The sequence below is a fragment of the Ixodes scapularis genome, unplaced genomic scaffold (assembly GCF_016920785.2).
Source record: "Ixodes scapularis isolate PalLabHiFi unplaced genomic scaffold, ASM1692078v2 PGA_scaffold3__209_contigs__length_174095766, whole genome shotgun sequence".
Lineage (NCBI taxonomy): Eukaryota > Metazoa > Arthropoda > Arachnida > Ixodida > Ixodidae > Ixodes > Ixodes scapularis.
Window position 1 is genome coordinate 28,972,399 of NW_024609868.1, and position 72,089 is coordinate 29,044,487.

At 46.3% G+C, this 72,089-nt stretch overlaps 2 protein-coding genes across 2 annotated transcripts in view; one reads left to right on the forward strand and one right to left on the reverse strand.

Moving 5' to 3' along the window:
- Nucleotides 1–10,313: 10,313 nt before the first annotated feature.
- Nucleotides 10,314–43,989, reverse strand: LOC8052962 (ornithine decarboxylase-like). The gene is made up of 8 exons (XM_040205733.2): nucleotides 43,948–43,989; nucleotides 43,332–43,428; nucleotides 38,846–38,922; nucleotides 32,436–32,602; nucleotides 31,609–31,774; nucleotides 29,397–29,550; nucleotides 14,147–14,250; nucleotides 10,314–10,661 (listed from the first exon to the last, which is right to left on the reverse strand). The coding sequence occupies exons 1-8, from the start codon at nucleotides 43,987–43,989 to the stop codon at nucleotides 10,314–10,316; spliced, it is 1,155 nt and encodes a 384-aa protein (XP_040061667.2).
- Nucleotides 43,990–62,835: 18,846 nt separating this feature from the next.
- LOC115310357 (ornithine decarboxylase-like) overlaps nucleotides 62,836–72,089 on the forward strand; it is a 44,031-nt gene continuing 34,777 nt past the window's right edge. Inside the window, exons 1-2 of the mRNA XM_040205732.3 lie at nucleotides 62,836–62,931; nucleotides 63,448–63,544. Coding sequence (XP_040061666.3) covers nucleotides 62,836–62,931; nucleotides 63,448–63,544 — 193 coding nt within the window. The remainder of the gene's footprint in view (nucleotides 62,932–63,447; nucleotides 63,545–72,089) is intronic.

Below are 72,089 nucleotides of genomic sequence, written 5' to 3' on the forward strand. Positions count from 1 at the left end.
GTGCGCGTGCTGGCCCCGCGATATCTACAGCCCTTGGGTACTTCGACAAAGCGAGATTGTAACGCGTTGACGCCTCCAAGTGGCAAAACTCGTCACTACGCTACGCTTGGTCGTCCGAGGCATGATGACGTCAAGACGTCTGCCGGATCTCCCGAGATGCATCGCGCTCCTCCATGGCTGATTTTGAAGCGCTCGCCAAAATCGCGGCATTTAGAGCATAAAATATAGCCATCTGCTCAAAATACGACCGTGCGATTATTCATTACAGGCTTAGCTGATCATATTGAACTCATTTCTTGATGTTTTCTCTATATATCAAGTTTCGATTCCGTATCCCTTTAAGCTGAAACTAGAAGCTCCGCCTTCAGCGCGAGCTTTCTGACATAACACAAGTGTGAACGCGCAAACACGCGCTGGCACACGTAACCAAAGTACTGCGGAAGCCAGCGAGCTCGCGCTGAAGCTGGAGCTTTTAGACTCAGCCACGGTGGTCTCAGCGTAAAGGTGAACGGAGTATTGGGCATGAGATCGAACTATAGGGTGCGGTTTATTACGCTTGTTATTCCCACAGCTCGGTGTTTACCAACACAGCATACGCTCTGGGCACGCGCGCTTCGCTCTGACCAGTGCTTTAGTCGCACGAGAAGTGGTCCAGGAATCGTCATCTTCGATTTCTTGGGTCAAAAACAAACAAGAAAATCCGGTTTGTTGTTCCTACTGCTGAAGCGTACCGTTAGAGGTGTGTTTGTTCGATCTCCTCTTCCGATAGGACTTCGAAATCGCGTACACATGTTTGAAATCTGGGAAACAACGGAGCTACACGTGTGTGCATGAACCGTTCCCTTTCGTTGGTGTGACTGCCTGAACGTCTTATGCAGCGTTATTGGAGACAGACTAACACCGCCTTGTGGTCACTGAAGAACACCTCCGAAATCGGGCACTCAAGTTTCATGTGTGTAGCTCTACCTAATGTCACGCCAGTGGTTTCACCGGCTTCGCACCCACCTAGAGTTAAAGGTTTTATCGCTCGAAAACCTTTCTGACATAATTAGCAAATACGCTTTGTTTACATTGTTTTCCTTATCGGAAGTTCCATGTTTATGTTTCTGCGTGCCGACATCCTGTCACGTGACACCGTATTGTCGCATGACGTCAGAATGTCATGTGACGCCACAGTGTCACGTTACGTTATGACATCACGTGACTCAGGGTGTCAACTGACGTCATTAAGTCGCGTGGCGCCCTTGTGCAACGTGACTTGACATGACAGTGTCACGTCATGGTGTCAGCTTATACACCAGGCGGCAGCTAACATGTGACGAGATGCGCAGTGTAACGTCAGAGTCGTGTTGAGCGGCGTTACGTCAGCGGTGTGACATCAATGTGGAATCTTCTGGGGAGTGCTGAAAATGACCAGCGTCGATATGGAGCGCGGTTTACGGCGCAAAACCCGCGAAGCGTCCTACTAACTGCAGTCGCAATAAAAAAAAAAAAAGAAAGAAGCGCGTACTTGTTGTTTGTCAATACCGGGTGTCCCAAGTAGCGGCCAGGCTCTTTAGATCGACAGCAAAATACGGTTTCTTAACGTATCGCGCTAAGGTTTTGTGCAGCGTTGCCCACAAATGGTGTTTTTTTTTATTTTTGTAAAATGTGCAAAGAGCAATCTCATTTGAGGAAAAAGTAAAGAAAGAAAAAGGCTTAGCTTTTATGGAAACGCAGCGAAGCCACCGGTCTTCAAACAATAGGGCGCCGTTTCGAACGGGAGACAAGAGATGGCGCAGGTGGTCGAGACGCCAACTGCCGCCAACGAACGAGCATACAGCGCCGAGAGCCGGCGTCTTTAGCAGACGGTATTTTCGACTGAAAAGCGGCGCCAGCTTTTTTTATATCAGTTTCCAATGCATTATTTCATCAACCTTACTAATAAAACACATTCAATGGACGCATAATCGACTAAAAAATGGTTTGTTGGGTTATTTTGTCTGTTTTTTTTTTCGTGATACTTATGTCGTCTGCTTTGCAGTCCCTTGTTGTTACCGCGCCTGTTTTTGTTTCTGCGATGTCGTCGCCTGCGGAACGCGCGCCGCTTTTGAGTCGAAAAGAACGTCTGCTAAAGACGCCGGCTCTCGGCACCGTATGCTCGTTCGTTGGCGGCAGTTGGCGTCGCAACCGCTTGCGCCATCTGTTGTCTGCCGTGCGAAATGGCGACGTAATGTTTGAAGACCGCGGTGGATTCGCTGCGTTTCCATAAGAACTAAGCCTTTTTCTTTCTTTACTTTTTCCTTAGGTAAGTTCGCTTTTTCTAAATTTTACAAAAACAAATGCACCACCTGTGCGCAACGCTCCACAAAGTCGTTGCGCTATGAGTTAAGAAACCGAATTTTGCCGTCAATTTAAAGAGCCTGGCCACTACCTTGGACACCCAGTACAATAGGGTGTATCACTGATCTTTATTATAAGCGGCTGAATGGCGCATTCAGCAAACAGGTATGAAGCCATCGGAAATTAGCGGCTTGCCCTGGAAGTGAGCGCTTGGCAGGCTTTGGAAACCTTCCGAGTGCTGGTTCGAAAAGCGTCCAGAGCGCTGCATTTTCGCTTGGCCCCTCAAGAGAGCCTGCTTGTTGCGCAGTAAGAGCGCATGCAGACCCGATAAGTATTCTGGGAAGCAATTTAATGTGAAAAGGTTGAGATTCCATTTGATCAAGTGTGCATATGTACCCAGTTCAAATCATTTTCGGGATTTAATTCGGAGCATGATTATTAAAACCCACTCAAAGACACCGGAAAGTACGGACCAGAACATTGACTGAATACACTAGAAAGCCCAGCAGACACCCGACTTCCGGGACAAGCATCAAGCTTCCAAGGCTTCACTTGCGCCCTGCTCGGAAAACGGCTAAGTGCCATCCAGCCCCCTATAGGGAGTATTCACTGGCGGCCATAGCTGTGTGCGCGACTGCTGAGCGCGTGTTGCCGGCGAGCTTCCGGAGTTCTTTCGCCAAGTGCATTCCGCACCATCAAGATTGCCGGTCTCATTAGCCTATCAATATGAGCTCCTTCTGAGCATGCGCTCTAAAACATCGCCCTCAAATATGGCGTCCAGTGAATACCCTCTATTAGCGATGTGCGCGGCCAAAAGCGTCGCTGCGGTCAGCTTTCCACGATTGGCCAAACCATGGGCATATGAGCATTGTCAGATTGTCAACTTTGACGGTGTTAGTTTCGGATTGCAATGAGTCCTAGCTTCCACTGTGCTTTTTAAACACACCATCGAACTCGTCGTCGCACCTGATGGTAAGTAGCCAGGATAACAACTGGTGACGTCACGGCGAGGCAAATCCCAGTCGTGACGTCACGGATGGAAACCATAAGAGGGCGCCACTGAAACATCTCGGCGCTAATAATAGAGATCAGCGGAGCCTATTTACTGGCCGCCATGGCTGCGGGTGTAGCCATGGCGGCCGAAACGTCGAAGAATAACCCGTCCGTTGTTGCTGTTATCACCGAAGGGTTTTCTTTTCTTCTTAGTTATACCAACGCCTTCGGCCCACCGCCACCATGCCCATCGAATTTTTAATATTAAGAGAAAAAAATATATGTTTCGCGGCAATTCCTCTATTAAAAGAAGACGCAAACGGCAATTTCGTAGGATTTTTTTTTCTCAAGTTATAGACCGTTGAAGCGGCCAAGCTGTAAACTGACGTTTTTCCAGCTTATCGAAGGTGCTATATTTCACTCCATCCCTTTTCTCTACTTTTTACGCTATATCAATATAACTTATTGGGAACACTCTAGACATAGCTTTTTCATGCTACTTAAGCGTCTAGGTCACAAGATTATCAAGGATTTTGTTTTCATTTGTCAAACCACCTCTTTGCGACGATATTTGACGAAGTTCAGCAAGCTCTGCTGTGTGACCTAATCAACATATTTTTATGATATTTATATCACCGTAAAGCTCCCGTTGAGCTCTTTCTTTTGAGAATAATTTTAATATTGTGCAGTAAGTATGTAATGCGTCACATGTGCCCGAAAAACGAAAATTAAAAAAACAACTAGCAAGTTTGAAGTCGATTTTGTAAAAACCTCACTTTTAATTTTTTTAATTTTTTATTCACAGTTAGTTAATATATTAGTCTATCAGAAATTGCCAAGAGAAATCGTAATATATTGTTTGTATGGCCGCAATTAAGACTCGAATCTCGTGCTATGAGCGTTTCGAACGGGACTTCGCACAGGCACTCTGCTGAGCAGAAGTTTGTCCTATGTAAGGTTTTCTATTTGTCGTTAGCAGTTGCCTCAATATCCAACCATAAACATTAATAAAATTTGGAGTAGTTTACTTAAAAATATTTACTTCGAGGTCCGTATCCATAAGTGCGGGCACAGCGCTTACGCTTCCCCCCAATACGGGAGAATGCAGATCGTTAGAGAATTCCTTTGGGGCCTTTTGCTTTCGGCTTTGAGTTTCAAATACCGAACTTGACATGTAATTGTCATAGTTTCTTATGTCAAACTGATATGCAGTGCATATGCATATCTACGATTTAGTATCTGACGCTTAGGAAGTACGGTTTGTTTTGTGCGCGTACGGACTCTTACGTAAAATAATAAGCATTTCGTAGTGTGTAAGGCTTCAAACGTGTTATCGTGTTTAGGTTTCATTTCTATTTTCAGTAATTCATGCCGGGTTACTTAGACTTTTTTCTCTTCACTTAAGTTTGTCCGGGAGTCTAGACGTTACGTATCTTCTCCGTCAATACAGGGGGCGAAGTTCACACACCTTGCAAATTACGCCGGTGCCAAGTAAATAAATATTGTTAGGATAAATATTGTTGCTTCACTGGCTTTTACGCTCAGATATTGAGGTAAGTACTAACATTAAATAGAAAACCTTACATAAGTCAAAATTCTGTTCAGCTGAGCGTCTATGCGAAGTCCCGTTCAAAACTCTCAGAGCACGAGATTCGAGTCCTAATGGCGGCCATACAAATACTATTTTACAATTTATGTTTGTAGGTCCTGACAGATTACTCTATTGCCTAACTGTGAATAAAACAATTAAAAAAATAAGAGGTGTTTTTTTTTTTTGAAAATCGATTTCAAACTTGCTAGTCTTTCTTTAGAAAAAATTGCAAGTTTCAAGTCGATCCGCCATCCCGCCCATCCGCCGAGTCCTTCTGTCGTTGGCGGCGTACCGTATCTGTGGCAGGGCAAAGACATCGCGGCAGGTGAACGTATTTGAATGCGTTATTCGTCGCAACTTACCTTCATGTATTGAAGTGCCACCGATTAATTTAGTTTGCACCGCAACCGTGGCAGGTTTCGACCAGGTTCTGGCAAAGCGTTGGTGCAGCAGACGACAGAGCCGGTACAAAGGAGAGGGACGAGAAAGGGGCAGCTGTTGGCTCGTCGCTAGCCCGACTCGGCTGTTGTTGCCGTGGTAACCTGCGCCTGCTCGCGTATGCCATGTGGTCACGTGGTAGCGGGAGGAGGGGCGTACCGAGGACTCCCGTTATTCGTCGCGCGGCGCGCGCGGGCTTTTGGAATTTTGGCAAAGGAGTTATTCGGGGTTAAAGGGCGTTGTAAACGTCTTTCATTTTTTTTTATATACATACTGCTGGCCCGTGGGCGGTAGCAGGGAGGAACAACATTTAACGAAAGGATACAGTTCATATCAGGAATAAAATCTTTGAACAATACAGTATTTACAACAGTGAATACAAGACGCGCCCAAAGCGCAAATGAAAATGAAAAGGGAACTAGATGCACGTAAAAAAGAAAAAAAAGTTATAATGAATTTAACAATAACCATATACTGACAGCAATAATCAACAATAATCGAAGACACGCGTCGTGCACATTCGAACTGACAACAAAGAAGACAATATATAAAAACAATACTATAATACAACATTCAAAGAATAACGCGATATATACATATTTAACTTTAAAAAATGAAAAAGAAAAAAATGCGACGATATGCTTACGTTTTAAACACAGTAAACAACTCTAACAACATCCTCAAACATGGAAATACTGCTCTAATTTACAATATGCTGGGGAAGCTTATTCGAATCGTTAATCGTATTTGCAAAACAAGAAAAAAGAATACATTAAAACATCAATTCTGGCCATATACGGCTGCAATGCTTTGGAATGATTTAGTTTAACTGATCTGATGGTAATGTTCTTTACTTAGCCATGATAAATCAGAAACAACAGCTTTAACCGAGCCATTTTTCTCCTGATCGCTAAGGGTTCAAGTCCAGTAACGTTAAACATTTCTGCCACAGAGGACATTGATCTGTAATTTCGAGTTATAAAACGTGCAGTTTTCTGTATTCTTCCGAGTTTGTTTATGTCGGTCTTGGCTGTGGGGTCCCAAACGATCGAAGCGTATCTTAGAGTAGATCGTATTAGAATTTTGTTTGCTTTAAGTCTTATTTCCTAATTGCTATTTTTAGGTTTATGTCTAAGCATGCATAATTTCCTATATGTAGCTGAGCAGATATTTACGATATGTGGCTGCCATAATAATCTATAGAGCGAAAGGTCCCATCCCTTTGTCCGCTTCGGAACGGCGAGGCATAGAAACGGACGTCGACAGCCCCAGTTGGCGGTCCCGATGAGCTTGTATCGCTGCCGACGCCTTTATATGCACAAAACGACAGCAGAACGACACCTGTAAGGTCTGTAATTTTTTATTTTCTCGCCTTCTTTACAGAAAAACACCGGAATCGCGCATTGACAAAATTAAATAAACTTGACAAGCTCTCGAGCAACTTCAACTTGTCGAAGGTCATTACATGTTACACGTCCCAGACGTTGCGCTCGACCATCTTCGATTTCTAAACAAAAAAAAAAAAAAAAAAGAACTTGGCCTTTTACGGCAATGTCCGCAGCAATGCCCTGAAATATTTTTGACGAAAAAAAATTTGATGACGTGAGCGCGGTTTTAACTTTTAGAAACATCGTGAAACTAGGCATCACTCAATAATTGATGAAAAATTTTTTTTAATAAAACGCCCAACAATACTTTTTCTTGAATTTGCACGGCTTTCGACTTATAATGTGGTCAGGCTTGTGCAGTTTTGTTTACTTTGAAAAAAAAAATTTAAACTATTTTTTTTTGAAATTTTAGCATCTTTGTTATTTTATTAAAAATATCTAATTGCTCCCGGGGCTTAATAAAACTTTGTGTCGGCTGCCCTGCAGGTATATTATCTATAAAAAAACATTTGAAACCGTTGAATTATATATCCTGTAGTAAGTAAAAATCCTAAAGTTGCTAAAGTGCGTTTTGACGGATAAACAGCCGTTTATTTGACCAGTCAAATAAACGGCTAAAATGTAGTCAAGGTAAAAATACAAAATATGGTGGGTTTGGAATAACAACCGATTGTCTTTTGATTCTGAAAGTTTAACCAAACTAATTTTTGTTTAAAGCGAGAAATAATTTTTTTGAAGCTGAACTCTCGCACCACAACCTGGCGTCGCTTCTTAACGCCTCTTCGCCGCACAGCACGCCACCTGTGACGATAGCTAACACGATTAGGTCCAAAGAAGGAAGGGAGTTTGCTGCCACTTCCCATTTTCCGTCTTTCCGACTGCAAGGGAGGAAACGGCGGGTATCGTGTAATAATCGGAGGTGCCGCCAGAGCGTAGCCATAGTAGGCCCGTTGTGCCCTTTGTACCCGAGGGCGGCTCCTCACACTCCGAAACGCGATGCCTAATGCGAGCAGCATCAGCTGACGTGGACTTCTCCTAAAAGGGAAACGCGATAATGCTGCTGCGAAATCTAGCTGTTACGCATACTGCGGTGAAAAGCGGAACTACTCAGCGACGAAAGAATTAACCATTTAAAGCCGATTTTAACACAAACGAGGCGTGAGCCTCCAACGGCGCGCACCACATCACCTCGCCGTTTGACATTGCCCGTTCACGGAGATATTGTGTTGCTGTTTACATCTGTCCTGACGTTGACAAGAGAGAGTTTGATTGCGATGCGTACGTAAGAAACAGTTCGCTTACTAGTGGCTGCCCTGACCTGGCAGCGCTAAGCATTTGCTGGTTTAGAGACAGTGAAAGACCACAGGAGGACATCGCCGCGCAAAACGGTCCAAATAAGAAAAGCCATAAGGCAACAAGAGTGGAAAAAAGCCCCTTTCTACAAAGATGTAGCGTGCGCACACCGTGACACCGTCTCACGCTTTGCCGGGCTCGACGTTGGCGTGCTGTGCAGAGAAGAGGCGCAAGAAACGACGCGAAGTTGCAGCGCGAGAGCTCGACTTCAAAATGTGTCGTTTTTTTCCTCTTTAGAACAAAATTATTTAAACTAAACTTTCAAGAGCAAAAAAAATCGTAAACTTTTCTGTAAAAGTAGCCATGTTTTGTATTTTTCTTTGGGCCACCTCAAGGCAGAATTGACGGCTCTTTAAACGGCAAAACGCAATTTTTCACAAAGATGAGTTTTTTTTTTTCTTTAAAATATTTAGTTGTTCCCATCGGAAACCTTCTTTGTGCACAGTATACGTACACGGCTATCAATAAACGTTTCTACAGCCACTTGCAGCACAAAGATAGTTTGTAACAAAAGTAAAAAAAATTGTTACAAACTATCTCTTGGCTGCAACCTTTGTGCAATGTAAGCAACAAAATCTTTTATTGTCCAATCATTTTATTTGTCACTCCACTCCTTACTGAAATTACTTCTTATCGTTTAATGTTGCGAGTTATATTTAGGAATGGGCACTTAATCGATTAACCTACCAATTAATCGATTAATGCTTTAATAGTAATTAAGTGCTAACCGGTTATTCGGTAACATTTTGAGAAACAAAAAGAAAGTAAAAATTTTACGCTTTCGCCACGCACACGTGAACGAGTACACCTGTATGAAGGGCAAACTTAAGGTGCAATTTAGCTTGAAGTAAACTGTAGGTGAGAAATCTGTACCTTCAGACGAATACAGGAGGTTAATCGTGTCCAGGCCGCTTGAACGCACTTCGATTGTCTGTTTAGCGCAGCAGAGACTATTGTGAACAATGAAGGGGGGTCGCTCATGCCGGAGAATATCAACGAGCCTATTGCCTCATGCAGCTGAAGTACTAATCTCTGAGTGTAACCGCCGAATTCATAAACCTCACTCCAAGTGAGGCGCCCCTCCACTTCCTCGAAGAAGACGAGAGGACCGGCGCGGGCCAATTCGTCACAACGGATAGGCGTCGCGATTGGCCCGCGCCTCTTGGAGATAGGCTGACCGGCAATAGTGTAACTTATATAGGAGGCACAGGCCAGGCTCGTAGAGTAGCTATTGGTGCCCTCGAGCCCCCTATAGTCAGTAGATGCACGTTAAAAACCACACAGGCCAGCAGTGGTACTGCACTGGCTACATTTCTGGTCTACCGACTAAACCTGTGTTGCCGCACCTCAAAAGGCAGACCGACCTTACACTGTATAAACATAAACGTCAAGTTTAGGTTTCATTTGGAAATAATTTTGATCTTTCGGGTGCAGCGTAGAGCCGATGCAACTCTGACTTCCCGCTGTGTCTGTGATACAGCTACGATCCAGCGCCTCATCGCATGCGCACTAGCATAAAGCTGTCCCTTTTTATTTCTTTATTTTTTATTTTATTTGTTCATTTTAGATTCCATACAGCGCCCATGAAGACAATGCAGCAGGAGAATGTCAAACGAAAAAGAAAAAGATATTACAACCTATCGTTAATTTATCACTGCGATTTACATGTGCATTTCACCTCCACGCTGTGCGTACATCCTCCTGGTATCGCCAATTGTGCGTACCATACCGTCACCAACAATAAAAGAAAGACAGCCCCATTGAATCGTGCATCGGCAGCGCCCTAAAGGGCGAAACACGTGTGAGTAAAAAAACCGCCTCCCGTTGCGTCGCCGAGCGGCGTAACCATGGCAACCACCACTGGCACCACGAAGTGGCAGAATGCTGTGCCGCGACGTCACTGCGTCAGCGTTCTGGCGAGCTTTTGCAACACCACCTAGAAGACCAGGCCTGCGCGTGACGTCATCGTTACTGGACCCCCGACGCTCCCCAAGTGGAAAACACGCTGAAGCTCGACGAGAGCGGCCGCAAAAGCGGCCCAAGCGTCCGCCTTGGCTACGCCGCGCGTGCTAGCGTTGCGCTCGATGTGAGACTCTGCTAGAGGCGAGACGGCGATGTTGACGCAATCTATAGGCAACGCTGGGGAGATCCACTATATTGGGGTGAGGGGGAAAGGAGCAGGCCTTGCTAAGTGGTATTGGTTCTTTGCTGATATGTGATTAGCGCTTTTAAGCCGTTTTGTCGCCACCTGCGTCGGCGACCGTGATGCGCCCGCTTGGATGGCGAGCCATGATCGCTTCCTCGACCTGACCGTAACCTCCTCTCATCACCATCGAATCCACGATTCGTTGAACGGACGGCTTCTTGTCCGCGGTGGTGATGTACTTGACGAAGGGGAAGCCGAAGCCATTGAAACCCGTGACACCGATCAGACTGTAGGCGCCCATGTTGTCCATGAAGAGCCACTCATCCACCGAGACGTCGAACATGAGCGTCCTTTCCTCCATGCGGTCAATTGGATTGCAGGTGGCTCCCCACAGCGATGTGAGAACATTGCGGGGTCGGTCGAACGGAGGCTGCGCAGAACAAGTAAGCAGAGTATAGCACCGGATATTTGGGGGTTCACGCTGCTCCTACACATCGTACAAAAGACACGGGGTTCGCTGTAGGCATGAGAACAGAAGTATCTGCGGATACGCTTCAAGCATCTTCGAAGCATAATTGCTTCTTACGTATATATGTATGCATGAAACACGTTTACAGACAGGTTTTGTACGACTCCGACAGTACCCGTCACACAAAAAACACTCCACAGACTGTGTCCGCAGACTGTCTTTTGCACGAAGTATCAACAATGACCGCGGTCTAGTGTTAATCATTGCCCCGTGCATGGGGTTGGCTTCGAGCCTGCTTTCACCGCTTCAAGTTTAGATGACCACGCGCGCCCTGGAGGTTCGACCCGCTCATACAACAGCCGTGGGCAAACAAACTTGCCTATCGACAACGCGCGTCGGCAATCTCGGAGCTCATGACCCGCCACGACAGCTTTCTGTTCTACCGGGTGTCTCAAATAGTGGCCAGGCCCTTTAAATCGACCGCAAAAATCGGTTTCTTAGCCTATCGCACTACGATTTTTTGCAGCGTTGCCCGCAGGTGGAGCATTTGTTCTGTAACATTTCCGAAGAGCGAACTTACCCGAGGAAAAAGTAAAAAAAGAAAAAGTCTTAACTCCTATGAAAACGCAGCGAAGCCACCGATCTTCAAACAATAGTCCGCCCTATGGTTTGAAGACCGGTGGCTTCGCTGCATTTTCATAGAAGATAAACCTTTTCCTTTTTTTTACATTTTTTCTCACATAAGGTCGATGTTTTATAAATTTTATAGAAAAATACACCGCCTGTGGGCAACGCTGCACAAAATCGTAGCGCGATAGGTTAAGAAACCGATTTTTGCGATCGATTTAAAACGCCTGGCCGCTATTGGAGACACCGGGTATAAATACCGAGTGCAAGTTTGACTGATTTTGCACCTCGAGCGTTTGTTTATCCCCCCCCCCCCCCCCCCCCTCTCCCCGTTAACACGCCACCACTACCAAACCCGCTCACGTGTCTACCCCTTTCCTCAACCAGTGATGACGCCCGATGGGTTCTGATGTGCCAGGGACGCATTTCGAGCGCAGCAGATGCTACGGTCCGAGGCAGCCAATCAACCAGCACAAAACGTGCGTCGTCATGGCGACCGTTGTTTTTGGGGTGTTTGCTACCAGCGGCTGAAACCAATCACGCAGAATAAACGTGCCGCCGTAATGGTGCGTTTTTTTTTTTCTTGCGTGTGTGAAAATTGGTATATATGATCAATAAACCTGTCGCGACAACTCGAGTTCTATACTTTGTTTGACCTTCAGTCCAGACGCAGACGGAGCAAATGCGACCAACCAGGCAGCGTCAAAAATACACAATCATGATCCTCGTCATGTTGTCGTACGTGTTCTATCATCGCGGAAATAATCATAAACAAAAAAAAAAGCCCAGTGATTTGCACTTTTGTCGCTATTTGATTGATCACATTAAATGCTCGTAGCATCGGCTTCGTCTGAATTGAAGCTGAAACGAAGTAAAGTCACTAGACCTGCCGCGACAAGTTTGTGGTTTAGATGAGGATGGCGTCACGTCACCTACACAGTAATGTTTACCCGCTAAATTTAGAAGAAAATTTTATGTGACGAGAGCTGTACACAAATTACGTTTCTCCGCTAAGATTAGAGTGAAAATTTACGTCACGTTACGCGTCGTCAACACTACCTATGCACCAATATAATTTCCCATTATATTTTGCGGAAACATTAACACAAAATGTTGGCTCTTCACGCCCCCAAATGACTGTCTAATGCAGGGGTGGCCAAGCTGCGGCTCGCGAGCCGCATGCGGCTCTTCGCGTGTTAAAGTGCGGCTCGCGTCATCCTCCCCTAAACCCTCGCTCCCCCCCCCCCCCCTCACCCCCCCCCCCCCCCCCCCGCCACCCTTCCAGTCACAAGAGCACTTTTTCAAAACGAAATATTGAACGCGTGTTAAATCGAAAGACAGGTAGCGGTTTGGTAGTGTTGTGGTACTGCTACCGTACAGTTGGACTGGTTTTGACTCAGATAGATTAAAAGTCGTTCGAGTTTCATTTATTTCGTTAGACAAAGGTTTGCCACGCCCCCCCCCCCCCCCTCCCTTCCCCCACGGCTTTTGTAGGTTTCGTGGTTTTGCTTGCGGCTCTTAGGCCGGGACAGCCTGGCCACCGCTGGTCTAATGCCTTCAGAACATATTTAAATGATTATTTTTTTACGCAATATAATGCATTTCATGCATTACTAGAACTTTGGAGATTGATTGATTGATTGATTGATTGATTGATTGATTAATTGATTGAATGATGGATTGCAGTCTTTTGATGACAGGGATGGCTCGAGGCCGCATTGGGAGAAAAAAAAGAGGGGGGGGGGGGTTCGGTAATTTCAACATGTCAAGCAGGGTACTAGGGCAGTCTACTTGCATTACACCGCTCGGTATAGGCCACTGATTTTTTCATAATCTGCGGCCGCCCTTTGGGCGCCATCATCTGTTTGTATAATAGATAAGGGCTGCTAGGGGGGTAGAGGTTACGTGTAGGTCGTTGATGCGGTCTCGGCCATGTGCGAAGGCAGGACAGTACTTTATGAGATGCCAAAGATCTGCGCGACACTGGATCTTGGTGGTGCGCTTGATACAGGTGGCGGCTGCAACTTACTATGTGCGGTGTGTAGGCTGCGTTTGCCATGACTTGGTTTATAAACCTTCTTGCTGCCTAGAAAGTCCTTTGATGAGGGGCGCCTGTGGCGTAGCCTCCATTAGACGCTGTTTGGTAGTGGTCTTGGTTTAGGTACGTTTCGTTCGGGTCCAGGTGATAGGGTGTCTGGAGTGTTGGACTGTTGGGGTGCGGGGTGGAGTAAGTTTGGTCCGCCACGCGTGCCTGTACGGCTGCTGAATCCGCCGCAGTATTACCCCCGTCATGCACTGTACACCCGCAAGCGATATAAAGGTGAACAGCCCTCTTCTTGTTTTTGACGCTCCTGCAAGTTTTGGAAGAAGCTCTGTTCCAGAAGAGGTCTAGAACGCAAAGTTTAGACCCTAAGCCACGTACCTTTTGAGACGTTGAGAGTCATATAGCTTTAGGAAGCATTGAAACAGGCAAAAAACCAAGTAAGCTGTTCACCTTCATTTTGCCGGCGGGTTTACGTCTTGGGTTCCAGAGTACGTTTACCTTGATTCAAAGTTCTTGAAGCACCTGCAGTCGTTTTCTAATTCGATACGCTGTGACGCCTTCCGTGGTGAAGGAGGATAGTTCCTGTACCGATGCGAACAAGTCTGTTAAGAGGCGATATTGGTATGGGAAGATCGCGTCTCTGTCAGTGATGGCTCTGTGCTGTATGTCCTTCAGTGTAGCTAGCCGGTTTTCAGGTAACTGGCCTGTTTCTCTACATTTTTCTTCGTCTTTACGGGGGGACTTGCTTTAGCAGAAAACAGGATTTCGTACTCACCTTCAAGGGATAGAGCTGAATATCCAGGAACTGGTAGAGATTTGCGCAGACGCAGTTGTTATTACTTTCGTTGATGAAGACATCCACGTGCGAGCGCACCAGACCTGCGGTGAGGTCCAAGACGCTTCTCAGACAGTGTTACCGAATCAAAGGGGCCGTGCAACGATATTTATTTTCACTTTACACGAGCTTACTTGCACTAGTGGCACACAGGTACACTTGCACGCAACGCCACTGACCAAGGAACTTCCTCTTTCTTTTGTTTTTTAAGTGTCAATTCAAGGACAAAAGCGAGCGTTTTCTTTCAATCTCTCCTTTCCAAAACTTAAAAGGGCTGTGCAACGACATTGGGTAGGAATATGACTTACTTTACACCAGCTTCCTGTCATTAGTGGGACCCAAGAATACTCTAACGCAACCGTACTGACCAAGAAGCGTATTCGTCCCGGCGGAACTCGAAGGATGCAAGCGGAGCTTTTCTTTCAAGCGTGGTTCACATGCAGCGGTTTTGGCACTTGAGCGGCGCGATTTCTGCCGTCGCGACGCTCTGGCCAGCACCAGCGGTTGAGCGGCACGAGCGCAGCGACGGCAGAAATCGCGCCGCTTTAGGGCCAAAATTGCTGCATCTGAACCACGCTGTAGTCTCTCCTTCAAAACCGCCTTTTGCTCCTTCACGAAATTTGATAACCGAGCTGTGGGGACAATGGCAACAGTACGAACCCCGGGAATGCGTCATCAAGCTTTGCGATCTCAGCTGTGACGATATTCAAAATACTGCTCACACACTGGACGCGAAGACTGCGTACGTATTCGATCTGGGCTCGTGAAATCGATGCCTCGACATGCATTCGGGTAGTGGCCCGTGTCCAATCGCTGCAACGACAATAGCCGAGCCATAACAATGTCTGGAACTCAGCGAGTGTCCTGTTCTGTGTGTGTGTGTCCACAGGAGTCAGGCGCCAGTAGACGAGACAGCCCGTGCCGTCTCGTGCTCTGGTCGGACAGACTCCCCTTTGTCGCGTGTCGCGCGTGTCGCGTGTCGCGTGTCGCGCCATGCTTCGTGGGAATTACAGTTCCCACGACGCATGGCGGCAGCGGTGGCATAACCAAACATGCTGGTGAGATCGGTTTATTGAGTCCTATTCTAGAATAGCGTGGCGGAGTGGGTAGTCTAGACAGCCGCTGTTTCGCAAAGTCTCATACCAAAACGTCATTCCAGAGCATCATTCCAGGCTGAATAATAGACCCTTTACCAAATTCAGCGCCATTTGTCAAGCCGAGCGCGAAGCGTCCAGCAGCCGCCATAAGCTTGGTACACGACCGCCGTACGCGCTCGTGCAGGTGCCTGCGTGCGTTCGTTCCACCATTTTTCGCTTCTGCTTCTCATACCCGTTCTAAACCACCGCGTCGATTGGGACACGGTAGAACTTCACTACAAAGCCAGTTCATTCCTGTATACCGCTTTGCAATCAGAGAGGCGTTTGCGACGCGAACAGGTGCAAGGCAAGCCACTTTGTTCATAAACCTTTCCGCATTCGTTGCTATATTGCGTATTTTTTCGCTTAAACCCTCCGTAGTGTTGATTGCTCTTGCTACATGTGTCGTCTTTTGCCTTCCCGAAATATCTTGGTGCAAAAAGGTGAATTAATGCCATAAAACGCGACGACGAGAAGTTTTTTTACGGTGGCACAATTTACGAAAGTGTGCTCCAAGCACTTCACCGCTGACAGCTATTTGCCAAACATGGATGGGGATCGGTGCTATTTGAAACGGGGGGCAGTCCCAAGTGTGTTCACGTTCGCAAAACTAAACCCCGCACCCAGGAGGCCACGAAACCGGCAACAACGCTTCGTACAGAGGTCTGACCCCGTCGGGAGCAGCACGTCTGGGCCCGCAACGCAAGGGTTGGCATCCGCTGCTGGTCCCACTGTCGTCGCGACGCAGAGATGGCGAAATTACTTTTAAAAAGTAATTAAATTACATTGCTAATTACTTTCTTTGGAACTCAAAAACGCAATTAAAGTACATTACAAATTACCGCAGTCTAACAGTAATGATATTACATTACAATTACTTTCCAAAAGTAATCAAATGGCTTTGACATTACTTTTGAATACCTTGAGACAGTAAATCGCGCTCACTTTATTTAGCGTATATCTGCCAAAACTCAGACCTTCCTGTTTGCACCGCAACAGCCTTATGCGCCTCAAAGTGAACCATACTGGACAGTCGTCTTGCTGGCACACATGACATAAGTGTTAAATATGACGAAAGCTTTCTTAGGTGACACTCAAAGACGGTCGACTCACCGGTTTCGCTGTTCATTCAACGGTGAAAATCGATACTGAAATGGTGATATGTTTCTGTCTTTCTGATATAGACGAAGCTATAACGTGTCAGTTTGTTAAGTCGGGCCATGTGAACTTGTTCTTGCAAGGAGTCGCCACGTGAAACGTTTCCCTTCCGCCTCGAACGCAGTATAATCCTATTGTGCCAGGCGCACCTAGTTGGCGTATTCCCGACCACTCCTCTCAAGGAGTATTGTTCCCCAAACACCCGAAGAGCCCAAGTTTTTGCGAATTGTCACACAAAGGGGCTGGATAATTGCTAAGCACAACCGTCGCCAGTCGAGAAAAGGAATGGCGCGAGCTTCCTAAATCGTGTACTTTCCCAACAACCCGGTGGCGATGTTAGCTTCTAGGCTAATTCCCTAATAAACTTCCCAAGGAAAGACAGGGGGCATACCGCGAGCGGCGCCTGCTTTGCTCGAGGACAAGCGAAACGTTCTGGAGCCTTGACAAGCCATTCAGGGTTAACTATTTATTCCGGTCGTTCGTTGTTCACGATGGTCGAAGCTTACGGTTTGACCTAGTTTGACGAAAGAACAAGGAGGCTGAAGATCCGCTTGTCCTGTGCTCCCAAGTTTTAAAATCTGTTGACCTCGCTGGTGGTGTGCCCTTGCCTTGTAGTCTAAAAGCCGTTCATCCCTCAGCTGACAGTGCGATGGAAGTTACGTGCTCGCTGGACAGTCACACGTTTATTTTTCGCCCCGTAACCACGCTTTCGTTCACACCCATGCGCAGAGAAAGGGACGGGTCAGGTGATTAAAGAGAGTTGTTCGATTGCACCTGGTTAGCTTGGAGCTCCCACCGCACTGCCAGCTTATGGATGAACCAAGTACAGTATCGTCATGATAACGTTACGCCGTGGATCTGTCTTGCCTGGAGTTCGTAAGCCGTGGCCTTCCAACGATTTCTACACGTAAGCTTCTTTCCTTCGCGTTTTCAGCCCACCTTTATGCGTCTGGTTAGTTCTTCGTAAAAGGCTTTGCACTCAGCGTGGCCGTCGTTTATCAATGCTAAAGCATTAACTATCCCATGGAGCAGGCACATAGCTAGGATTTTGTTTAGGAAAGGGGGGGGGGGCGCCCATGAGAAAATGCTGTATGAGGGGGAGGGGGAGGGGAGGTCCCGGCAAAATGGAAGATTTTGGGGGAAGGGGGGGGGAAGGGCCCCATGGGCCTCGCCCTGGCTACATGCCTGTCATGGTGCGAGGCGATCTGATCAGTTTAAAGCGCGAGAAACGGCACCTTAAGTCCTTTCTCGAAGTGAAGCCATCTCCCGGCTATGAAACTACGCGAAAAGCCTGGGCAACGGCACCTAGTTTGCCCTAGGCTGCCTACATGTTTCCGCCGCTCCGCTGTTCAGGGTGGCGACAACGTTTGTGGTCCCGGTTGCCGACGAACCAGTGTTGCCTACCTCGTAGGTAGGCAACCTACGAGGTAGGCAGCTCCCCTGCGAAACAGGGGAGCTGCCGCTCCCCTATTTCGCAGCAGGCGAAACAAGGGAGCGGACGAGTGGCTTGCATGCTTTCGCATTCACAACTCATAAGAAGTGCTTAAACTACCTGGAGCCTTTTTTCGCTGATGTCTCTTTCACAACATTTCACCATGCAAATTCTCTTTTCTTTAAAGCTTGTAAACGAACTTTCTCATTTGGAACAAAAGTAGTTTCAAAAGTGACCCCTAATATTTGTCGAAATTACTGCCTGAAGGTCATTCATTACATTACTAAATTACCAGCCTAGAGAAGTAATTCATTACATTACTCATTATCAGAAAAAGTAATTTTATCAGAAAAGCAATTGCTGCCATCTCAGTTGCGACGGAAGCTACGATGTGTGGTGCTGAAAAGGTGGTGACCGAGCCGGGCGTTTGAATACGACCCCGCCTCGCCCAGCGAGACCGGCCGCATCGATGACGACGTAGCCTGTGATTGAGCGTGTTCACGCGAAGTGTAGGAGCAGGCACAACAACTTGCAGCGCTAGCGGAACGCTCTTAAGCACCCGAGATGAATTTTAAATGTGTGACTGAGGAACTGAAGCCGGCAAATTCTTCTTTGTACAGAGCGCAACGAGAGCTTGAGATAGCTGTAGAAAAGAACGCGCAATTTGAAGAACAGCAAAGCAGACAATTTTCTGTCGAGTGTTTTAAAGACAGCCCAGATGGAATTAATTTTTAGACTGGCCCTTCTAACTACGAGGCCTTTACGAGTCTTAATCGCTTCCTTGATCTCGGTGAAAATTGTGAAAATGTTAAGGTGTGGCCATGGAGCTCCACCGAAGTTTGAAGCAATGCAGGGAGGCCCCAACTGTTGCCTGCCAAGGAACAGCTGTTCGTTGTCTTCTAAGGCACCGCCTGGGTTTGTTTGAAAAAGATCTTGACTTCAGGTTTAGAATTTACTTTGCAACAGTCTAGATTGTGCACCACATGGAGAAGCTTCATGCACTTACAGATAGGGCAGTTCAGCCTCTGGATGTCTAGAAAAGCAGTCGACGATGCCATGCCGGCTGTGTTTAAGGAGCTCTATTCCACTACCAGAACGATTATCGATGCCTCAGAAATTAGATGCGAGGTTCCCAGTTCCCTTGTCCTTCAGTCATTCACATACTCACCCTACAAATTAGCTAATATTTTCGAAGCTTTGATTACCATCTCACTAAATGGAACGCTAACTTTTCTGTGAAAGCTGTTCACTGGTTCAATATCTGTCAAGGAGCTGGTTCAGAGAAGTGGATGTCTGAAGCTCAAGTTTGAGCGCGGAGACAGTGCGGATAAGGGCTTAAAGGACTCCTTTGGCAAGATAGGATTTTCCTTGAATATCCCCCTTTCTACGCAGAGAATGTTTGATTCGAGAAGAAGTAAGGGAAACGGAGGAAGTTGAAAGTCTCCGAATTCATGTCGAGAGACGCACCCGGCGTATCAACGCTTTTCATATCTTTAACATGCTAATACCACTGTTCATGGCACCCCTCATGAATAACATTTGGGCACTTTGCGCGTTTCTTACTAACTTGCAAAGTCCGTTTGTAGCGTGCAGAGATTACTACTCTACACAAAATGTTCTGTGCTCTGCAATATTTCTCTCATTGTCCTTTTGTCTGTGTGATGATGCATCTGTGAATCAAGGAGTCTAGCAAGATATGTTGAATCTGTTCAGTTTGTATTGAAAGCTTCCACAGTGTGAAAAGGCGCAAGAAATGTATGATAACTTCGCCGCTCTTCTTTATTAAACTGACATATGAATAGTGCTGGATGTTACCCACAATGCAGCAGACTTTTGTTCCAAATATGGCAAAAGAGTGCCAAAGTAAAACCTGTCCAGGATATCTTTACAGACTTTCCATTCATTTTTATCAAGTATGATCCACTTAACAACAAGAAAATGAGGGGAATACATAACTAAGTCAGAACAAGTCAGTCCAGTGAGGACCAATTGTCCCAAGACTTGATAGTAGTACTCATGTTCACGGTGAAGACTTAACGTCCCACTGTCGTTCTTGACGAGGCACAAGCCGTCGGCGGTCGGGAATGTAGCCGCATCTTTCACTGAGTAGGGGCACTTGACCTCTAGGATGCCATGGAAGTTTACATCTTCAGGGTCCCAGACAAGTCGGTCAGGTGAAGTACCAAGCCATGGGCGGGCTGGATCAACGACGAGGCCACACTGAAAGGTCCGTGCGTCGTGTCTGGCAGTCCGAAGGGTTGTTACATACTTCCGTGCAGCCACAGGCTAATTTGTATCTCCATATTTGAAGAAAAGAAAACCGAGAAAGGGGAGTTGGTATAGCGTAACCAATTTTGGCGCACATTACGGCTGACTCACACGGTGGACATTAGTAAACACTACGCCAGAGTTTTAGAATGGCGTTTCCCCACAAAAAAACCACTGCCTCCAATGTGTAGTCGCACCTCTGCCTCTGTTGAAGCGTAGAGCCCGAAAATGTGGTGTTAGGCGCAGTAGCGACGGCGTTATTTCATCAGAAGTGTTATGGCGTTTTGAAAATTGCTCAACTGAAGAGTGACAGCCGAAAGTTAGTGTACTTCCCTCACTCGTTAAAGATATCTGTGTGCAGTGAGGCTTTCCAGACCCTTTGCTGCCCCCTTCTTTACGTGTGACCGCCGGACCCAAGTTCGAAGCAATGAGGCGGTAGCTGTTGTAGAACCACATTAAACCGTATAAACTGAACAACTGTTTATTAAAGGTACACACTGAGAGTTTCATTACTATAAAGACAATTTCGAGCAGAAGACACATTAGCCGCGTCCTTCCTTTAGGAAGACGCAACACAAAGAGACCCGATCCACACCCCGGCCACCCAGAGATTCCCCTGTTTCTCTCTCTCCTGTTAAAAAAAAAAAAAAAAAAAACACCACGCCGATCACGTAGACTAAACACTCCGAAAAACTCCCCGTCCCTGAGCCGATTTTACGAAGCGGGGAGGATGTTGCGCGAAACTATCCGCAACATCCTCCCCGCAGATGAGCTCAGCCAACGCTCAGCTCATCAAGTGGGTATACACGCTGAACAAGGCGCCTGACATCTGAGCCGTTGCACAATTTTATCTTACAGGCTCGCTCGTTTCGGCCCCAAGCTGGGAAACACTCCAGAATCCTGCCGGTTCTCCAAAACAATCGAGGAACGTGGTCGTCATGCACAATCTTCGACATCACCGGCATTGAGACCGCTGCAGGATTGAGGCCTACAAGTATGAGCTCCTCGTAGGTTATACAGATATTCTTTAGCCTACCTGTTCCAAAACATGTTCATTAATCGATGGCGGTGTGACCATATCCCAACCAACTCCGTTCTAGTGGATGTCATGTCACCTCGTTTATCGTGAGGTAATGTGAGCACAACCGTTAGTGCAGTTGTGATCTGAGCGACATCAAGCGCAGCCTTGCCGATATTATTTTCATACAACTCTTAACCTCCAAGTGATCCTGTGGTTGACGCAGTAGTCTTTCTTCAATTTGTAACTACATAACATTGCGTACATTTGCTTTAGATCTTCAGCAGCTCGTTTGAAAGTCAGTGCATTATCTGAACACATTATTCGCGGCAACCCACGTATTGGCACAAAGAGTCTGAAAGCCATGAGAAAGGCGTTGATAGACATATATAGGACAAGTTCTAAATGTATCCCTCGCGTAACACCGCATGTGAATACGCCTTGACATTGTACACGGTTTTCAGGCAGAGGTGCCATCGGGGTGGTCATGGGCTTGAGCTTGAGTCGAAGACACATCCTTACAGCGTCTGATCACTCCTTTTACGCTCTGTCGCCCTTTCACAATCTTACAGTGCACCCACACCACCATGCAGAATGCGAACATCCGTGTGCTCAACGAGGAGCTCTATGAAACAGTTGTCTCCGGGAAGTAGCACCGAAAACTTGGTCTCGTCGGGGGCCGAGGAATTCTGCGGTAGAGTCTCAATGCGGATGACGCCGTCTTCATCCAAGAACGGGTGCAAGTCCCGGATGCGCTAGCTCGACCGCAGGCAGCCACCGGCGACGAAACTTGCTTTTTTCTTTGATGAAGCTCTTTTCCTGAATGTGTTTCGTCCAGTATCTCTCTGCCTCCTCCAATTCATTGGCGGACTAAGATCCTCTGACTCTTGGACCCTTGCTTTGTAGGTTTTTAATGAATCGCACGATCCACGCAGTCACCCTCATTGCCTTGAGCCATTTGTTGTAGTCTGTAAGCACGGGGAGACCCTCTTGTACGGTTGTTTTGCAGTGCAGCACTGCGCTTTTGCCTCTTAGCTCAGCGTCAGCATCCGGAACCTCGTCGTTCGTCTCTCTTCTTTGAGGCCAGAAATCTGGATTACGTGACAACCACTGCGGGCCCTGCCACCACACCTTGGAAAGGGTCAGGTTCGAGGCGGGTACTCCTCGGGTGAGCATGCCCGCGAGGTTGATCTTCCCTGAACAGTGTCGCCACCGAAGGGAATCGGTGTTGCTCTAGATCTCCACGACTCCGTTGCACACAAATGGCTGCCATTTGCTTGCCGATTTCTGAATCTAACTGAAGGTGATGGTGGAATCTCTCCAAAGGTAGCAATCCTGGTCGGGCAAATCCAACGTCTCAGTCAAGAAAGCCATTAATCTTGATCTGATAAGAGCGCCGAGGAGCTGCAGACGTGGCAGGTTAATTTTCTTCAAAGGTGCAACACGTGCCTTTGACATCACAAGTCGTATGCAGGTGTTTCTGTTAATGTCCTCGACTCGCATGAAGGCCACCGCTCCATACGCCTCAGCGCTTGCGTCCGTGAAAGCATGGAGTTGTCTGGACTTAACTGCTCCCTCTGCCCTCAAGAAGCATCTGTCGACTGAGAGAGAGCCAAGTTCGGCAAGTTCGCCGCACCATGCAAGCCATTCCTCACGCAACTCATTTCGCAATCATGTGTTCCAATCGATTCCTCTCTCCCAAATTTTCTGAAAAAATAATTTCGCTCGGATGCTGTATGGAGAGAGCAGTCCTAAAGGGTCATAAAGTCTCGAGTCTGAAGAACGAACCTCTTTGTATCCATTCTTTCTTTGACGAAGTCTGACGGTGACTATAAATTCAGCTGCAGATTGTCTTGTTCGGTATCCCAAAGAATTTCAATGATCTATTTCAGGCCTGACGATTCAGCACACGTAGACGTCTTGTCCGCAGTCTTTTCAACGTGACACGATTTTTTGTTAGCTTGTCGACAACATTTAAAGCCTCATTCCCGCCTTGACAAGCATTTCCGTGGAGTCATCGCAGAGTTTCTGTGCCTCGTCGTATGATGAGACACCCACAATCAGGTCGTCAACATAAAAACACTTTTCAAGGTGCATCGCCGTTGGATTGGCCTCTCTTTCGACTGAACGCAGGTGATGCTGTTGTGTCGCTGCCAAGAAAAAATGGTCTGCAGTTGACCCAAGAGGAACTCGTCTTGAAACATGAAATAATAAAACACTTGTCATTTGTGTCTACCTGCTCTGTGCTCATGTTCGAACTCTTGTCATTCGAAACTCTTGAATGGGAGGCAATTTTTCTTCAGGAACGGGAGGGCTGTCAAACCACAGATAACGAAGAGCATTCCTGTCCTCAGGTCTCACGCTGATTTGAAGAAACGCCTTCTGAATTTCAGCTGTTAGTGCTATCCTGTGGAAACGGAAGTCCACCAGGATCTTCAGCAGGTCGTTGTTTAGGTTGGGTCCTTTCTCCAGATGGTCGTTTAGCGAGAGTTACCCTGAAGTGTGCGAAAACGCATCGAAAACTACTCGCAGCTTTGTAGTAGCTGAAGCTTCTCGGATAACTGCTCTGTGCGGCATGTAGCACACATTTTCCTTGTCGTTGGTTTCTTCCGTCACTTTCTCTGCATGTCCGTCGTTTAGGTATTTCTCCATAGCAGAGCTGTACTTCAGAAGAAGTTTTTCGTCTCGAGGCAAGTAATGGCAAAGCCCTTCCAGTCTCTTCTCTGCCAGCTTTCGGTTATTGCCGAGATCTCTGATGTTCGGATACTTCCAGGGAAGGGCAACTTCGTGTCTTCCATCTGTCATGGTGATTGTCTCCTCAAACACTTGCAGTAAAGACTCGTCGTGAGCAGTGTTGGTCGTTGAGTCCTTGATGCCGAGGCTTTCAAGTTCCCAGAACTGTCGCAGGGTCGAACTTACTTCATCGTCGCCCGTTGCACCGGCTCTAAGCATGCACACGTTGCGTGTTGTTTGGTTTGGAAAACAACAATGTCCCATTGCTGTTTTCACGGCTGATAGACACCTGTTGTTTTCATCCCAGCATACTTCATGATCTAACAGCTTTCTAAGCTGATCTGAACTAGAAGGCTGATTCCGCACTCTCTCTCTCTGAACGCCTGGGAAGATGAGCCCATCCGGTAGATAATTCTTTTCTTTCGCGATTTTCTGCACGAAGTCATGGTCCATCGGCACCCGATCGATGTCTTTGCATATGACCGGTACTTCAATCTCCTCGATCCTGTGCTTCTCATTGTCGTAATGACTTTGAAGTTCGATCTTGACCAATCTTCGCTCATGCCTTTCGCTGTCCCTGACACTTCCGAACGCGTTATTTACTTTACCAGTTACCTTCAGCTTCAGCCTTCTTGACAGATCTTTTCTGATAAAGGTTCTTTGACTGCCTTTATCAATGACGCCTCTAATGTAACAGCATTCATGTTTTGTCATGAGGCACCTGCGGAACGTCTGCAGAGGTATGTACATCGTCGTTATCATCACAACCTTCGTTTGTTTTTAAGGCTGTGTGAATACTCGTGCTATTCACTTCGTTTCTTCCGACCTCCGAGGACTGTTTTGCATACCGTGGGTTGCACATTGTAGTGGTATGCCTGCCTTTGCAGTTTTCGCAAGTTACCTTACGGCGGCAAGTTCTTGCGCGGTGACCTCGTGTCGTGCATTTGAAAAAAACTTGCCATCTTTAGGCAAGCGTGTCATCTTTTCATTGAGGCCCTCTTGATGTCTGCAATCTTCGGTTTTGTGCCCACTAGAACTACAGAAAAAGCAGTTATCAGAGGTAAGCTTGCTGTGAAGGGCCATGGAGGTTGGGAAGACCTTTCCTTTTGAAGCTGAGCGTCGTTCTTTATTTCTCTGAGGAAACGCATAATGTCCGCTACGCTCTCTGCTTTCAACTTAGACCGACAGGAACTCCAAAATCTTTTCAGCGTCCCCTCTGATGGCTCAGCGTCCACTGGGCCGTTATAGCTTCGGTGTCGATAGTAAACTACGACTACGTCATTGGGCATCGCCTTCAAGAGAACCTCACACATCATCAACGAGTAGGACGCCGAATTTACACCCATTATAATGTCAACCCCTGAATATGCGTCTGAGCGTGATCACGTAGCTTTCGCAATCCAACGACATCGTCTGGGGACCTCACCTGGTGTATCGTTCTAAGCCTGTTCAGGTACTCCTTTTCGATCTAAATTTTATCTCCAGACCTCTTCTGTAGTACCTCTATCACCTCGAAGTTACCTTCCTCGGTTGCTACAAGTCCAGAGAGAGCAGAGGCGGCCGTTCCGGTAAGTTGAGATCACAAGTAGTGAAATTTCCTAAAACTCAACAAGCTGCTATTATCGTGAACCGTCGTTCTGAACTGATACCAAAATTCCTGCCACTTGCTGAGTTTCCCGTTGAAGGTGATCATTTGCAGCTTAGGCAATCTTGTACCGCTTCCGGTGTCTCTCTCCCGATGCAGCGAGTCGTCTGTGCGCGTCATGGGGCCGTTCTTTATTCGGTCGATCCTAAGTTCCAGCTACGCCAGTGAGGCGATCACAGTGTGCTCGTACACCATCACGGCGTCGCACTCAACAATGAGCTCCTTGGCAAGCACCAATTCTTCATTTAGCTTCATGATCTCGGTGTTGCTCAGTTTCAGTCTTTGGTAAAGCACGCTTAGAGGTTCAACGTCTGTTTGAGTGTATGTCAAAGATGCTCTTACCTCGTTGACCAAACGAGTGTTCTGGGTCCTGCTCGCTGCTCGTCGTACTTTCAGGCGTTCCATGGACTTCTTAATCCAATGGCCTCGTAAACACAACTCTCTTTATCTTTCCAGGTTTCAGCAGTGGCAGCTTACCATACAGAACTGTTGTTCCGTTGTTGAGTGCTACATTCCAGACTTCGAGCATCATAAGCGGATAGTGTTAGGGCCTGCAAAAAAATCGGCAGTGGCGAGGTAGCAGCAGTGATCAACAAATAAGGAAAAAAACAGTCGCAATCAGTTCATCAGTGAGTAAAATGTGAGGGCACAAGTGAGCTGGTGGACGTTACACATTTTAAAAATGAACTCAATAAGATATCCGTGTTTATGTTGTCCTTTTAAAAACCGCGAAGTCTGGGTTGTTCTCAAAAGTGTCATCTAATGACATTCAGTGCAATGCTTCATCGACAAATTGTTTTATCGAAACAAGCTTGCGTTCGTTTATTCGGTAAAAAATCGTGATGTTTCGTCGACATCAATTTGTTTGCGATATAGCTCTGCATACTGACTCCTTAATTGAGGCTGATTCGGTCGGGTTGCGCTGGAGTTATATTGCTATGTGCTCAGTGCCCTCAGTGCCGCCTGACTTGACTTAGTTGTCCGTACCTGCGCCCTCAGGTTTACATTGGGCAGCCCCTTAGGCTGCAAACAATGGTGATAGGCAGGCCTACTTTTAAGGCTCGCGTATATATATATATATATATATTTTTTTTTTGCTGTATTATAGCATTGTAAGCTCGGTATACGAGGTGGAATCAAAAAGCCCCAAAAATAGTTTTGTAATACGAAAGAAAAGGGGGCAGCACATCGGTGCACACAGCAGCGGTCGAGGGCGGCGACATCCATTTCTCATCGTAGCAAGGATGTCAGTCTGATAACATCGGAAGCCGTGCCACACAAGCTTTCTTTATCGTGTGCATGCAAACATTTGTTTTTAGTATGGACTTCTAAAACGAAGAGAGCTCCAGGCGACCTTCCACGAGCACAACCACCGAAAATGTCAACAAAATTAGAAAACAAGTGCACGAGAGCCATTTGAACGCGCTGTTCAGGAGATTGCTTAACATTGTCGATGTGCCAAAGGAACAGTGTAGGCAATCATCACGCCAGTTTAAACATGCACTTCCTTTACAAAGTTGGTGGAATATATACATAACATTTTGTAGCGAAGAAAACAAGCCAAGGCACCACAAAAAAGGACGACGGCCACTTTTTGTATTTGCCCTCTCTCTGTGCTGGTAACCCCAAGCCAGTTCAATTCGCCCTTCTCTTTCTACCTTGCTGGCTTGACACGCTTCAATATGCAGATATTCTTATGTATCGTAGCATATTTGCATATGACACTTTCTCATATGATTATAACACCTCAGTTTCGTTTATGTACTTGCCTCAAGTGTGCTTCTCTCCGGTGCTGGCAGGTCCTCTGATGAAACCGAAGAAACTGAGGACAAGGGAAAAAAATGTAGGTCGTGATGGCGTGGCAGTTGGTGGAATGTCCGGGCCTGTGGTAACACCGACTGGAATGTCCGGGCTCACATCCGCCAAGAAATGAGGTGGAACGAGTGGTTTTTGACACTATAGAAGGCTACCGTCACATGTCTCACCATAGATGAAGTTGGCTACCCGTGCCGGCATGAACTGAATTTATCTTATAAATGCGGATACAGCATGGGCAGCTAGCTCTGTTCCGAAGTTCCTTGCAGCCTCTTCTACGTCTTGGACGTTCCTACGCCTCTTTCGAGCCTCCTACAGTTTCGACGCAACAAACCACGTGAGTCCACCACGTCTTGCAGACCTCCATTCAAGCTCATCAAAGATGCACGCTGGTATTTTATGCCCTCGCGGTCGTCCTCACTTCTGAGACAACTCCGAACAAGATAGTTCAGCTGGCGCCTCTTCATATCCTCATTTCTTGAGCAGCACGATGACCTTAAGTGCCAAAATATGATGACATGCACCATTCTCCCTCGCATCTCACCGGCATGTCCACTCGTCCAGGAAGCCATCATGTGTCAGCACTGCTGAAATTCGGTATGTGGCTGCGGATTTCTTTTGTCTCCGGACACATAATGCGCGCACGCGCACGAGCGAGGAACCGCTGCACGAAAGAAATAGAACGAGAAAGAATTAGATTTTCATTTCTCACAACAAACATCTTTACGTTTACACCCTAACCACGGTGTGTCCCATGCTAACATGCACGAAAGCAGCACGCAAGATTGGTTCAAACTGGTTTCTTTTTGGAGCGTATCAGCGTATCCACCGCCGTATTTACGCGCATGATCATTCTAGAGATAATCGATGCTATATGCAGTGCGTCACATCAACCAAAAACGAGAATCCGACCACAAGCAGGACAAATGTGTACTCACCGTGTGATGCATGACAAAGTTTCGGTGGATCCGTACTGCACGTAGCTTTCGACCATAAACTTGTGGCTGCATATATCGCCTCGTGTCGAAGTCTTCGCGATGAGTGGTATCCCTCAGCTTTGTCGCTGGTAAGGTCATTTGGCACAACTAAAAGGCTCTTCGACCACGACATCACTAACAAAAACAACACTCCGAGTAGCGTTACAGCGTTGACGCGGTAAAGCTAATGGTGGCCGAAGAAGCCGGATGGACGCTAACGGCTGTACCCTTTATAACAGCCGGAAGCTTCAGCCACGTGTCCTAGAAACTGAGAACCAAAAGTATTATTTCTTTCCTGCGCCGACTTGCCTACCGTCAGCAATTTCGTAACTATCACCAGGCGGTATGGGATATACCAGGATGACCTTTGGGGGAATCGAGCAAAAAAACTAAAATCTTCACTCCCCTTCCTCCCCCCCCCCCCCCCCCCCCCCGGACCGGCCCCTATATCAGTTTCTTCCCCCGGCGAAGGAGTCGCCACTTTGGTGGCGATGATGATAGTGATTAAGGTGGCCAGGCTGAATTTAGTAAAGGGTCTGCTGAACAAAGACGTCTGGGTCGTCGCTGCCATTGGGTCAACTGCAGTCGTTGGAGCACATTTAAACAATCATCATTGACGTCTCTGTGGAACACGCGTAGCTGAATTTTTTCATGTCATTACTTCTGCGAGCACAATATTTCAGTCTACTTCTAGTATTCAGCCGCTATCGATCGCACCACACAAAAAAGGAGTGTGCTGACACCGTCTGAGGCGCGTTTCTTCCACGTGTGGCGGTCCTGCCACTTTGGTCATAGAAGAACTGCCTGCAGTCATGCTTGATGCATACATGCGTAGGAAATATTATTATTCAAACTTGCTCGAGGTGTCTCCCCAGAAATAATTCTGCCATCATATCTGCGTAAAACACCGTGTCTTTTGTGTGTTGGATCTAGCAGTGTGATTGCGGTTCTACAACATTCGTGATGAAACAAGGCTCGGGGAAATAGCGAAAATTGGCGGCGCTTCACCATCGATGCTGATCTCCCTCTGTCTCTTGCCGACGACTCGGACGACCAGGCTGTACGCTGCCGTGACGAAGAACTGGCCCGGTTCGGCGATGATCTTCACCCCGCTGGACGGCGGAAAGTGCCTGTCGATTGCGGACCGAATGGCCCCGCACACCTGAAAAATAGACCGCCGTGAACCGTCGAATTTGGACTCACTTTTTTGAGGCGCAGAAACCGAAAAGTTGGATTACGTCTTCCACCTGTAAAATGTGACTCGCTCGATCGAGAGTATAGTACCACGATGCGTGGAACACCTCTTCGACGCCTCTGTTCCCTGAATACTGGTCCCTCGATTCTCGCCTGATGACGTCGTAGAAGTGTCATGTTTTCGACGGCCGTGATTCTGGCGGCATCGCGGGAGTGGTGGTGGTGGTGCCAGACGCGTGTCCTCATGCAGGTCGCTGTTCTGCTGGACAGTCCTCGGGAGCAGCAGCAGCTGAGAGTTAGGACTCTGCAACGACTGCGACACTCTCGATTCCAAGTACTTTTTTGCCGAGACTTCTAGCACTAAACGCCGGGATGGCGACATCCAACAGCATCACACTCCTGCTTATGTGACGTCATTTGTTGCCACGAGCTTGGGACCACTTTTGAGGTACGGGAGAGATAGGACGTTATAAACACGCCGTCGAAGACGGCTTCCGGGCACCGTAATAGTACATACACTGAGCTCAAGCTAAACAACAGAGCAGAAGGTGCACTGTCTGCGTCTACCCGACATGTACAGTATCCAACGATATGACGGGCCCGTTCGATGAAGACAAGGCTGTTTCGGGCGCCTTTGCTGGAATTGCTTTGAGCGGCTACACAATGCTTGTTAGTGTGCTGCATTCAGCGGAATAAGTTTTATATATCTTCACTCCAAAAATAAAATGCCTCTTGCCAAATTATGCTTATCATCACCGCATAGTCTGCCTCGGCAAATTCGGTATTTTATACTGCGGGAGACAAGTCTCGCTTAGCGCATGCAAGACTGGCGTACATGACTGCTCATGAAACTTCGTGATTCGTAAAACTCTGTGCTCATTCGATACAGCAGTAACGTTCTATCTAATTTCATATTGAAGTGCCTGGTTGGTCTACGTTCTCGCGAGACTAACCATCGAAAAACGGCTGAAATCCTTTTCAAGAACGCAAATGAGTTGTTAGCTTGCGTTGCGATGCCTGTCACGAAAATTCGTGTCTTTAATTTCAAAGGATAACTCATCCCTGAAATCCGTCATTCGACTTTTTTTTTGTAAACCCATAGCGTTGTGATGCTGTAGAAAGCTACACATAAACTTTGAAGTTGAAGAGAGGATCGGGGTCGAGTGAGTTAGGGCAACGCAGCTTAGAGCGCATGGAGTGAAAGCTCGTGCTGCAGAACCCAGGGATCCTGGGCTCAGTCCCCACCCCTGCCCGTTTCGATCCGTGTCAGAATTGTACCGGTGTGCGGTTCATGCTGCGTTATGCGCTTTAAAAATCCCTGACCGGTACTGAGACCTTCGCAGATTTGTACGGTACCCTTTACAATCGATCACTTTTAGAGTAAGTTTGTAATAATTTGATTACATTTACTAGGAAGTAATCACAACAGCAATCTGATTACTTTTGTAAGTACTCATTACTTGTAGCCGTTACTTTGTTTTCTTCCCGTTTTAATGGCGCCCTTTGTTCGCACAAGTTTTGTACCAAGGAATCCTCGAACCAAACTTCTAACAGAATGGTTGACCGCAATTCATGGTTTACGACGATATAAACGGTTTATAGTTTTTTTTGGTGTGATTTTAATTCAATATTTAACAGCACGAAATACCCATTTTCAAACTGCCATATAGCTCTATCGATTTGAAAATCTGATGTGATGGGAGAAGTAACTGATACTTTTTCAAGTAACGGCCAATTACTTTTCGTATTGATTGATCAAGTAATCTAATTTGATACTTCTTAAGCAAAAGTAAATGTAATCGATTACTTGTTTTGAGTAACGTGTACAAGACTGCGTCTTCGCTGGTGAATTTTCTCATCAACAGCTGGGGCACCAAAAGTTATTGAGGCTGACAAACTTCCGGCAGTCTGAACATACACACCACAAATTAAAATTACTGTTTATGAATGACAAGCTGAAGTCTCAGCTTTGCCCCAGGAGGTCCTTGTGGGCCAGTCCTGGTGTAGCGGTTCCGTGGAAACTTGCCTCGGCCATCGCATCCTGCTTTCTAACTCCTCCTGGAAATCCACCGCCGATGTCTAGCACGTTCATTCGAAATCCTATTTCGGTGCCCAAGTCAAAGACGCGCTTGACGTGTTCAATGGTGTGGACGAAGATGTCCGGATCAGTGTAGGCGCATCCCACATGGAACCTGGAAGAAATCCAGCGACGACACATATTTCACTTTGCGACAGCTTGAGACCGAGCGTCTTGTGACCTCATAACACACTGGCCTCATGTATTGGCTCGGCTAGCCGTAGAACGCTAGGGGTTCCCGTATAATATATTTTTCGAGCATGGCCGGAAGAAATAGGGGGGGATTCAGACAGAAAAATAATATGTGCTTTGTTTGGAGAAATCGCTATCAATATAAATTACGTCGACTTCATAGCCAGAGAAGAAAATGGAGATAACATGTGTTGTATGCGGAAAAAAATATTAATCTCAAGAACTACAGCGTCTACATTATAACGTAAAAAAGAGAAAGAGAAGAGTAAATAAATTTCAAAGAGAAAACAGGGGGTAATGTTTATTAAGAAAAAAGAAATAGGAAAGAGGCATAACTACCATTATAAACCACTTCTGTTTCACCATCCTATAAACGTATGGAAATTCAACGCACTCTCTTCTCACCACTGATTCATGTTCTTTCCCTTACAACCTATCTCCCTTCTTGTCGGAAGTGTTAGCATGGAGCAAGCGTTCTGGCAGTCGTGTCATCTGTGACTTTTGGTCAGGCAACAAGTCAGCCATACAACAAAAACCAAAACAGAAAGCAAAATCATGAACCGTTAACCGAATGTTGAAAGTACCTTGCATTCTTGTCATCCATCTTCACCAGTTCTTCTGCAGAGTCGAATGTCATCAAGGTAACACCGTGCTCAGAGGCGTACTTCAAGTGGGAAGTACTCTTGACTGTGTTGGCGTACACGATGCGATCGGGTGTTACGCCCATGTCGAGCACTGTCTTCAACTCTCTCTAAAGAAATGTATTTAAGAAGAAGCTTGTGAATTTTGCAAGTCGCATAATGGTACATTTAAATTGGCGCTATAACAATCTCCTATAAACAACAAGTGTTTTAGTTACAATACCCTTATCGACAGTGTCTGTGAGCTCGACAACACGTCTAATACTCAGGTTTATCAAAAACCAGCTGATGACGACGAAACTGATTTGGCTTCCAACGCCCGGCAATGACGAGTCGTGAGAGGCAGTAGCTTATCATCGTTGCCAAAACAAATTTCTGTTCTGCTTACTAATATTCGTAGCATTCTTTCAAAAAGGGACGATTTTTGTTCTGTTATTGATTCCACCGATGCTCACATAATCGTTTTGACTGAAACCTGGCTTTCAGTAAAGGTTGATAACGGCGAACCTTTCAATTGTAACAAGCATTTCAGTGTGTACCGACAGAATAAAGTCCAAAAGTGCGGTGGTGGCGTCTTAATTGCTCTGTCTGACTGATTTGAATCATCCCTTGTCGATATAAGTAACAACTTGAAAATTGTTTCTGTTCATCTTCGCTTGCGTCACTCGGGGTTAATTTTGGGAGCCTGTTATCTTCCCCCGTCCAGTAGCTTTAACTTAGTTCAAAATTTAGATAATGCTATCAATAAAGTTTCTGTTCGTTTTCCTAGTCTCCCACTAATTTTACTGGGCGACTTTGAATATCCCCACACAGTATGGTTGAGCGAACGACCATTTACGAATCCTTTTTCAAGGGAATGTTACGACATTTTACATATATGTCTTGATTTCAATTTTTCGCAACTCGTTGCACAACCTACGAGTGCCACGTTATCTACATCAAACATCCTAGACCGTATTTCTTCTACTGTGCCCCACATTGTTTCTTCTATATCCTGCCTCCCTGGCTTGAGTGACCACTCATTGATTCATTTTGAGCTTAAGGCTAGAGTATTTCGTGCTGTTGATAATACGAAACGCGCCAGAGATTATAAGAGAGCGGACTTTGAATCAATTAATCGTGAGTTCTGCCTTTTCTTAAATGACTACTTATAACAATTTTCGTATCACTCCCTGGAAAAAATTGAAATCTCTTTAAATGGAAAGTTGATTCTTTCATGAGCATCTTCATACCGCTAAGATCCGTTACTTATAATTGCCAGTGTTTGTGGTTTAATCGATCCCTTAAACGATTGTCTCATAAGAAGAAACGTATTTTTCGATCTGCGAAAAGCTCTAACTCTCAGCAGCGCTGGGACGCCTAAGCGTCCGCAGCTCCTGCTTATAAGACAGCCATTACGAACGCCAAAGATGCGTTTCTTAATGTTACCTTGTCCACCATGCTGATTAATCACCCCAACCAATTTTGGAACTCTGTAAATAAGAATGATAAGTGTGGCGTGTTTCTCAGAAATACCGATGGTGGTGATATTCCTAGCAGTGATCGTGCAAGTGTCTTCAACGAAATGTTTGTGTTGGCGTTCTCTTCTCAGATTTCTTGTACTCCTGAATTTTCTACCAATGCATATTTTGCAATGGATCCAATTTGTATTGACACTATAGGCATAAGCAGTGTGATAGATACTCTCAAAAGTTCGTGGTCTGCTGATATTGACAACATCAGTTATAATTTTTTGAAAAATACGAAAATGTACATTGCAATTATTTTATCCAAACTTTTTGAGCAGTCTTTAGAGCTTGATTTTATCCCCGACGATTGAAAGATTGGGAGAGTTATTCCTTTGCCTAAATCAGGTGCCAAACATTCTCCAACTTACTATCGTCCCATCTCAATTACTAGCATATCCTGTAAAATTCTTGAACATGTCATATACTCTCACCTTGCTAAGTTTTTAAAGTCTAACTCTTACTTCTGTAATCCTCAACATGGATTCCGGAAATAATTTTCTTGTGAAACTCAGCTCTTGTGTTTTACCCATGACCTTTATTCCATTCTTGATCGCGGCTCTCAGGTAGACTGTATTTATTTTCCTAGATTTTTCTAAAGCTTTCGACAAGGTACCTCACTCCCTCCTTAATCAAAAGCTTATCAAACTTAATTTAGACCCTAACGTCGTTGCATGGCTACGTTCGTTTCCTACTAATCGAACGCAGTTTGTAACTGTCAATGATGTGGATTCCTAACCTTCACCAGTCACTTCAGGTGTTCCCCCGGGGCTCTGTTCTGGGGAACCTCTTATTTCTTATCTATATTAACGACCTACCTAACAATGTATGTTCATCTGCCAGTCTGTTTGCAAATGACTGTTATTTATCGTGATATTACTAATGACTCTGACATATCTCTCCTTCAGTCTGATGCTAACTCTATCTCTGAATGGTGTAGCTTGTGGTGCATAAAATTGAATACAGCTAAATGTAAATACATGCGTGTGTCTCGTCTTAACACAACACGTTTTGTTTACTCCATTGATAACATTCCTCTTGAATATGTGCCATCCTACAAGTATCTGGGAGTGCACATAACTTGTGATTTATCCTGCAAAGATCGTGTTGAACATATCGTTAACAATGCTAATCGCATGCTTAGTTACCTTAAAAGAAACCTTTTTTTTTTTTTTTTTTTTTTTTTAGCGCCCACGTTATTGAAACTCATTCTTTGCAAAACCTTTGTTCAAAATAACTTTGAATATGCCGCCTCTGTCTGGGACCCCGGTCTTGAATCGCTCGTTTCTGAATTAGAATCCGTCCAAAATCGTGCTTCCCGCTTTATTCTTTCTAATTACCATCGTACCGCCAGCGTAACCGTAAGGAAAACCCGCTTATCCTTGCCTAATCTTACTATGCGCAGAAAAGTGGCTAGCTTGAGTTTGTACCACAAAATATATCTTTATAATTCATCTTTCAAGCAGAGGCTACTGACACAACCCCCTTATCTCTCAGCACGGAACGATCATAGATTCAAAGTTGGCATTCCATCCTGCAGGTCTAACGCATATTATCATTCCTTAATTCCCAGCACCTCTTTACATTGGAATCAACATCTCATGGATGTTGCCGAAATCACGGACAGTGGGAGTTTTAAAGATGCCTTCACTAACATGTTATTGCTTCACACAACATAAGTCCTCCTGCCGTTTTGCTGGTGTTTGTTTTTTCTATGTGTTTTTTTAACCCACTCCCCACTGTAACGTCTATGGCCCTGAGGGTAAAATAAATAAATAAACAAATATACATCGCTGATAGAGTACGGTGTCTGGAGCGCGACTATGACTGCTGTGTTCAGCGTCGGATAGCGACCATGCACCCAACGTGGTCTCGAAGTAGCAACAAATTACGTCACAAGACTCAGTTGCAGCTTGTCACGCTCGTTCCTGTTGGTCGATTGGGCTGTACAACACTAGAGCGCACGACACTAGAGCGCAAGACACTAGAGTGCACGACACTAGAGTGCACGACACTAGAGCGCACGACACAAGAGCGCCGACAGTAGAGCGCCGCGACGTTAGAGCGCGCGACTCAAGAGCGCTGCGACGTTAGCGCGCGCGACTCTAGTGCGCAGCGACATTAGGGAGTTTTCGTAGATCGTTTTCGCCATCCCGCAAGGCCCTCCGCAATCCGCTACGATAGCGGGAACTCCACAGTCAAGGCTATCGGCGCGCAGGCGCAGTAGCGACTTCTTCGTTGCGGAACGCTTAGCGGAGGGGGTAGCGCGGTCTATGAAAACTCCCTATTAGGGAGTTTTAGTAGACCGTGTTTCCACCTCCGCTACGAGGAAAACGCCACTGCGCCTGCATGCCGATGGCTTTCGCTGTAGAGTTCCGGGTAGCGGAGGGGCTTAGCGGAGGGGAGCGCCCGTCACGAGAGCGCACAGCCAGTCCAGCGCGAGTGGCCCCACCGGACCGACCATTTGTTCGGGCATCGCGTGGTTTATGTAAAATTGGGAGGGATTTATGCCGCGGAATTCAGCAATGACACTGCAAAATGAGTCGACGAAATTTTTGCGTGTGTCAAACCAAGAAGTGTTACAAAGAACTGAGAGAAGAAAAAAAAAAGCATATCTGTAGCGTGCATTTTCGCAGAAAAAAACAATGCAGCTGACCTAGCTTCATTAGTTATTTGAGTTTGTATATCACAGATTTGCAGGGGAGCTTTTCCTGTATCCGTCAAAAGACTGGAAAGATCTGCGTCCGATAAAATTGCGCTGAGCTTTCCTTCGACCAGTGTTTTACTGAAACATCTTTAGCGGTGAGCTTTCTTCTTTACTAAGGTGGCGATGCAAGCGAGTTGGTTCATGGCTTCGGAAACTGGAAACAGCGCGCAAAAAGACGAAAACGACGAGAGAAGAGCACAGGACAAGCGCTGACTATCAACTGAAGTTTTATTAAAAACGGCTCAAACAAGAAAACACCACACAGCCAACCAACGCTGAAACAACCAATGGCGTGTCGCTCACCAGTCATCTGTAAAATCTATCTCTTTTTTGTGAAGGTGAACAGAAGGTCCGCTGACGCAGTGCCCCGCGCCAGCTTTTTCGATAGCATGCGCCTCCAGCACCTCTCTTTGCGGACATGGACGTCAGAATACCATTTAAACTTATGCAAGGGACGTCTAAATAGCCAAAAAATAGATCGGAGCCCAAATGTCTGTCAAGAATAGACCAAATATAGCAAAATGTAAACTATTTATAGTATATCCGAGAGGCGCACCGCAGCACTGTGAAGAAATCTTAGACTCGCTGCTCCCCTCAACTGCAAACTTTGCCGGTACCTATATGCCCCAGCCCACTCCCCCGCCCCCTTTTCTCTCCGATCTCAGTAAAGAATTCGTTAGAAATTTCTGAGTCATACCCGTTTTATTTTTATTTTTTATTAAAGGCACATTCAATCAATCAAAAACCACCAATGCTTCAATCCGATGAGTCGCACAATTTTGTTTTGTCTGTGGAGCCGCGGGTGCATCACACATTTTGCGGTGTTCGCTCAAATAAGGTGCGCTCTCGCGTCGCGCGCTCAACTGGTCGTGCGCTCTCGTGTCGCGCGCTCAACTGGTCATGCGCTCTCGTGACGTACGCTCTAATGTCAAGCGCGCTACTGTCGCAGCGCCCTCGTGTCGCGCGCTCTAACGTCTGCGCTCTAGTGTCGCGCGCTCTATAGGCGCTCTCCCGTCGATTGTTTAAGTACTGGCCAGCAAGTTGGGCACAGACGCAAGGATCGTTGTTGTCACTCTGTCCCAACCCTCCGCTGCGCGGAGGGTTGGGACACACTAGCGCGACGTAGCACAAAGCAGGCGTCAGCAACATCCCTCTCCGCTGCTGTGATACCACCGTGATGGAGACCAACGACTAAATCCGCCAGTTCTGTCGCCACGAGACGGAAAACGAATGGTCAGGAACGCAGACACGGTAAACAGAACAGGTCTCAGACGCGTTCCGGCACCATGCTAATGGCGAGTTCAAGATATAATGACATCTGGACAGCACCACACGTTGGGTGCTAACCAGTATATCAGATTTCAGGGTTCGGTTTGAATTTTATCTAATTGAAATGTTTGCGGAGCGCAAGCTCGTCTGCTCCTTGCGCAGGGGTGGTGGTGACGTCACAATGCCGAGCTCTGATTGGCTCCGAGTGAAGGATAGTGGGTAGAGCTCAACGCTAGGTGCCTTGTCGGCTACCAACTATCCTTCCAATCGAAGCCAATCAGTGCTTGGCGTCCTGACGTCACCGCAACTACTATGCAAGAAGCAGACGATCTTGCGCTTCGTATTACGTGTTCTTTCCCCCCATTGGAGACATTGTTATGCAGGCACGAGAAGTACCAGGAAGATTTTGTTACTGAAGGCATTCGCTCAACCTTGTCTTACAAACAATACTCCCAATCCTATTATTAAGTGCGCTTTACTTTATTCCTTACTGCTCCCAAATTAATGTTATATTCCCCTAGAATAATTCTAATATCTTTCCTTTCGCAACCCATCACATCAGCTGGATCTTCTTTATCTAAATCAAGCATTTCATTTTCTACTCAAGCAAACACTCACCTCTTTCTTTCTCTCTCTCTTTTTTCTCTCTCTCTCTCTCTCTCTCTATTTAGCTATTTTCGCTAAGCTGCCCTATTTTTTTTAACTTTTGTCACCAAAAGTGGCAGTGGTACATTAAAAACCCAAAAGTGGGCTTAAGATTTGAATTGCCACTTATTCAATTTATTCACATACCTTCTAATTTCACAATATTAGCTACACAAAAAATCGAGGCAATGAATGCGTGGTTAAAGTATGTACGAAAAAAAGATTACCTTGTTAGAGCAGTCGAAACCAACCCCAAGTGACTTCATGGTGTGAAGAATAACCGGATCCGTACACGCTTTTACGGCTGAAACCAGATTGAATATGCAGTAGTTTCATTCTTTCATTCTTTTTCACCTCAAAATGTCTCACTTTTCTTAACAAGTATAGAAAATACCTCCAGAAAATTCAACTAGCACATCTTAGCCACTGAATCGCAACATAACCGGCCAGGATGTTCGCGAAGGATCTTCACAAGTTTCAGTGGGCACAAAAGATGTACTGTAAAGGTTAAGCTTACAAAAAAAAAAAAAAAAATCATTGCTCGAAATAAGATTTTTCTGTTTTCATGGAATTAGAAACCCTCAAGGTGTACTAGATAACATAAATAATAAAACATAGGATGTTTCGTCCTCTCTGTGTTTCATTCTTTCTGCTATCTAGTATGCTTTGCCAACACGCTCATTAGGAGCGTAATATCAAAGTGTGCATCATTACCTTTTCGTAAAATGGCAAAGTCGATATTTCAGCTCTTTTTACGTATGCTGCCGCATATCCGTACCGATTTCTGAGGCAGCAGTTTAGATCCTCCCCTTTATGTATATCCATATACGTGTACTATTGGATTCTTGAAAAGTCAGTGGTAAGAAAAACCTCATAGCAGAAAGCCACGGGCTGTTATGTCTGATGATCTTGATGGTCAAGCTATAGCTCCACGCGTGGCAGCAGCTAGAATATCTCCTAAACATTTACAGGAAATCAATGGTGACCACATTGATGATGATCTGTAGTTTATTGTCCCACAAAAAGGAACTCTCAGGTGGAATATCTTTTTGTTTATTCTAAACGTAACTTCTAAACATTTTTATGTCCACTCGCACGTGTTAATGTAAATGGACATAAACGTAACCTTGGACAGCCTGTATGTATAAAAGGATACATATATTTCTTGTTGTCTCAAGTCCCTTTCTGCCAATGACAAATGAGCAAAGATTATCACATTATCAATTAATTTACGTGCTGGAAATTCGTTCGCTCGGCATAATAAATAAATAAATTTAGGTCTGAATATTTACGTCCTCTGTGCAATCGTGTATTGTTATGTTTCCGGGAGCGCTGAAGGGGAGATTCCCTGAGAACACCCTACTCTACCCGGGACGGAGAACCCCTGAGACATCAGGCGGATGGAGGCCTCGCTGAGGGCTCTAAACATAAAAAGAAAGTCTTTCGGAAGCCACGAGACGATCTGGGACTGCCAGCCCTCGCAAGGACAAACAGCGGCTTGTGTGTTTGTGTGTCTGTGTGTTTGTGTGTGGGGGGTGGGTGGGTCTGTCGGTGTTGCGTTTTAGCTCGAGCGGCATGAGCGTCGAAACCTTGCATCAGTCACCGGGTTGCATCATCTGCCCCTCGCTGAAAGAACACAGGGCAATTACATCAGCCGTCCCCGCACCTCGAACACCACATGAACACTCGAACTCCGCGGTAGGCTCCCCTCCCTCATGGTGAATTCCACTGGCAGATTCGGAGTTCTTTCCGAAATCCGTAAGGGAGGCGAAATTCCACTCTGTTTGATCCGCTTTAAAATCGACGAGCGGAAGATAAACTACTTTTTTCAGCGACCCGCCCACCCGCCCGATAAGGTCGGCCGTTCAAACTGGCCGACCGTATAGGCCAATGCCTCAGTCGACTGAACTTTCCGACGGCTGCTCGCAACCGTCACTGCTTAGCTGCAGAAAAACCACGCGACACAGGCCGGGCGAAATATATGTGGCACGGAGCCCATGTCACAAATAACAAGGAAGACGCCCGCGTTCGCCACCGTCACATACCTTTCGGCCGCCTCGAAGCGACAGGGCACGCATAGCGATCGTCATCGGTGGATGGAGTTCAGGTTGCTGGTAAGATTTTAATAAACACAAAGAGGTAGCAATCCATCACTTCCACGGTCGTTGCCTAATCTGGTCTTGCTTTATTGCACGAGAAAACGCCGGCGGCATGCAGTGTAAAAAGGTAAACAATAACAGTGGCGGCAAAATGAACAGGCCTAACGCTGCGTCTGCCTCCTTCGAGTTTTTTGTCGTTCTTTCTCTCGTTCTTCCTCTCACGTTCATAGATGTTAGCGCATACGATTTGCCACGCTCCAGTCCCGGCTTTGCATTGCTGGTCTACGAGAGGTAGACGCGTTCAAGCCGTTAAACTCCGGCGTAAACAATCGACGCATCGGAACTGATCCAACTCGACGGCGCAGCCGGTCCGGCCACCTCGCCGCGCTTGCGCAATGCCGTGTTAGAGGAAATGACGTAGCGCGCTTCTGTCAGTGTCAACTTCCGCCAAGCTCTCTGAAACCCCATTGATCAAGTTCGGCGGGATGGGAGGCCCTAAACGGGGCAGACGCTGCCACAAATCTACGAGTGAAAGATGACCAGGTTGAGCCCGATGTGCCAACTGAAGTTGCTCGCTCCAAAATGGGGCCCTTTTGGAGCGCTCGAAATCTGCGAGTGAAATTCACCATCCGAAAGCCTTCTCGCCCTCGGAGAGCTATATAGCCTGGGCCCAAGGATCCCTAGACGCTGATTAAAATGTCGTCCAGCTACAGGGATAGTCACTGTACATAAAAATTCTACTTCAGTAATCCGACTCCAGGTCTGTTTCCTCGGGGCTATGCGATCACCGAGCCACAACCCCGACTCCTGATTCCGCACCTGAGACTGTCCCCTCCCAGTCGCAACAGTATTTAGTTTGTTTCGCTCGGTATAGGGGGATGGCCATTAGATTCCTGCTTCTTTTGGGATTAGTTGTAAGCAGTATATGGTGACTTTATCATAAGAACGTAAACAGACAGTAAATTTTTCTTTGTCCTTGCGGTATAATAGTCATATAACAAATTAACTTGCGAAAATCGGCTGAAAATGCACGGATGAAAGCCGAAATTCCGTTTCGGCTTTCATATTTTGCATATATCAAGTATCTAACGCTGCCTACATGGTAGGTGTCGATGATGACCTGGTGATCAGCGTGAATGCGATGATCCTAGCCTGCTCGTTGATCTTGCGACGTCACCGCGCTCTGAAGGGAAGGAGGCGCAGGTTTGGGTGCTTTCGAAACACCGAAGGCAGGTCAGTGCTTTGCTGCCCCGGCTTCGTGCCAGAGATGAAGGATGAAGGCTACTTTTGAGTGTCATCAAATCCACATGACATCTTTCACAGCGTAGGCGTGATGCGACAAGTGCCACGGAGAAACTCAGCTGTTATTCCGAATTAATTTTCGATAATTTCCCAGCAGTTTCTCTTAGCACCCTTATCTAGGTATACGGCGGCGTCTTGACCACGTTTTGACATATCAAAATGAAAATAGTCACACAGTTACGAGGAACCGCTCCATGTGGAAAGGAATTCGGGAAATGGGGAAAGCAGACGAAATGAAACAACGCTACGCTCCTTTGCAACGTCAAAGACGCGCGGAAAAGCAGCTTGCTCGTTGCCATGGCATCGCAACGTGACAACCTACGCCACATCCCATTGGCTCCTTTCTCCTGCGACCAGAAACGGCGAGCCCTCAACAGCGCACGGGCACGTTCCCTTGACGGCGCCGAGTGGCGAGCTGCTGAAGGCGAAAACTGCTTTTAGCCGTCAGCCCGCGGCGGCCAGCGGCGCGCGGCAAGCCTCCGCGACCCTAGTGTGGTCGGGCCTTTGTTCACTCAACATTCTTTTATAGGCTGCCTCGGCAAAAATATAGACTCGTACCAGCGGATATCCACATCCGACCCGCATCCACAGCCCCTGCCATCCGCACTCGATCCGCAACCCACCAATAGTGATTTAGTTCGATCCGGATCTGCATCTGCCACCTCCGGATATCCGCAGATGATCGGCGGGTTATCCGCGGGCCTGTAGGGCTCTAAACATAAGGTTCCACGAGGGTATACTTTTAGGAAAGGGTGTCATCATGTCTCCATGTCTGTCTGCTCAATTGTCATGTCCATTATATGCCTGCTACATTTTCACGAAGACCAGAGATTATTCTCTCAATTGAAGACATTTTACAAGAAACGATATAACCCGTAACGCGTTGAAAGAGCGGTTAGTAGCCCCCCAGGCCACCGTTGTCAGTTCTCAAAACTCCATGATCATAGCACGCGCGACGACGCGGCCAAGTGCGCGTGGTTAATGACTCATCATTTATCATATTCGATGAGCGTGCCATCTACTTCAGTCATGAGAAACTGAACTGCAAAGATGCAGGTAATGAGAAAACCTCGCTTTCTAGCCCACCCCACGTTCGATAACATTTCAGCGTCTGGTGAGCACGCCCAGCCAAAACACACCGGAAGGCAACGAGTACGCACTTAGCCAGGACCGATCTCCTCAAGGTATCTACAAAATTTAACATTTAAATCATGCTCATAAATAACGATCTTAAGTTCCTCCTTTCTGTAAATGAGCAAAGTGCGCTAACGAAGACGTAACATGTGAACAAGTAGATGGGGAACCGCCTCACCGTAGTATGGTGTCACTTGTGGCAACTCCTGCTGCCACAGTTTCATCTTTTGCTCCAAGTCTCGCAAGTCGCAGATAAAGAAGGCCTCGTCCGTTTCCTGTGGCGAGTATGACGTGATTTGGACAATGAGCACCGGTTTATTTCCTCACTTCTGTATAGATTCTAGATACCTACAACGCGTCTGCGCTGAAAACGACCGTTAAAATGGCAAAAAGGAAACTTTGTGGGTTTGCGTGCCTGAGAAACAAAAGGCATATGGCAGATATTAGCTAGCAGACAAGGCCTGCATGAGGAACTACGCTTCGCCATTTGGAAGCCAGCTGCAAAGTCACCTACTACCGCAAGACCCCTTGAGTCATACCTAGCCAAGCTGAAGCTTGATTAAGTATCATTAATTATTACTAAGTACGTCTATATATGATTTGTGTGGTTATGCTCTGCCTTCATGGGATGTGTGTATGCTGGGTGTAACGGATAACATCGTAACATAACTTTTTTTTGCATAAAATCTAGCCAATAAGCACATTCTGTGTCGGTAAAAACTTGTTGGGCCGCATACCCTTACAGGCGCCAACACCTGCGCTTCTAATAACTTTCGGGTACTCCGTCCACTTACCTGTTGGTTTACCAGTTCTCGAGCAAGCTCCAAAGCATTCATTTCTACGTAGACGGGAAAGTTTCCATCGAGACCGCTCCTCATATTTCTCGCCATTCCCGTACCGAAAAAAAGCGAATTGTGTTAATGACTTAGCACTAAGAAATGCTTCAATTTTATGTGCGCTGTATGCTGGGTCTACCAGTACTTTTCTGCACATAATGGATATTTTTTTTCCTTTTCTTTTTGGCAGCAAAACTGTTGTTTAGCCAGCTGGACAACCTGCGCGAAATTGGCTCTGGCAATCAGCGTGAACAAGAACGGAAATACACAGGTTGATTTAAAAAAAATATTGCAACTGGAATATAAAAAAAAACTACCATGGCAATGAAAAAAAAAAAGTTTTGTTTTGACAATATAGTTTTTACATCTCCCATCTGCCTAAAAAAACCTCCTGAAACCTTGCGAAGATAAAGAAAAAAACAAAAAAAAAACGTTATGTTTATTTGCTTGGCCAGTACTCTAGGCAGTTTCCACTGAGTTCAAGTTATCGACCCTTGTTCCCTTGAGGTATTTTTTCAGTTTACGGAAGAAAAAAAAGACACAGGGTGCCAGATGGGGATTGTAAGGTGGGCGGTCAAGATCTTCAAAAGCACGCTCTTGAATCACAGCCTGGCCTACACGAGATTAGCGAAAGGGGGGTGTTGTGCAGCAGAAGGACTCCTCTTGTTTACAATCCTTGTCGCTTCTTCACGATGGCCTCAGGCAGTTTGCGGAGAACGTTGGCATAAGATTCGCCTGCGCGACCTGCTGCTTTCCAGATAATCAATCAGCAGGAACCCCTTTGAGTTTCAAAAACTGTCACCATCACTTTCCTCCTTGAGTGTTGCGTCTTTAATAGTATCAGAGGTAAGGAGGGGGGAGGGGGAGGGTACCTTGAACGCCTCCACTGAATACGTTTTGTTTGTTGGTCCCGTGGTTCTGTTGAACAAAATTATTTTTTCTTCTCCAAAAGGTGTTCAGGAACCAAAAAGGCCTTCGTAGCGCGTGGCGATCTCAGCCAAAACGAAAAAAATTTATTACCAGTTTTGCTTTTCTTATTTATTTTATGGTTTTTACTTCGGCACTAAAATAATTCCGCCGAAAGGTCATGGTGTTACCCCTTAGCCATGGTGCTTCGGCTTCCGCCCTCAGGAATTTCAGCGTCACAGTGGACACCGCGACACACTTGGAAAACCAAGCATCATCGTCATCAACATCCTTATTATCGTCATCATCATTTTCATCATCGTATTTTTATTTCCCTGCCCATGAGCAACCAATGGTCTGCGAAGTGTGACAGCATAATGCATATGTATAACGTGTTCAACTAAACAATGTAATTCATATAGGCTTCTTGTACCTCTCGTCACTTTCGGTTAGAGTCGAAATAGAAACCAACATCGTCGTCTGCTACCAGGGGCTTGGCACCATGTTGCAGCAATTCGGCGTTTTATTGCGGCAGCACTAGTGCCCTAGAGTCCTAAAGCTGCCTTTGTATAACCACAATTTCAGAATATTTTCTTCTCCTAGTCAATCGCAAAGAGGTTCCCCACCTGACACGAAGTGCAGTCTACAAACCTTTCGTTGAGTACGAAGCTTCTTTGTCGACATCATAGAGTTAATATAATAATCTATAGCGAAGGGTCCCATGCATTTGTTCGCTTCGGTATAGTAGGACATAGAAGCGGGCATCGGCGGCCCCAGTTGGCGGTCCCGATAAGCCCATATCGCTGCCGACGCCTTTGTATGCACAAAGAAGCAGGAAGACATCACCTGTGAGGTATGTACATGTGCCCCTCAAACTTAACGCGGCCACTCGGTTTCGCAAATATTGATCTATCGCATGCTACCCAAAGATAAATTGATTGCTGCAGCTGCTGGAATACCTTCCTCTGGATAAGTTTTCATCAGCGACACAAATCTTCACCAACTATTTCGACTGCTAGGGTCAGGAATAGCTAAAAAAGTGAAGAAACCGGACCATCTCGTGGCGGCGTTAAGTTTGGGGCGCACGGAACCTTGCCATTTTCGCTCTTATTTTGCAGAAAAACACCGAAATCGCACATTGACAAAATGTTAAAAAGTTGACAAGCGCTCGAGCACGCCTAACCCTTCGGCCGCGTTCAAACTCGCATAAAACTCTCTTGTCGCCGACCGAATATACTCCGCGGTAAAAGACGGCACCGTCCACATTTGTTGCCACCCGTCGCGTTCGCACGGCTCCTGTCTCTCGCGGATATCAGAGCAGATAGCCCCTGACTCGAGTGGTGTTTAAAAACATGCTTTCGCAGATTTACTCTCGCACATAATGCCAAACCGAAGCGCCGAGAAAATGCGTAACAATCTGTCGGCGATACGTGAAGGAAATAATAAAATAACGAGCAAACAGAGACAACGTGCGTACGTACCACTCATGCCAATTTTATTCCACATATCTTCTTTGTTGGCAGTGTCTTCGTTGCTCAGGTGCTTCTTGTTGAACAGGGTTGAGTGATTTAGTATCTATCAGCATTTCTGCCGACGCAACGATACCAGCGAGACAGCGCCTTTTGCGCAACTTGAGAACTCCGACAACTCCGGCGGCTACCCCAACAACTCGGGCGACTCTGTCAGGGTGCGACGCCAGCAAGCTCCATTTCCTCCGTGCGTTCCGATTGGCTGTGACGGCGTGGAAACTTTTCTGCGCGGAACAAATCAGTCCCGGAGCGATTGCTCCCGAGATCAAATATTCCGTCACCGGCAAGGGAATTCCCCCTCTCGGCGTCAATTTCACCGCGGATTCGCCTGCGAATCCGCAAAGGTGAACTAGTGATTCGTCTGCTTTCTTTGTCTGCTCCTTTGTCGCTTCTCTCGGGACCGGAGATGTTAGTGCGCAAGATTTGCCGTGTTCCGTTCCCTTCTTCACCTGCCTGTTGAGGTTGTGCTCGCGTATCCGTCGGGAGTCATTCATAACGCCGACGAGCCGATTGCTCGAGCGTCGTCTTGTCCTGGTTCCTACACTCTAAACCCGGTAGCGGATGTATCCGCTATTTATCCACCACTTTTTTGCAAATTCGTGGTGGATATATTTGTGACGAATATATCTGGGTCCGCTTGAAAATGCTTTATCTGGGTCACCTTGAAGAACTTTTATCTGGGTCACCTTGGAGAACTTTTATCTGGGTCACCTTGGAGAACTTTTATCTGGGTCACCTTGGCGAACTTTTATCTGGGTCACCTCAAAAATCTTTTACCTGCGTCACCTTGAAAATCTTTTATATGGGTCACCCCGGATATTTTTTTATCTGGGTCACCTCGAAAACTTTTTATTTGGGTCAAATTAGACACTTCTTTATCTGGGTTGTTTAAAGAATAGTTCACCGCTACGAACCTTATTCGATACAAATTAAAGCCTTCTTTTAGGGCTGCTAACGTCATTCCCTAAGCCTTGAACACATGTTTTCATTATAGTGATGCAGTCGGCAACAATGATAGCATGCATTTAAGTGTTGAGGACGGCGCTATGACGCTAAAAATGAATGAAGCTGAATTATATCTACAGCTAGAACTTTTCTTGCGCCTAAGCACGGGGTTATCTAAAAGCTTCAAGAATATGTGAGAAGCAAGAAATAAATAGTACGGTTTTTCACATACGATGCTATATTTTTGCATCTAACATTATGAGAGGACATGCTTCGTTACTACATTAGGTCACTTAACCGGCGGCTGTTGGCAGTGAGCGCATCGGATCGTTCTATGTCACCTCGGACACAATATGTTGCTGTGTGTAAACTCCGGGACACTGTGAGCACGGCTACATCAACAATTCTTCGTACCAGGGCTGTATTTTTTTTTTACTTCAGACAAATTGTGTAGAGAAAAAAGGTGCGATGAAAAATATTTGTATATGCAGCTTGCAGATACATGCTCCAGCCACTTTACCACATAATCATGGCATAGATTTAGGCAGCCATTATGACATTGCACATCGTATGCCACTAAAAGGGGAGGGCCTACGAAAGGAAGCATACAAAAGCTCGTGCCACGTCATAATGACTTCTATGTGGTCATTATTTGTAAGAGTATCTGGAGTATGTATCTAAATTCTGAGCGTAAAAAAATATTTTTAAGCACCATTGTCTTGTTTACTTAGTTCTTTGGCGGAAGCCTCCTTTGGGGAGAGCATCTAAAGGTTTGCACCACGTTATAACTGCCTTAAACATTACGGTGATTATGTAAAAAGGTAGCCAGAGTACATAGCCACTATTAGCGTATATTAAAATATTTTAATCATTATTGTATTTTTACATTTAATCGGAAGTAAAAAAAGTAATACTTTATATGCAAGTTTGCGGGTATAAAATATGAGTGCTTAGGTTAGTGCGCCCCAAAAAACATTTTCCACCAAACTACTAGTTTTGAAGACAGCCCTTAGGCTTTAAAAGGACAAAAAACAACAAAAAACATAGCAATCACGTGTTTGCGCAGTGTACTTAACCAGCTTTCTCCGGGCACTATACTAGGATGTCTACCGATATGACACTTTCAAATTTGCAACTTTTTCAGGTTTTCCCTACTCTATCGTAATTCTCTGCTTGGTTCCAAGGGGGCAGGGCGTATCTGGACACTTAAGCACGGCCCAAAGCCTTGGCCAATCACTATATCATACTACCTTGTCAGTCTATTCTTTGTTATTCTATCCTGAATAAATGTTTTAGCGCGAGCACCTCATCTTAATACGAGCACAAGGGTAGAAGCTCATCTTAGTGCGAGCGTTTCAAGAGAATGCGATTGGAGTTCCAGAGATTTGCGTCGGCACGCCAGCTGAGTTGCATGCAATTATGCCACACCACACGCGCGTGATTTTCGGTCGCTCAGGGAAAGAAAAGCTCGATTCCCCTGACTGCGAGGTGTATATTCCCCAACTTTTCGAACTCGCCGAATTCGCTGACAATTACAGGTTTTCTGTTTGCCAGGTTGGTAGACCGCCTGCATACAAGGTAGATCATAGGGATCTTCAGTTTTTGCGCAACTGTTGATAGCCTGTTTGCATTCAAGAGGTAGGGAAAAGTACGTTCTTTTGGCTACATCAGCCAAAAGAACGTAATAAAAAGATATGTGAGGCAAATGTTAAACAATGTGAAACATATTTATTTGATCTTAAAATATTGGCACAGTGAATCCTGGTGAGCTTCCAGAAATTTTGTATGCGTATATGGAAACGTGACTAGTTCCAAAAACTGTATAGTGACGTCTATCCAGCTTCTTTACTCTTTCAGGCTGTCAAAGATTTTAAGAGGGCCTTCAGAGGTGCCCTTCTCCAACTTTGGCGAAAGTTGGCGTCGCCCGCCACCACTATCTGGATTAGTGCCAGGAGCTGAGAAAACGCCACTGGGTAGGTTATGTTTCTTACATAATACACTCCCAGGCACAGCACCAGTGCTCGCTCCATCGAGGTTGTCTTGAGGACGATCTTTTGGTCGCTTGAACACCAGATGGTTTTTCGGTCAGTGCCGAAAAATAGTTTCGGCCCAGGTTCCACGACGTTGTCCTCCGGACATTCTAGCTGCAATATAAAATAATAAACTCACTTATACCGTATGCAAAATGATCTTGTCAAAGATGAGTCGATTCATAATTTACAATATTTGTTAAGCTAAATAGCAAACAATGTGGTTTACCAGACTGATGAGCTCAAAACGGGTGTTCTGAGGCCTCAGATGCTTGTCGATGCTGACAAACGAGCTGGATTCATTTCCTTGGTCTCGTCGAAACACCGCGAGCACATTCACCATTTCTCTCTCCATTTCAGCCATTTTCTTTTCGAATCGCAGTTCCAGCTCAATGGCAAGCTAGGAAAACACAAGTAGAGAAAAAGACTTCATGAAAAACCTAAAAGATGCACTATAACATCCCGTAATATTCTGAAAAGATCGTTTATCAGAGTTTAAGAGAATAAATATCTATGCCTAGAATACCTTTATCATGTGATTTCGGCCCCCTAGTATCTCGATTCTTCGAAAAGAAAAGAGAGGAGCTTCCGATCTCTTTCGTTAACTGTTATTATCATAAATTGCTCACAACAACTTGAACATTGCAAGCGGTGCCTGGGAAGCTTCAGATGTGCAGCCGACGTTATGTTAGGGAACTTAATGTCGAAGGTAACAATGCTGAAATTAATCCGAGACTGGGGCAGTTGGTGGTGGAAAACATTTTACAATGGTGGGAAAAGGAACAGGGGCAGACGTGTCTAGCTCAGCTAATAGTTTCATTTAATAACGCTCCTTTTTTGGTTGTGATGTTGGTTCTGTGCGTGTTCTTGAAAACAGGGTGTTCTGCAGTTCGGTGGCGTTGTGGATATGTTTATACAGGTTTCTTATTTCAGCCTTACTGATTTGTTTAAAAGAAGGCGTGCAATTTACACTTATGCGGTTTCTGCAGGTGAGCTATACAGTCAGGGGGACATCATGTGGGTGGCTTATCTTTGCGTTAAGTCAGCTAATTAATTAAAATTCATTACTTAACTTTTAATTAATGAAAATAGACATATGGTTTCAATTAAAAACTTACTGATCGTCATCAAAAATTTTGTGATTTAACTCTTTTTAGAAAGCCTTGTATCTCGTGGAAAACTCGGGGGCGCACCAAAGTTGCCACTCGCACAGCAGGCGCAAAGCTATCAGTGGCCAAACGCGGATGATTAGATTATCATTGCGTTCCGCCACTACCAGCTTTGAGCTTGCTGCACGAGTAGTAATTTTGGTGCGTCCCAGAATTTCCCACGAGCTACAAGGCGTTCTAAAAAGAGTTAAATTACAAGGTTTTTGATAACGCTCAGTAAGTTTTTAATTGAAACCATGCCTAATTTCACTAATCCAAAGTTAAGTAACGAATTTTAATTATTTAGCCGGGTTATCGCAAAGATTAGCCATCCACATAGTGTCCCCCTGGCCGTATAATTCACCTGCACAAATCGTATAAATGTAACTTTCACGACTTTTATAAATCAAATATGTAAAACTTAAAAAAAGAAAAAAAAAAATACCGGTAGCAAAACTTGGAGTGATTAAATAAAACCATTTGCTGAGCTAAAAACGTTGTCTATCCGTGTTTCTTTTCGCTACCACAGTAAAAATGTTTTTATGCTGCCCCAGTCTTCGGTTAACTTCATCATGGTAAACTTCCATCAGCTGGACTGTGCACCAACTCTATATTTTCTTCGAAAGCTAAGCCTCCCAGCAAAACGTCGGCTGCAATCCTGAGATTTCCAAGTGATAAGTTTTTCTGTTCTGCATCCAGATTACGTAATTTTCCGTGTTTTGCTCTGAAGTTAATATGCCACATAATTTTACTTACAACGTCTTCGCCCAGAAAATAAAGTGGAAGAGATTCAGGTGAATTCAGCTGCCTGTTCGGAAGTGTGATCTCCAAGAGCAAGGACATCCTGCTGAAGTCGTAATCAACGGTGATCCCCGTCACCTCCAGACCCTGCATGGAAGAACACAGTATTACACCATGGGCAATTGGCTTAGCAAGCGCGAGACATACTTTCAGTTCTGCTACAGCGTCCAAGTAAGAGACGGTCTGTTTTGGAATCTGTTGCTGGCTAGTTTTTTTTTGCAAGTTTGGCTACCTGCCTCAGCCTTCTCATTTTCCGTGTGTTGGCCAGTCTTGAAATAAACAGCCCCTGAAATTTAGCAGAAACCAATCAAGCAATGGCAAGGTGCACTTTCGAAGCTTGATGTCATACACAACTGTAGGTAAAGAAAAACAAGATAAAAAAGGGGACACTGTTACCACTCCGTCCGCAGCTTGCCCTAGCGGCTTTTTTCTGCTGTCTTCGAGCATCATGTCTGGGTAGGCAAATCGCAATGCCACTCCCAGAGAATGGTAACTCCATCTCCTATTCGCAGTTGTTCCTTCGGCAACTATGTTCTTCGAGCTGAAGAAGGAAGTGTTAAAATATCACTGAATGTATTAAAATAAATGCTGGTAATCTTAAATAAGGTTAAAGAACAAGAAATACATTGGCTTACTCTAAGTAACGTATCAAGTCGTCCCTCAGTATGCCAGACAGCTTTTTCTTTTTTTTCTCGTTCATTGGTTCTCCCATCAAAAGCGGGTTTAAGACAGGCGACATATTTGGTAGGCCATGTTTCCAACCACCCGCGCAGTCCTGCGGCTGGAAGGAATTAGAACAGCAAGTAAAACATTTATCTTGCAAGTATAGGTATCACATTTGGGCATCAGTTACCAGAAGTAGTGGGAGGTCAATATGCCTGCTGTGACATTACAATTCACGCTGAAAATTGAATTTTCAAATTTAATTGTTACCAGCAGGTGCTCATTTTCTCCATTCTACAGGTTCATCACTTATGGTAGAACTACTCACAGTGGAACATTTTTTTTTATTGAACTCGTTGACAAATTACAGAGACCACAACAGGCAGGAGGATATTTCTTGTGAGCCATCGTGTCAGTGTTAGTGTGTACACAACGGAAACATACACTTATAATACACATCACGAAATTGTAATTAAACGAAACTAAGAGCAAATTGGAACCTTTTTTGTTTAGTTCGTAGCTCTAGCATGAAAGCATCTCGCAACACCAAAGCACTTGTCGTGGTGCTTGTAAAGATACAATGGCCAAGGGAACATGAACTGCTTTTTGTTTACAACTGCCATATGAGTAGTGTCTGTTAGTACGAAACTATTGTAGTCAATGCTAAATTCTTCTTGAAACATAAGACTGCAAACAAAAAATATTCTGCCTTCAAAATTCACAATGCTCTGAATTTTTACGAAGCTAAAATCTCCGCCTGGCGTTCCAGCAGTCATTACCGTTCCTTGTCTAAGAGTTGTGCCGTCCATTGATGCACTAGAAACACAAGCGGCGTCCTTTCCTATGTCTTCATGGGTCAAACCAGCATTGAGGAACAAATTAGTTATTTGTGTTCCAGACGCGGTTATCCCATTGCATGTGATGCTCTCCGCTGGAGTTCGAGGTTTGTTTATAGTCTCCCACAGAGCGTTCGAAGTCCGCAATTGAAAGAATTCTGCGACCGATATAGGAATGTTTCTGAAATTAAAAAAACGCTTCGTTTTTGGCACCGCATTTTTTGCTTCAAACCGCATCGCCCAATGGTGCCTCCCGGGACCATGCTGCTTGATTTGGTTGACCAGATGAACCAACATGTGCAGCTTCGGAAAGTATGCTGATTCCCCATAGCACGAACAAAACAGTTTGTTGTGGTCAGCAATTAATTCCTCAAGCTCACAAAGAGTGTCAACTGGCAGAAAGGGAGACAAAATAATTTGAGTCAACTGCGCCAGTGATAGCAGGCATCGAACGCTTGGATCGCCAGATGGTAAATAACCTTTCAGTATCAAAGGCAGATGCAGAATCAGTATCCATGCAGCGCTAGCGGACGTAACAGTCCGAAGGTTTTGTTCAAACTGCCTGGGATATTAATCGCTTCTGCTGATTGATTTGTCAAAGAGGAACTGAGAAATTCGTTCATTTAGTTGATTTCTGGAAAACCACTTATGCGTATGAATAGCATCTTTAAGAAACAGTGTCACTTCTTTTGGTATAATTCCTTCAAGAATTATATGCATAGGGTCAAAAAGAAGGTCCGCAGTCACGGAAAAATTAAGAATATCTGTAAAAATGCATTCGCTGTTTATTCCCGTCTCCGTTGAGAGCGATGCGCGCTCTGCAGGGGTGGCGGCAGAATTCAACGAACTAACTTGGTGAGCTAGTTGAGCATCATTTCGCAAGCTGCACTGTTCATGAAAAAATATTCTTGGAAACGTTTCCGAACTTTCCAAGCACGTTCTACACGGTCTCTTGACGAGTGGACTAAATGACTCCTTGAAGCCTCCAACAGAGTGACACGCGAGAGCATCGCCTACAAATGCAACAAGGCATCCATAAAACTTTTCCGGGCCAGATACTGTGTCGAACACAATACCAGAGGTGGCTAATGCGTTTATTGTCGAAACCGCCTCCCGTAGTAACTGTCTTTTTGCTTCTGGAGTTTTAAGCGCTGAGCTGTGACCCACGGCTAAAAGAAAGATTTGGTCCAATTTTGATCGTTGCTGTGGGTTGAAGTTTAAGAACGAAATATAGAACACAGTCAACTTTCCTTTCAACCCCCTCTTCATTCCCATCGCATTAGTGAGTTCGATGTCGTCACAGTAGATAAGCATACGTAAAAGGTTACGGGCATGGGCCTCCTGGACAGGATGGCACTGAGCGCGAATTCCGTCTTGAAAATCGGACAAAACGCCTTCCACTGATTCTGGCAGGGGATCTCTGAAAGCAGTGTTGTAAAGTGGGTGACGCAACAAATGAGCTACCAGTGCTTTCAGGGGAATGTAGTAAGCAGTGTCCTTTTCGGATAACGATATAGAAGATGGCGGAAGAAAGATTCCGGAATCCTGGTAGTGTTTGAGCCGCAACTTGTTTGTTTTGAAATTAGTTGAGTCAATAGCAACACCTCTAGCATCAAAGATAGCATCTATAGACCCCACGACAAAGTCAACAGCCTTTTTGGGAACTCTGTAGTCAGCCTCAAGGGAGCGACAAAGCTTCATCAAACAATGGTTATCTGGTGAGTTTGGGATTAAGTTGTACGAGCTCGATACATCAGGAGAAACGGAACAAATATCACTACTCTCTGCACACATTTGCTGCTGTGAGTTCAAAGAAACCAACCCCGAAGATTGTGCTCTACAACCACTGCAGTGAACAAAGTGTTCCTTATAATGCACAAAAACTTCAAACATTGATGTGCATTTCACACACACAAATGTCTGTTGTGGGTGAAAAGTCTTCATGTGGTCGAGACACAACGTCATTCGATCCGTCGTGAAGTTGCAGGGGCTACAGCCATGAAGACCTACCGATGGGTGCGTAGGTTCCGTGTTCAGAGGCTCGATGTTCTCAGAAAACTGAGATGTAGTGGGTTCTTGACTTTCTGAAAGAATAATGACAAAAAACAAAAATGACATAAAACAAGTAACAAGTACAAAACGTGTTCGAACATTTCCCAGTGATTATCTCAGTCTGCATTACTTTCGTGTCATATAAACTTGCGGAACAAGAAACAAAAAAAAAAAAATATTCGCTCGAAACACGCATGGATATCAATATTACATGCATTGTGTTCATTCTTTTTCCTATCATGTTGCCTTTACCTCACCTATCCATATATTTATTGATTTTTCATAGTGCAGGTTTATAGGCCTTTAGAGAGGAATATAATACAACAGAGGGTCTAGCACAATGGCGTTTTCAAATTCCCTAGCTTGCCAGGTTCTATTTCATCAAAATTCCTTACCAACCCTTACGAGCATAGCGAGTGCCTGGATTCTGAAGTCCAGTTTTTATGAGGAAAACACTGGCACACCTGACGGTCATCGAAGTGGTGTCCAAGCACTGGATCCCATTTGTTTGTCAGTCTATTTCTTGATATATTTTGTTGGGTAAATGTCCTGTTTTAAATCAACCACTGGGCAAACATATTATTGCGAGCGCAAAGAGAGAAGCTTGTCTAAGTGCAGGTCTCCAAAAAGGACGCGATTCTGGTATTGCAAAGACTATATACAAGGCGTTTTTTTCTAGCTGCACCATTTTTTTTTTTTAATAAAGGGGAAAACGTTATGCGAATGCGGTTTTCACTGTGCGTTTATCCGGCTCAGCGGGTATTAGATAGAATATAACCCTATATGGTCATCATGCTAAGTACGAAATTTCAATAATTAACGCATTAGTTATTGTAATTATATATGCTATTTATATTCAGTGGCGTGCCAATTTGTTTTTGAGTGTGTGTGTGTGGGGGGGGGGGGGGGGGGGCAAACCAGACACCCCCCTCCCCCCCCCCCCCCCCCCCCCAAGGCCGGGGGGCGGTGCCCTTGCAATAGTATACCGTTGGTGCCGCCGGCCAGTGTTTGCCTTGCCCAGTGGCGGCTATTTTAAAGAGGGCAAAACACATGGCTTGACCCCCCCCCCCCCCCCCACTCTGAAAACTGGGGGGGCAAGAGCCCCCCCCCCGCCCCCCGGTTGGTACGCCCATGTTTATATTACAAACTTTCAGACGGTCAGATGCCATGATTTTTTATTCAGTAGAATTCTCGTAGCCAGTCCGTGTTCCGAGATATCTGCCCCCGAATCAGCAGACTTAATCAGACTTCTTTTTCACTCAATCCGGCAAACCCGCTAAACCCGCACAATAGCCGAACTCCGCTACATTACCCGGAATAAAGTGCGAAATTGGGGGACGGATATCTTGGAACACCCGGGCTGGTTACTCGAATTCTACAAAATGGAACAGCATTGGCATACGGTCGCTTCAAGGTGTGTAACATAAACATATATCCTTAGTACGCAAATAAAAAGTTAAATAACGAATTTTAGTTAATTAGGTTGATAATAGCGACAGCTATATTCCCATCCAATGCCCCGCCGAGCCACATAAACGCACAGTGAAAACGGCATTCATATAACTTTTTCCCCCTTCACATGAAAATGTTATGCAGCTATAAAAAAAAAATCTTGGGCAAGATTTCGATTAGAGACTCGTGTCGGGGGGGGGGGGGGGGGGGAGGGGGAGGGGGGGGGGGCGCCAGCTGAGTCGCACAGTCTGTAACGCAAAACAGAAGCGTATTTTGCAGTCACTCAGAGAAAGCTTAATTTTCTTGACGAAGCTCATGGGGTGGAAATTCCGTAACTTTTATAGACTCACTAAATTCCGTGACAATTCTAGGTTTTTCCTGTTTTCCAGGTTGGTAAATCTGTACAAATTAAATATACAATCCGAATCTCCATAAATACATTAAAAAAATGACCTAAAATAAACATTTTAAAACGTGCGCCAATCACACAGTTAAAACTAGTGTACCCGTCACGCAGTATAAACTTAAAAAAAAAAAAAAAAAACAGAAGACGTGGGTAAAATAACTAAGCATCCAAGACATAATGTATATCACTCAACGGTTCCCCCTTATCGGCATGCATACATCGGCACGAATTTACTGTGCCTCTGGTGCTCTCTTGAGAAGACGAGATTTTATTTGAATCAAGCTGTTCACCTGTAGCCATTGCGGATGAATCGGGACCACTGCATTCTGGTAGGCTGTCCTCTTGCCAGTCTGAAGCAAGAATGAGTACAATATAACTTTTAGTAAGCGTGTGACTTTTCCGATAAGGCATTTCACGTATTTGCATAGTTATAATCCGCGCGTTCAAGTTTGCTACTTCAAAATGACGTTCCCGTCACTCTCACCGTGTTCCCACTTATCGGCATGCATTCGACGGCACGAATTTACTGTGCTTGTGGTATTCTCCTCATAACACGAAAGTTCATTTAAATCAAGCTGTTTACCTATAGCCATTGCAGAGGGGGCAGGACCACTGCATCCAGGTAAGCTGTCTTCTTGCAAGTCTGACGCAAAAAGGAGTACAATATAACTTTTAGTAACCGTGTACCTGTTCTGATAAAGCATTTCACGCAATAGCATAGTATATAATCCGCGCGATCAAGTTTGGCACCTCAAAATAGCGTTCCCGTCACTCAACCACGTAAATGATCAAGAAGATTGTAGTAACGTATTACAAACTTAAGTTACGTCGTAACGAAAGCACTGCACAGTGGTGAGAACCTGCAGTAACAAACTGCTAATGGTCGCACTCGTGTTGTCAGCAAAACGTTTTAACTTTATAGATATTATCCCCGCTTCTTTCCTCTCTCTCTCCATAAGTGCACAGTTGTACTACCAAGAAAATAAAGTAGCGTTCAATAAAAACAAATAATTTAATGGCAAATATAAACAAATTTTACACCAAGGTCATGTATTTTAAATGGTTTATACACATATAAATTTACCATAATAATTGTCAAGCGAAAGAAAAGGAGGCACGACGAGCTGGCAATCAGCTCGATAAAACTACGTTTCATCGACAGATCTTTTGGTCGACATGCAACGTTTCATCGATAGTTCGTTGTATCGAAAGGTTTCCCGCTTTCATTTCACCGACGTACGCGGCACCCGGATTCGGTTTTAGGAGAAAACAAATAAACAAGTTTCGACGAAACGAAGCGTGTGTCCTAGAAAAAATGCGCCATGAGAAGTGTTTCGGCAAAACGATACGAACCCGATACAAAGATATATGAGAGCACACCGAGCCCTTCACGAGAAAGCCTATGTCATGGCCATGATTGCTTCCTTAGAATTCGTTCGGTCGATCCCACCGCCTCCCATGCCGAAACCCAAACAATAGCTGATGCCATCAAGCTCCTCTACACACTATTCCCCTCCAACACATCTTCGCACTCGGTATCTACACAGTTTTCCTCTGCACCATAACTACCATCCTCGACCTGAGGCCACAAATGACCCTCCGCATCACCTGGACACCTGGCCATGAAGCTATCGCAGGTAACGTTCGAGCAAACGCGCTCGCCCGAGTCAATTTCACTCCGGGACTGCGATCTCCTGGCCAAACCAGTACCTGCCTGAGGATAAAAAGCGTGCCCTTCGTCGCTTCCGAAGACAACACCATGCATCACCTCCTCCTCTCTAAATTACGACTTCCTGCCCCGCTCGCTCCCTTTCCCGATCGCAGTCCGCCACCCTACGACAAGCCTGAACCGACTCTATCCCAACCCCAGATATTATGCACTGCATCCTTAACTTCCCCAGACACCCCCTCATCCTGCTCTACTTTTGAACTTATCTTCTGGAGCAGTCCACGCTCCCAAACCCTCCTCTCTCTCGCCCCCCCCCCCCCCCCCCCCCCCCCAACACGGGAGGCACTCACTTGATCGAATGGCGTTTTAGCAAACGCCCACGTTTCACCGAATGACACTTTAGCGAATAGTCGGACGCCGCGAAGCGGCGTTTTTGGGTGGGCCAAATGGGTTCACATTTTTGTAATGAGCCGCCGCAGACTGTCGCCGCGAAGCGGCGTAAAGCGCAGCGCGGCGGATGGGTTAACGCGCGCCCCCCTTATTCGCTAAAACGTCGATTCGCTCAAATGTCGCTGTTCGCTACAATGTCATTCGCTCATGTGATATGGACCCGCGGACCTCCAGAAACGCTTTAGAACGGGCCCCTGTCGTTTCATCAAAACTCGTTTCGTGGGACTGCCTTTCGTGGACAACTTTTCATACACACTTTTTATGAACACACGTTTCGTCGACACTGCATGGTTTCGTGGATATGTGTTCACTAAATGCGACCGTAACACACCTTGCGACGAACTGGCGCGAGGAGTGTCGATGAAACGAACGTGGAAAGCCTTGCGATAAAACAACGTCGCACGTCGACGACTTGGCGATGACTGATTGTCACCGCTTTAAAACAGGTTCAGCTAGTTCACTTCATTTCCACAAGTGCGAACGGGTTCCAGAACACTAAGTACTTCTATCCTCCAGACCTTCGCAAGGCGAGAAGACAGTTCATTTCTACAAACATACTTGCAAAAACCGAGGTAAAGAAATGAGTTGTGAAAACTTACCCAATTCACTGTGCGAAACCGGGCGGTGCCAGCAGTCGATGCAAGCACCGAGTGGAATATCCGGGGCAAGCTGAACCAACTCCATCGTTCTAACGTAGCGCTCGCACCGACACTCAGCACAGTTACCGCGCAAAGCGCCGCGGAGGTCACGGCTTGTTGTCTCCATTATAGCTCCTTTTGTCTGACCATCGCTTCTCTCTCTTGGTACATCTCCCGCGCTTTTGAAAATTCATGACTTCCCATTGGCTGGAGTTTTCCCGGGACCGGCGTCCCGGCGTCCCGGCGTCGTGTTGTAGCATGGTTTTGTTTTTTCTGTCGGCTTGAGGCTCTCTCTTTACAGCCAACCCTTCGTCCCCTCCTCCTCCCTCCCCGTCCCCCGACAGTGCGGTGATAGATTCACAAACAAAAACAAAACAAAAAAGCAAAAAGAAAGAACAATTGGCCGCAGATTTTACTTTGTTTCTTCGTTTTCGAGCACAAACAGGGTTGCGCTCTGAGATTCATCCGCTACCGGTCTATTTTACCTAAACACAAAATGTAAAGAAAAGAAGGTCCCTTAACCTTGAAAAATCCTTTCCGCAACAGCGTGGGGAAAAAATATTCGCTACGAAAGGATTGTATCTTTTTTGATGGATTCATTCGCTACGTACCTCTTTTTGTATGTTAGGTTGCTCGACGTTTTGTTGTTATTTTACTTTTTTCCTGTCTGTAGCGAATACAGGACTGTAGAAGCCGACTTTTTATCTCCGTTGTAGCGAATATATTCGCTACGAGCGCTTTTATTCGCTATATATTCGCAACAGAGATTTAGAGTGAATGATTTCCGGAATTCTAGAAAACGAAAATACTGCTGGCCGTAGCTCCGTTGTCGTCGAACTTTACAGCTGGAACAATTAATTACAGCGCAAAGGACCATTTTAAATCTCGGGTAAGCGGACAAACGACAGTGTGAACACGGCCCCAAAGCACTCAAAACATAGGATAACGGCGACGAATGCCTCCAACATAGATTCCGGCGGGTTCCGGTGAGATTTACGAACAGTTGCACTGTGTTGCATGTAGCGTTGCATCATGGCCTTGTGCAAGACCCTTATTAAACTACAACATAGGAATTAGGTTATTTTTTTCAACTTTTCTTTTAACTTCTTTGTCCGTTGCGCTGGCATCACCCCAAACGTTGCTAAGGTCCCAGCAAAGCTAGATGTCCCAGAACATGTCTTTATTCCAATCTTTATCCCGGTACAACTTTCCCAATGATCCAGGAGCGTCCCAAAACACCACCCCATGACATATCGATTTTTATACATTGACGGTTCAAAATTAACAATTCCGATCTTGTCAGGACTGATTCGTCTTTTAATAGAACAATTGCTGAAAGTATCGTGTGACAACGAACAACGCGTGAGTTAAATAGAGGTAATACCAATGAAGGGACACAATTTAGGGCTGAGCAACTGAAATCATGCTCCATTTCAGCACGTCGGTTTTAATTGGGTCAATTTGAACGTATGCAAAGATCTGACCACTGACGATACAAAGCTATACTCGGTTCCCCCCTAAGCCTAAAGTGCAGTGGAGCTACGAACTCGCCGAACAATGGACCGCCTCTCTTTCGTCGCCTGACTGTCCTTTTTACACGTGTTTATGAGCAAAAGCATGCTCACATGGCGAAGAGATAGATGAATATATGAGGGTTCAAACGAGCACGTGGCTCGCGCCGCACCATCAGCTGTGAATAGGGTAGAATAAACTTCAAAACTGCCCTAAAGTCAAAAAGAATTGACGGGAAAACTTCAACGATGATGGACGCAAGATATCTACATCTGAACGTATAATTTTATAGTCTAAAGACTTGTCAGGTTTCTAAAGCCTATAGATCAACTCATGTTCACAATAAAACCGTTGCGCACCTAGTGGACGCCACCGGCGCCGCGCATGCGGGATGCAGTGTGGCCAAGACGCCGGCCGTCGCCCATAAATAAACAAATAAACCATTGAAATGCAATGTTGTCGGCGTCGGTGAGAGTCACTTTGCTTTATTTCGCGTTGGAATTGTCGATTGTACGTCTTCCTGACAATGTCTGACTACTTGAGCGGCCTCAGCGAAATTACCGAGGCTCGTTGCACCGCACAACTTCGCGTAAATAATGTGACATGCGGCGATTCATTACACGTTGACGCCGCAGAATGGGCGCTAAAGCCTGATACGCATGATGAGAGTCTGCTTGCAATTTTCTGTCGCGACGTCGGTCGGGCGTCGCGACTGACGGTTTTCACGCGTTCATGTCGGAACAAAACAAATAAATCTGATGCCCACAAATATCCATGAATACAACTCAAAGTGCTTCCTGCCCTAGCAATCGTGGTTCGACGTCGTCTGGTTTTCTCTTTTCACAGTACATATCCACGTTTTTGAACATTTCATGAACACTATCATGAATTCATGGACACTCTTTTGGAAAAGAAAAAAATATTTTTGCTCAACAGAACTACGGGACCAAGAAACGAAACGAGCGTATGCAGTGGAGGCACTCAAGGTACCCCCCCTCCTCCCCCTCTTTACCCTCTGATACTATTAAAAACGCAACACTCAAGGAGGAAAGTGATGGCGACAGTTTTTTGAAACGCCAAGGGGATCCTGCTGATTGATTATCTGGAAAGCAGCAGGTCGTGCAGGCGAATCTTGTGCCAACGTTCTCCGCAAACTGCCTGAGGCCATCGTGAAGAAGCGACAAGGATTGGTGACAAGGGGGGTCCTTCCCCTGCACTACAACACCCCCGTTCACAAGTCTAGTGTAGGCTAGGCTGTGATTCGAGAGCGTGCTTTCGAATGTCTTGACCGCCCACTCTACACTCCCCATCTGGCGCCCTGTGACTTCTTTTTTATTCCATAAAGTGAAGAAATACCTCAAGGGAACAAGGTTCGATAACTTGAACTCAGTGGAAACTGCCCCAGAGTAGTGGCCAAACAAACAAACAGAAAGTTTTCTTGTTCTTCTTTGCAAGGTCTCAGGAGGTATTTTTAGGCAGAATGGAGATGTAAAAACTATTTCGTTGAAACAATATTTTTTCTTTTCAAAGCCATGGTAGTTCTATTTTTATATTCGAGTTGCAATGTTTTTTTGCTTTGTTTTTTATCAAACTTTGTATTTCCGTTCTTATTCACGTTGATTGTCAGAGCCAATTTCGCGCAGGTTTTCCAGCTGGCTAAACGAAAAATTTTGAGACCAAAAAAGAAAAGGAAAAAAATATTCATTATCTGCAGAACAGTACGGGTAGACCCAGAATACGGCGCGCATAAAATTTAACCATTTCTCAGTGCTAAGTCATCAACACAATTCGCTTTTTTTTGGTACGGAAATGGCGAGAATTATGAGGAACGGTCTCGATGGAAACTTTGCCGTCTACGTAGAAATGAATGCTTTGGAGCTTGCTCGAGAACTGGTAAACCAACAGGTAAGAGAATGGAGTACCCGAAAGTTACTAGAAACGGAGGTGTTGGCGCCTGTAAGGGTATGCGGCCCATAAAGTTTTGACCGGCACAGAATGTGCTTATTGGCTAGATTTTATGGAAAAAAAAGTGTTACGTTCGGACGTTATCCGTTACACCCAGCATACGCACAGCCCATAGAAGGCAGAGCATAACCACACAAATCATATATAGACGTACTTAGTAATAATGAATGATACTTAGTCAACCTTCAGCTTGGCTAGGTATGACTCAAGGGATCTTGTGGTAGTAGGTCACTCTCGGCGAGTGCAGCTGGCTTCTAAATCCTCATGCATGCCTTGTCTTCTAGCTGGTATTTGCCAGATGCCCTTTGTTTCTTAGGCACCCAAACCCACAAAGTTTCCTTTTTGCCATTTTAACAGTCGTTTCCAGCGTAGACGCGTTGTAGGTATCTAGAATCTATATGTAAGTGAGGAAATGAACAGGTGTTCATAGACGAAATCACGTCATTCTCGCCACAGGAAACGGACGAGGCCTTCTTTATCTGCGACTTGCGAGACTTGGAGCAAAAGATGAAACTGTGGCAGCAGGAGTTGCCACAAGTGACACCATACTACGGTGAGGCGGTTCCCCACCTGCTTGTTTACATGTTACATCTTCGTTTGCGCACTTCGCTCATTTACAGAAAGGAGGAACTTAAGATTGTTATTTATGAGCATGATTTGAATGTCAAATTTTGTAGGTACCTTGAGGAGATCGGTCCTGGTGAAGTGCGTGCTCGTTGTCTTCCGCTGTGCTTTGGCTGGGCGTGTTCACCAGACGCTGGAATGTTATCGAAGGTGGGGTGGGCTGGAAAGTGAGGATTTCTCATTTCCTGCATCTTTGCAGTTCGGTTGCTCATGCCGGAAGTAGATGGCACACTCATCGAATCTGATAAATAATGAGTCCATGAGCACGCGCGACGACACTACCAATGGCGCCATTGGTCGTGTCGTCGCGCGTGCTATGACCATGTTGTCTTGAGAACTGTCAGCAGTACCCAGTTGCAGCTACTGTCCGCTCTTTCAACCCATTACAGATTATATCGTTTCCTGTAAAATGTCTCCCATTGAGAGTATACTTTCTGGTCTTTGTGAAAACCGTAGCAGGCATAGAATGAACATGAAAATTAAGCAGACAGGCATAGAGACGTGATTAAACCCTTCCCGAAAAATATACCCACGTGGAACATTGGTTAAACTCATGCAGGCCCACGGATAACTCGCGGATCGTCCGCGGATATCCTCAGATGCAGATGCGGGTCAAACTAAATCATATTTGGTGGGTTGCGGATCGAGTGCGGATGGCAGGGGCTGCGGATGCGGATCGGATGCGGATATCCGCAAGCCCGGATCTATATTTTTGCCGAGGCAGCCTATAAACGTGTTCAACCACAGATTGTTGAGTGAATAATGGCCCGACCACATTAGCGTCGCGAAGGCTTGCCGCGCGCCGCTGGCCGCCGCGGGCTGACGTGTAGTCCAACGCCTGAACCACTCGGCCACGACTGCGGGACGAGTAGGGGGCTCTGAGATGCGGTAGTAACTCAAGAGCCGGGGTTGCTGTCATGAATGAAACGTTGCATGTAGCCGCTCAACGTTTATACAGGAGAGGGCGCTGCGGTCAAATGCGTATATAATCGCGTTAAACTTTGCATGCGTCGGCTAAACGTTTGTAGACGAGAGGGCCCTGCGCTCAAATGCTCAAATCCGTATATAATTACGTTCCATACCACACATTCTCTTTCTGACATGGACCGTTGACTTAAGTGGTGGAGATGCGTTCCCACGGCTTTTAGCGGATCCAAGCTGATCCGCTAGAAGAACCACTGTCTCTGCATTTCACCGACCATAAAGCAGTAATAATGAAATCAAAAAGCAACCCGGAACTCAGCACTACCTATCAGCAATAAAAAAAAAATCAGCACCATCAGCACTACCTATGAACAATAAAATCAGTATCATCAGCACCACCAGAGCTTCACCCCAATCAACATCATTCACCATGTGGAGATGCGGTCATTTTTTTCTGTTATTTTAACGTAAAAACGTTTTATATTGGAAGCCGCCGACTGCATTTTGAAACGTCGGTCGGTCGGCGAGTGTGTGCGTGTTCGGGTGCTCATCGGTGTCCTCGCAGGTGTGTGTTGTCGACGTGCCGCTTTTGCTCGTCGCGTTCTGTTGCGTATCAATTGCCGACATCCAGGAAAATCAAGGTAAGCTTTCTCTAATTTCGTTCGCCCGGTACCGTCCGTCACTCTTATTGAAAATGCAGATTCGTAGTGTCCAGAGTACCCTCCGACGGCTCTTTTGCAGAGCGTTAAAATGCCGTCCGACGGTACTCCACTCACGCGTTAACTGCCGTCCGAAAGCCTCGTGTAATACGATTTGTCAAAACAATATTTCTGATGTTGAGAGTAGCTCAGGGATAAGATGTCTGCCTCATGCGCAAGTGGGCGCGGGTTCGATCCACAGTACAGGCTTACTTTTTTTTTTTTTTTTTTTCGAACATTTTGTTTTTTGGGGCATTCGGCGTTATTTGTGGCATTTCTTTTCTTACAAATACCACTTAAAAAAAAAGAATGTTGTCGACGGACCTTTCTTGAACAAAATGGTATGGGACTTCCTTTCCGGAGGTGCATCGGGGACAGCGGGCTTGGTTTGCCGGCTGGACGCCGTGAAGCAGCGTGTACGACGGGGCAACCGTGGGCGGGGCCAGGTGGGTGAATAGTTTTGTAATTAGCAGCCGCACTCTGTCCCCAAGGTAAAGCACGGCAGTGCTAAGAGCGCGAGCTAGTTGCTTTGGATAACGCGGCACGAGCGCTCCTGCAAGCCGGTGCTCCAGTCATGCCAGTCAAGGCTACTCGCTCGCCGCTTGCACGGCCTTCGCAGCTATTCTATGCAATGGTGATAATCCGTCGTATTACGCACAAATACAGCTCCAGAAAAATACGTAAAAAATTACTGCGGTTGGGTTCTGTCGCCTCCGGTACACGTAATCTTCATTTGCAACAGCAGTGGCGGACGGCACCGGGCGAAGTTTGAAAATGGAGAACGCTTACCTTGATGCTCCCGAGAACGCGGCGAGTACAGGCGGCACGTCGACAAAACGTACCAGCGCGGACACCGCCGAGCCGCCGAGGACTCGACCACACACACACCGAGGGACCGATATTTCAATATGCAGTCAGCGGCATCCAAAATAAATCGTGTTGTTGACGTCAAAATAACGTGAACGTCCAAATAAAAAACCGTTATTTGACGCCCCTGACGTCACTGGCCACGCCCCCTGGCCTTCAAATCGGTGCCGAAAATAAGCCGCCCTTCTCTGCGCGGCTTTCACCTTGCAAAGGAGCATAGCGTTGTTTCGTTTCGTCTGCTATCCCTATTTCCCCCAATACCTTCGCAACGGAGCGGTTCTTCGAAACTGTGCGACTGTTCCCATTTTTATCTGACAAGATGCAGCCATACCTAGATACGGAAGCTAAGAGCAACCGCTGAACAAATATCAGAGGTGAATTCGGAATAACAGGTGAGTTTCTCCGTGGCACTTGTCGCATGTTGCCTGCGTTGTGACGGATGTCGTGTTGATTTGGTGGCACTCTCGAGAGTAGCCTTCATCTCTGGCGCGCAGCCGGGGCAGCAAAGCACTGACCTGTCCCTCGGTGTTTCGGTAGCACCAACTCGGCCGGGCCCAAAACCTACGCCTTCTTCCCTTCGGAGCGCGGCTTCGTCGCAAGGTCAACGAGCAGGCTAGGGTGATCACATTCGCGTTGACCACGTAGGATGATCACATCCACGCTGATCACACAAGAAAGTATAAAAGACTCCTTCTCTCCGCCATGTGTACACTGTTAGCAAAAATAACAGGCGTGTTAACCATTGTCCCATAGCGAACACGTCAAAACGTGTTTGTTTTACACGCATCCATCTGTGTTCTTCGTCTACACATGAGGTGCCGTGTCATGTTTAACAGAATACACCGTGTCTGCCTTCCGCAAACACGGCTGAGCGCATTCCTCATGAAACATAGCGACCAGCAGTCAAGAAGAGGCGAGAGACGAGCCCAGCGAGCCGCGCGCCTTTCCGCCGAAGTGAGAGCGGTGAGAGCACACAGACAACACCTTCTAGAAACGTATAAGGCCTTAGCTCTCTTCCCGTGACGTCACACGATAGGGCGGATTGGTAAAAGTGCGGAGCGCTGTTCAAGAGAGGTTGTCGCACCGATTTACCGCGCGGGCACTTTGTTTTCTTGCAAGAACGAGCATGCATGTGCTGTAAAAGAAATTTCACTGGACGAAAATTATAGGAGCGAAACATTTATTTACACAATCCAGTTTCGTTTGTGTTTGCGATTTATCAGGAGCAATACACATATTTCTTCTAAAGGGTTGCGGCTTTCCGTTTTTTTTTTACTTGTCAGCAGCGTCGAGAAGCTTGTCGTTTAGCTTTCCACAGAAGTTCTTCAGTAAAACGTTCGTGCTGCACCGAAGGATGTCTTTCAGCACAGATTCACTCGTGTGGCCTTTCTCGCAGGCGTCGAAGTCAGATGGCTCTTTGTTGGCCAGCGAATGCAGCGTCAGCTTCGTGATTACCTGGCGCTGTTCGGACATTAGTAGCGGTCACGGAGTAGTAGCAGTTCTGGTTGCGTAGCGAGCTGCTCTACAACAACGTAGTTGTGAGCGACAGCACTAAGCGCAAACATCGATGAGTACACTAGACCTCCTCGGTCTAACTGCTTCACGAGATCATAGTGTTCATGCGCGGCAGACACTGTGATTGTCTTATCCACAGTCAACACGTTCTTGCATTTTGCGCAATTAAACTTTTTGAGGGTCACGTACACGGCATATCCTGCAACGTAGACCAGGATCGGAAGGATGTCCTGAATCTTCGAAAGCGTCTCGCCGCTTACAACTACGTTGCAGCTGGGATGCAACGCCTGTACCTGCTTCCATACACATTCCGAATGCTGGTCAGTGGAAATAGTCGGAAAGGTGCTCTGCAGGCGCAGCTTGTTTTCGTATTCATAAATCTGCCTGATAGAAACATGATACTGTGCACCTGTCAGTTTTCTATACTTTCCAAACCGGTCCTCTAGGCAGTCTGTTTGTATCTTACCAAAAAGAACATAGGTCATTTTAAGCTCTTCGAAGCTGTACCTAGCGAGCTCCACAAGCGCAGAGGTAGTTTGCTCGAGCGCAGCGTGAGTCTCCTTTGTCAGAGTACCTTTGTCAAGGCCTTTGTTTTTACACTCACCCAGCCATTTCAAAAGCAAGTGCAAGAAGTCCATTTTTGGATCGTTGTCCACGGAGAACACTGGTTGTTGGAACTGGTCTCTCAGCCTCTTTCCCTTCCACGGAGTTTTCACATTCACAATTTTCCACCACTTGAGTATGATGTCGATGAAAGTAGCAGTGACCTCAAATGAGAACAGGTTGTGCTTCGCTCCAAGAGCACGAAACGCCACAGGCAAGAAATCATTGAAGATTTGCAAGGCAAGCTTTACGTTTTGCCTTTCAATATTCGACGGGTAAAGGGCTTTTCTCGATAGCCCATAGCCATATTTCAACAGCTGGTCCCATTCTTTGCTGTGAAGGTCCCTGATTGTCGAAAATGACGCTGTTTGCATGCGCTCTGACTGTGCCGCATTTTTTTGCATCTCAGGGAAGTAAAAGCAAACTTGGTCATTCTTCTGGTTGATCCAGTTGTTTCGTATGCCTTTTAGTACGTGTACCGGGTCTAAAACGAAAAACAGCGGCCTTGCAGGGTCTGATGGGTGTTGATACACAATTCTGTTAGAAGCGGGCGATTCGAAGTGGGACACTGCTTTTCTGTTCACAGAGTTGTTGTCACTCACGACGCACCCACAACGCGGTACCGAATCTTTTCCAGCCCGCAAATCACATCTTACAGCATCTTGTGCAGGAACTCCGCGTCTAGTCTGTGCACTGGCACGATGTGCGCAACTTCTTTGAATTTGCACTTCAGGCTGCGCACCATGAAAACGAGCGCACAGTTTGCAGCTTCATTTGAGTTAAGCGCATCTCCGGTAATATTGCCCCCTTTGTATTCAGAGTAAGGTTTGGTGTGTATTTTCCCTACCATTACGGTGACGAAGCGCTGGTCATCTTTCAGGTCAGAAATTCTTCTCGCCATGTAACTGAGGAATGCTTCGCTCTGATGCTCTTGTTGAGCGCTCATGCCGTAAGAGGAGCATACCGATCTGATCGTCATGGGATGCGGCAAAGTGACTCTTCCATGGCTGTGTATATAAGCGTACGCATGGGGCGATATGGTGAAAAGAATGCAACAGAACACCATGAAATCTGCAGAGTAGCGTCTGCGCTGTTTTTTCGCTTGGAACAAGCTTACTTGCTCTCGCAGAAATCTAATGGAGTCGGCGTCGTTTTCTGCGTGGGACGTGGAAAACTGATCCAGCAGTAGGCAAATAGCCTCGCAAATTTCCTCGACTAAGTTGGAAATCAGGTCCCCGTCCCACTTCTTGATGCCTTCGAGGAGTTCTACTATACCCTTCTTACTGTCAGCAATTTCTGGAACAACCAGATTTGCACCTAACTTTTTTACCGCCGTTTTCATAAAAGGAGACATGAGCGTAGCGTCACGCTCATGTCTCCTTTTACGCAGACAGAGTACTTCAGCCACGGGGCCTCATCGTCGACGATGTGGATAATAACAAGCCTTTCGTCCTTTTCTATTATGTTCCAAAACTTCATCTTCTTGCTCCGCAAGTGTCCGATTAGTTCTTCTAAAGAATGGACTTTGTCCTCTTGTCCTTTGGCCGCACTTAGTTTTCCCGGCGACGCAGGGGAGATAGGCACTGTCGGCGGGGTCTTTGCGCTGGGGACGCTGAACGTCGTGGCGATGGGGAGTGGGCTTCGCGGCGGAGAGGCGACACTGGGGAGGGCGAGCGTCGGAAGTACTCCTCGATGTCGCGAGGGCGTTCGCCGTACCTCGGGCGTGGGTCATTCGGGTGGAGACCACGCAGCCCAAGTCGACGGTAGGGGCAGCCGCGGTAGATGTGGTCGGCTTCCCCGCAGTGGTAGCAGAGCGGGCGTCGGTCGGCCGTTCGCCACACGTCGGTCTTCCTCGTCGAGGGTCGCTCCGGGCGGACGTACTGAGCCTGTTCTTCCCGACGCTGAGGATACCGCGACGTTTGGGTGTCTCTTCGGGGGGGCGCCGGGGCCTGACGGGGAGCTTGCGGCGGTCGTCGGGCCACGGCGGCGTAGCTCAACGTCGGTTCTTCTGGCGTCGTCATGTTGATGGGAATTTCAGGTTGGACCGCCCGTTTGACTTCCTCGCGCACAACCTCGGCGATGGAGAGTGTCGCTGGACGACTCAAGGCTCGCAGCAACCTGCTGAGTTCCTCCCGGACGACGTCCCGGATAATTTCGCGGATGCCTGGGGTTATAGGGGAGGTTTCGCCGCTAAACAGGGTGGATGCAGCGACGCCTGGATGTCGTTGGTAGTGGGAAGCGCGCTTGGAGGGCCCGCTCTATGTTGGTCGCCTCCGTGACGAAGGCTTCGACGGTGGTTGGCGGGTTGCGGACGAGGCCTCCGAAGATGTCATCCCTTACACCTCGCATCAGGATCCGCAACTTTTCGTCGGTGGCTTGAGGGTCGGCGCGAGCGACCAGGTGCAGGGCGTCCCCGACGAAACTAGTGATGGTCTCGCTTGCGCCCTGGGTACTCATGCGAAGAAGGCCTTCGGCCCTCTCCCGCCGATACTGGTTGGTGAAAGTCTGTCTCAGCTCATCCTTGCAGGCGGTCCACGAGATCAACGAAGTCTCGCGATTCTCGAACCAGTGCCTGGCCGTTCCTTCGAGCGCGAAATAAAGATTTTGCAGGCGCTGTTCGTCCGTCCATCGATTGTGCTGGGCCACTCGCTCGTACTGTTGTAGCCAGTCCTCTATGTCCTCATGAGGTTCACCATGGAAGGACGCGGGCGTACGGGCAGCGACGGGTAGGACAACGACGGGTGGAGTGGTCATCGTCGCGCTCTTCTTTGGTTTCTGAAGCAGAGGTCCGAGTTCCGGAGGTCGGTCTTTGGCACGGCGGCTTGCTCGGACGTTGGCGTCTTCTGCGAAGGTTAGCCTTCCGGGGCTGAGCACTTCACTTGGCCGGGATGTCTTCGTAGGTGTACGCTTCACGGGCATAGAAAGCGATACCCCGCACCTCCACCAATATGTCACGAATGACGAGTGATTAGGCGGTGAATAACTGAGTAAACTAAACGTTTAATGGGGCGAAATTGTGCCCAAAAAATAAAAAGGGAACAGAAGAAAGAAGAGCGTCGCGGACGTCGAAGTCGGCGTGACAGCAGAGTCAAACGCTGGGGCGAAAACTGACTCCGCTCGCCTTGCCGAGTCCCTTATGTACCCTCGTGAATTCCTGGATCATTCGGCGTAGAACTTTTGGTGCGCAGAACATTCGGAACTCGATCAGACGAGAACGTTCTCGAACTTACGAGAAGGTCAGGTTGAAAGAATAAATAAAAGGACAGTGCGCAGACTGGAATCCAACCCAAACCTTCCGCGCGACAGTCGAGCGCGGTAACCCCTCGGCCACGCACGCGCTTGCTCGACAACGCGCGTGGCATTGTAGGTTTAGCTAGGTTTAACTTTGGTGGCTGGCGACGCCAAAATTTACAAAGCGAATCTGTTCAAACAAATAAATATTTGTTCACACAGGTCTGTGAAGTTTGGCCTAGCGCTAGATTCAGCAAAACTTTCCGTGGTATTTCTCCTCCTGCGCCCTTTAATTTTATTTGGTCAATTTTTCGGAAGACAAATGCCAGATTTAATTTGACGGGCCTGTTACCTATATTATATTTTGAGTAAGCAAACGTTCATATAGCAATATTTTTATTTCATTGGGTCAATATCGAGAAATGCTGCTTATGAGTACTTTAGCAGGGTTGATAATTTAAGAAATTTCCTACTCGGCTTGTCAAAACATGATTGAGTACTGAATTAAAAAACAAAAAGAGGCCGAGACGATACTAGTTGTTTATTATATCAATTGTCTGCGTCATTACACGATACATTTTTAGTCAGCGAAGTTCACTAAAGGTTGAGTGCGCTCGAAAACCAAACAGTGAGTGG

Excerpts from the sequence above, each read along its gene's own strand:
- LOC8052962 (XM_040205733.2), bottom strand. The coding sequence starts at position 43,989 with ATGAATGCTTTGGAGCTTGCTCGAGAACTGGTAAACCAACAG. Across the intron at positions 38,923-43,331 it reads ACAAGTGACACCATACTACG|CCGTAAAAGCGTGTACGGAT; the intron begins GTGAGGCGGTTC and ends ATCTGGTTTCAG. Across the intron at positions 10,662-14,146 it reads TTCAGCTCTATCCCTTGAAG|CCTCCGTTCGACCGACCCCG; the intron begins GTGAGTACGAAA and ends TGTTCTGCGCAG.